Below are 72089 nucleotides of genomic sequence, written 5' to 3'. Positions count from 1 at the left end.
CATCTGAAGGCAGTGCTGTATCGGAAGGTTTTTAATGTTTGAGGTTATACTGGGTTTTTATATGTACTGTAAGCAGCTCACAGATGGGCAGGGTATTATTATTATTATTATTAATAATAATAATAATAATAATATTAAGGCAGCATTCTGTCTCCCTGAAAAGCAAATGCTACACAAGAAGCTCAAGAGCAAAGGAGAGGACTTAGCATCACAGCAGGAATCCATGGGGCAGATTCCCTCCCATATGCATGCTATTTTTCAACGTGAGGCAGATAATCCCATAAGACCCTCTCCACCCCCAGGAAGTAAAACTACAACCCACAAATTTAATAATTAACAATTGTTTGCCCTTTCATGACACCAAAAATCTGCCGCCTGAGGCGGCTCTCTCACTCTATCTAATGGTAGGGCTGGCCTAGTAGTTTGCCCCACAGTCTTCTGTTCTGCTTTACCCCTGCCACTTTGCCAAGCCTCTTCCATTAGAATAGTTTCAGAGGGATGAAGGCGGGAATCTTTTCTGCTCGTATTCTTTGATATTCTGGGTTAAATGACAAATCAGCTTAGCCCAAATTGAATGCCTATTTCCCCCCACCCCACTTCATTTTCTCGGTGACGGTGCTGGGTAGAAGCGCAGACTTTTGTCTCCTAGAGCAAAATTCGCACTTGTTGCTACGCACCAGCATAGTGGCTTTGTGAGGATCCTTGCCATGAGTAGTGCAGTTGTTCAGGTGAGTTTGCACACCGCACAAAGATTTTTAGAGTGAATAAGACCTATGTAAAAAAAATAAAAACACACACAAAAAATCACTGAAATTCCAGCCGCTTTGGAATGCATGAAGCTCAGTTGTCCCTTTTTGTACCAAGTTCTCTTTTAGCTGCTGCTGGAAGGCGGAGGGTGCAGAGTAAAATGTAACTGCTAATCAGAATGACTCTGGATTGTTCCTGAAATCTCAAGATAACTGACAAACAGAAGTATTCACTCTGCACCTGATCAATATGACTCCAATATCCGGTCAGGTGCCGCAGGTGTTGAGTGAAAGCCGTCAGCACGTTTCGAATCGGGCAGAAGAAGTTGCATTTCCTTCTCACATGGTGTATCATCTATACGTACCTGTGTGCTTCCTTTATGTCAGTGAGGGGCTTGTACACAGGCATAGCTAAGTGATAGGATTCTTTGAATCAAGAGCCTAAAGAATGCAGCTATTATATATGGGGCATCTTTTCTTTATCTCCCATTATTCCCTCCGCAACACAAAGAAGAATGCTGGGCTCTTATGGGACATACCTCAAAGTTAAAATACTGAACTCTGGCTCTAGGGATCTTAATGGGAAGCCAATTTGTTAGTCCACCAGCTGCTTATGATGGTCCAGCAATGTGTTCTTCCCAGTGGCGTAGCGTGGGGGGTGCAGGGGGGTCCGGTCGCACCGGGCGCAACATCTGGGGTTAGGGTTAGGGTTAGGGTTAGGGGGTGCAAATCCACGGGTTAGGGGGCGCAAATTACTTGCCTTGACAACCCACGCTACGTCACTGGTTCTTCCTGGCTGTTAATGAATACCTTCTCTCTCTCTTCTCTGTTTCCTATCCTGTATCTGCCAGTTTCTCCTGATCTAACTTCTATTCAGGAACTGCCTTTTTCTGTCTACGGCAAGACTAGTACAGAATGTCCCAAAGCTATCTTTGTGGATATATTCTTGAGGTGTGGAATCTAACAGGTCCAGGTTGGTGACCTTCAAACATATAATCATGGCATAACCATGACATTAACTGATACCATTATGGTCTAGGTGTATTGCTCGTAGTATTTTTTCTCGTCTTTTTGTTTTTTTAAATAATATTTATTACCTTTTCCAACAGTTTGAACACTACAAAAAATGAAAACCATACAATACAACACAATACAATACAATACAAAACAAACAAAAAACAAACAAAAAACCAAACACTAACATTAAACTAACAAAACAAAACAAGCACAATTCAAAACACATCAAATATTTTCAATATCTTATCTTTCGTTCCCTTATTTCCGTGACCTCCTCACACCTCCCTTTTTGTATTCCACTTCTATTACTTCTTTCAGCAATTCCTTTCCATCTTCCTCTATTTTTTATCCTATAATTATCTTAACACATTCTAACCTTATTTTCCCTTTAATACTCTATTAATCTATTTGTCCTTAATTCCTTATAACATTTCTGCTAAAGCCATATAGCTTCGTTCCAACCTTTTTCTAACATTCATTAATTTTACAGTATTTCCGTAAATAGTCTTTAAACTTTTTCCAGTCTTCTTCCACCGACTCTTCTCCCTGGTCTCAGATTCTGCCAGTCATTTCCGCCAATTCCATGTAGTCCATCAACTTCATCTGCCATTCTTCCCGGGTGGGTAGATCTTGTGTCTTCCAATATTTTGCGATGAGTATTCTTGCTGCTGTTGTTGCATACATAAAAAATGTTCTATCCTTCTTTGACACCAGTTGGCCGACCATGCCCAGGAGAAAGGCCTCTGGTTTCTTCAAGAAGGTATATTTAAATACCTTTTTCATTTCATTATAAATCATCTCCCAGAATGTCTTAATCCTTGGGCATGTCCACCAAAGGTGAAAGAATGTACCTTCAGTCTCGTTACATTTCCAACATTTATTATCGGGCAAATGGTAAATTTTTGCAAGCTTGACTGGTGTCATGTACCACCTGTAAATCATTTTCATTAAGTTTTCTCTTAGGGCATTACATGCCGTAAATTTCATACCAGTGGTCCATAACTGTTCCCAGTCAGCCATCATTATGTTATGTCCAACATCTTGTGCCCATTTAATCATAACTGATTTCACCATTTCATCCTGAGTGTTCCATCTCAGCAACAAGTTATACATTCTTGACAAATGCTTAGTTTTTGGATCAAACAATTCTGTTTCCAATTTTGATTTTTCTACCTGGAAGCCAACTTTTTTGTCCAAATTGTATGCCTCCATTATTTGGTAGTAATGAAGCCAATCTCGCACTTCATTTTTTAATTTTTCAAAGCTCTGCAATTTTATTCTGTCTCCATCTTGTTCCAAAATTTCCCAATATTTCGGCCATTTGGCCTCCATATTGAGTTTTTTCTGTGCCTTCGCTTCCATTGGTGACAACCATCTTGGGGTTTTCTTTTCTAACAAATCCTTATATCTTATCCACACATTAAACAATGCTTTTCTAACAATATGATTTTTAAACGCCTTGTGTGCTTTTACCTTATCATACCACAAATATGCATGCCAACCAAATACATTGTTAAAACCTTCTAAATCCAACACGTCAGTGTTTTCAAGAAGCAGCCATTCTCTCAGCCAGCAAAAAGCAGCTGATTCATAATATAGTTTTAGGTCTGGCAGGGCAAATGCACCTCTTTCTTTAGCATCAGTTAATATCTTAAATTTTATTTGAGGCTTCTTGCCCTGCCAAACAAATCTGGAAATATCTTTCTGCCACTTCTTGAAACAATCCATCTTGTCCAAAATTTGCAATGTTTGAAACAAAAACAACATCCTTGGCAGCACATTCATTTTTATCACAGCAATTCGGCCTAACAATGATAACCTCAAGTGTATTTTTTCTCGTCAAAGACCATTGACTGGGACCAAGGACTTGACCATACTTGGGTTTGTATGTTTTGTGACATTCTTCTGAGAAGCCATGTGCTGCCCCCACCTTTAAGCAGACAGAGGGCTTTTTCAGAAGTGGTGCCCACCCTGCTGAATTCCCTCCCATTAAATGTCAAGGAGATGAGTAACTATATAACTTTAGATGACATCTGAAGGCAGCCTTGTATAGGGAAGCTTTTTCATGTTTAACAGTTTATTATGTTTTTATATATGTTGGAAGCCACCCAGAGTGGCCGGGACAACCCAGTCAGATGTACTACTACTACTACAACTAATACTACAACCCAGTCAGTGGTACTACTACTACAGTACCACTACTACTAATAATAAAAGAAAGGGTGAGTTCAAGCTGAAGCTTTGCTGTTCCATGAGCCTCTGAAGGTTCCAATGTTCCAGAAAATGGGTCTTTAGGTGCAAGGTGGACCTCAAAATGATTTCCTGCAGACCACCTCACGCTGTAGTAGTTTCTGTTTCTATTACAGTTGCTCAACATAATCTAGTATCAAGAATGCAGGTGATCCTATACAAAACATTTACTTGACACAGCCTGGACTGGACTGGACAGGTTACCATTTATATTACATGCACAAGAGGTGGTTGGGATAGAGGGGAGGACCAGGAGTCCCCACGTCATTTGAGAACTTCATGTTATGTTGCTGAAACAGCATTCAGGCCACTTCAGGGACGGCTGAATCTGACCTTGCCACTTCTAAAGTAAATGGGTTAAGATCATGTGCTGCTAAAGCAGTAGCAGATCTAGTGGAAGGACACTTGGCATGATCATGACAAGTGATGTTAAGAATACAGTTAGGGCACAGGACTCTGTGCATCTTCTAGTTTTTCACTTGCCACATTGCACCTCAGGCTGATCACAGTGAAAGCAGTCCATAATGACTGCATGTGTACAGAACAGGAAGAGAGGCTCGTTATAATTAAGTGACAAATGTAACATTCAAGTCTTTATAATTATGGTACATGATTAAGGTAAAGTTTGTGTTTGCATAACACCTGTATTCCTAGCCACACTAGGGATTTGAATAAGAGAGTTGCCTAATTCAAGGCAAACAGGCTTTACAGCTTGAATAAATCGGAGTTTGTGGTAGGTCTTCTAAGGGACTTATATATCACTTCTTGATCTGGGATAGCCCACCTCTTCCAATTCTGCAGAAGTTGATTAATACAACCTCCCCCCCCCTCAGTCTCTCTGTTCTTTGCTATAACAACATACTGTTTATTAAGGGAAATGTTTTCATAGGGAAGATAGCATCTGGAAGATAAATGTCCGCTTGCAGTGGAGGGTAATTGTAAGCTTTGGAAAAACTAGTTTTCTGCTTTAAAAGGCAGTGTCACATCACCTAAACGGCTGAAGCAAATGCAGTATGTCTGTCTTATGTACTATACACCCCCCCCAATATGGGTACCATTTTCAAACATTTATCATCCTCTGACTGATTTAGTTCCTGTGTTTTTCGAAAGGTCATAGATTTACAGAAAAATAAGAGCAAGGCCAGAACCTGCACCTGTGTTCAAGGAATAATACCCCAAGCCCAAGACATCTCTCATTTTAGAAATTGCATAGCGAAAGGGAAAGCTGTGAGTATAATCGCAGCAGGAGATAATGGATCAGGGAAATGCCCTTCTCTGTTCTGAGATTCGATTCAACTTGGGTTGCATCATGTGCAGCCCTTGGACTTCAGTTCCCAACAACTAGCCTTTAAAAAATGGCTAAAACCCCTAAATTCTAGCACAGAAATAACCTGAGTTTATTTGATTACCTGGTTGAACACTGCGCACCTTGAAATAATTCTGTAGCTCCAGGCTCTGATCATTTCTGGACTGGAATCCACTCTAGGTATATGCCAGGCATACTAATCACATTATGCCTTGTATTATCACATTATGTTCTAGTGCCGGAAGTGCTTTATTGCACTCATTTTCTATTTATTTATCGTGTCCAGAGAACTCCCCCCAGGTGTTTAGAAGAAGTTCAATGGGCCCAAGCACCAGAATAATTCTAGCTAATTCCAGTTTTGGCCAGCATCCCAAATCCTTTCCCATTGCAAGATCGGAAGAACTCCCTATCTTTTATTTCCTATTCATGGGAACAATGGGGGTGGAGATGCTCCTTCAGGTATACCGTGCTCCCAAACACTAGTCTCAGTTAGAATCCCAGCTTTTGTATCCTGTGCTTATCAAGGATTGTGGGACATCTTCAAGCTCAGCCCCACTTATAATGCATTGCAGTAGTCTAACCAGGACATACCTTGTCTAAATAATTGACTCCATTTCCATTAATTTTAACAGCTTTTTTTGGATATCATTTACTATACACCCACCCAGCCACCCATTCAGGTTTACACTGTTTTATTAAATACAAATAATAACTAGCCTGGGGAGATGGACGTTCGTTCACTGCAGCAGACCTTTGAAAGCTGTTTGACAACCTGCCAGCTGAAGAATCTCTCCTAGCTTGTCTTAAGAGCCTTCTAAATCTCTTCCTCAATAGCCTGCAGACATAGCGAAAGTATGCCTGCAAAACAAGAAAGAGTCCTTTCCCCACCTGGTTTCTCTGCTGCTGCATTTGTCATTCATTTGGGCATCACTCCTTTGTATTTGGATGTAAGAATGGCTGCTCACTGCTTTTCCTGGGGGGCGACAGTTGAGGCTCCTTGCTCCCCACCTCCATCCCTGAAGGGTCTTGTGTTGGTAGAAGTCCCTGTCCAGAAGCCTAGCATGGAGCAGACAGGCCTTGGGTTTTCATCAGCAGCCTTTGGACAGCCACCTCCGTAGATTGGTGTCTTGGGGAGGTCATAATCCTTGGCATGACCCTGAAGCAGCTTCAACCCTCCGGCAGGAGGCTGGAATGGATATGCACCCAATGCTTGAGCCAAACTTCCACCTACACCTGCAATCAATAAAGTTGTGGCCATTTTGAATCGAGATTGTTTGAGTTTGTATGGTCAATCCTCATGTAGGAGGGTTTGGAACTGCATCTGGGACCGCAATGGCTCCACATTTGACATTTCCTCTACATGGAAACAAGTGTAATACTGTTACTGTAATGGGTGAAAATCCTGCAGGTGTCTATTTCACTGCTTTTGTGTGCACAAGCGAAGGCTGGTCCATTAGTGCAAATGACGCACTGCCCCAACGATCTGGACCTGCTCTCACTCAGCCCTCACTTACAACCAACCAGAAGGTGGTTGACTCTGGATCCACCAACTTGCTGATCTCTGTGCCTTATGCTCTTCCAGTCCCAAAGGGTGCCAGTCACCATTGTTCAGAAGGGCAGATGCTAATCTACCTAGTTATGCTTGAGATGAAAGGGAAGCAGGGCTGGGTCTACAAAGGGAAGTCTTTATGCTCACACATAGACACCCCTTTTCAGATGCCCATGTTCAACCTATGGACCTCAAGGGGTTGGCCCAGAGTGCGACATTAGGAGTGGGGCAGGAAGGCACAGCACTGCTCTCCTTTTAATAATAATAATAATAATAAAAATAAATTTTTATTTATATCCCGCCCTCCCCAGCCGAACCTGGGCTCAGGGCGGCTAACAACAATCAAAATAATCCAACATTCTAAAAACATTCATTATAAAATTAATTAAAATCAAATTGATGGCAACCATTAAGCAAAATTCTGTGCAGATTGCCAGAGGAGGGGGTCAGGCTGCGCCCTGACCAAAGGCCTGGTGGAACAGCTCTGTCTTGCAGGCCCTGCGGAAACATGTCAAATCCTGCAGGGCCCTAGTCTCTTGTGACAGAGCGTTCCACCAGATTGGAGCCACGGCCGAGAAAGCCCTGGCTCTAGTTGAGGCCAGCCTAACCTCTCTGTGGCCTGGGATCTTCAGGATGTTTTTATTTGCAGACCGTAAATTTCTCTGTGGGACATACCAGGAGAGGCGGTCCCGTAGGTACGAGGCTCCTAGGCCGTATAGGGCTTTAAAGGTTAAAACCAGCACCTTAAACCTGATCCTGTACTCCACTGGGAGCCAGTGCAGCTGGTATAGTACTGGAAGAATATGATCTCGCAGCGAAGACCCCATAAGGAGTGCATTCTGCACCCGCTGGAGTTTCTGGGTCAGTCCCAAGGGCAGCCCCACATAGAGCGAGTTACAATAATCCAGTCTGGAGGTGACCATCGCGTGGATCACAGTGGCTAGGTCAGGGCGAGAGAGATAAGGAGCCAACTGCTTAGCTTGGCGGAGATGAAAAAATGCCGCCTTTGTTATAGCTGTAATCTGCGCCTCCATAGAGAGGGAGGTATCGAAGATTACACCCAAACTCTTAACGGATGATGCTGTCACTAATTGCACCCTCGCAAGAGATGGGAGTTGCCCCCTCAATCTCATATCGCCCCTTCCCAGCCAGAGGACCTCTGTCTTTGAAGGATTTAACTTCAACCGGCTCCCATGTAACCATCCAGCCACAGCTTCCAGACATCTGGTCGGTCAGTGTGTCTGGGGCCGAGTCAGGATGGCCATCCATCAACAGATAGAGTTGGGTGTCATCGGCATACTGATGGCAACCCAGCCCAAAACTCCAGACAAGCTGGGCGAGGGGGCGCATAAAGATGTTAAAAAGCATCGGGGAGAGAATCGCACCCTGAGGCACTCCACACACCAAGGAGTGGCGCGATGACAATTCCCCCCCAAGCGCCACCCTCTGTCCCCGACCAGAGAGAAACGAGCTCAGCCATTGAAGGACTGTGCCCTGGATCCCCACGTCAGCAAGGAGTTCGGGATCGACCATGTCGAAGGCTGCTGACAGGTCTAGAAGAATCAGCAGCCCCGACCCGCCTCGATCCAGCTGCCTGCGGAGATCATCTGTTAGGGCGACCAGAGCTGTCTCGGTCCCATGACCAGCGCGAAAGCCGGACTGGAATGGATCGAGAGCCGATGTTTCATCCAGAAACCTACCAAGCTGTTCAGCAACCGCTCTCTCTGTCACCTTACCCAGGAATGGAAGATTCGAGACCGGGCGGTAATTGGATAGATCTAAGGGATCTAATGATGTTTTCTACAAGAGTGGGCGCACCACTGCCTCCTTCAGTTCCCCTGGGAATATCCCGGTGCCAAGGGACAAATTGATGATATCACCCAGGGGGGCCCGCACCTCGTCTGGACACGCTCTAATCAGCCAAGACGGGCACGGGTCAAGAGGACAGGTGGTGGGCTTTCCAGCTTGGAGGAGTCTGTCCACCGGTCAAAGTGGTCCAATACTGGACCCGAGGACAGTCGAGGGGCCTCCAGTTCCTTTATTGTATCCAAATTGGCAGGGAGGTCATGGCGGAGCAACAGGACCTTCTCCGCAAAAAAGCTCGCAAATGCCTCACAGCTGTGTGTCAAATTGTTATTTAAATTTGGCTGCCCTTCAAGGGACGTTAAAGACCTAATTATACTAAATAACTGAGCTGGGCGAGAGCTAGCGGAGGCAATGGAGGCCGAGAAGTAGGACTTCTTAGCGGCCTTCACTGCCATCTCATAGGTTTTCATAAAAACCCTATAAGATGTTCTTGAGGCTCCGTCACAGGCACCCCGCCATACTCGCGCTAGTTGTCTGAGGTCCTGCTTCATTTTCCGAAGCTCCTTGGTAAACCAGGGAGCCCGGTTTCTGCGGGGTCGCAGAGGGCGCCTAGGTGCGATCTCATCGATGGCTGCTAGGAGCTGGATATTCCAGCCCTCAACAAGCTCAGTCAATGAGTCAACAAGCCAGGGGGAGCAAGGTCCCGCAAGGCTTGGCGGAATCTATCAGGGTCCATCAGCCTCTGTGGGCGAGCCCAAATTGGCTCGCCACCTAAGCAGGGTGGGGGTGGAAAATCAATCCTGGCTTTCAGAGCGTAGTGATCAGACCATGGCACCTTCATCGAAGGAGACATGATCACATCTATACCGACGCCAAAGATCAAATCCAGCGTGTGGCCTGCTTGAAGTGTGGGGCCCGAAACAAACTGGGAGAGCCCTATGTCACCATGGAAGACACCAGGTCCAGAGCCTGTGAGGAGGGAGTGGCATCAGCATGGATGCTGAAGTCCCCCAATACCAATAGGTTAGGGAACTCCAAGGCCCAGCTGGCCACCGCTTCCAGCAGGCCTGACAGGGTGGCTGCTGGTGCGCTAGGTGGCCGGTACACCAGCCAGACAGCCAAGCTCTCCTCGAAGCCCCACACTAGGCCAACACATTCAATGCCAGGGATCGATGGCAATGGTAGAGCCCTGAAAGAACAATCTTCCCGGATTAATAATGCCACCCCTCCCCCCCGGCCCACAGTCCACGACTGGTGGAGGACGGAGAAACTCGGGGTCGCCATCTCTTGTAAGGTAACAGTTTCCCCTTCACGCACCCAGGTTTCTGTCACACAAGCCAGGTCGACCCCCTGCGAGGTGAAGAAATCTCGCAGGGTGGCGGTTTTGTTGCCTATAGACCTGGCATTGCACAACACCAGTGACGGAGGTGAGTAATCCTTGCTCACCCTACCCTTGTCCCTCGGGATGGGGCGCAGATTGGAAGGGGTACGAGCATATCCGTATCTCGATCCCCTTCGCCTATGACATCTGCCCCCACCACCATACCTCCCTTGCCCCTCCACGGTAGCAATCCCAAGCCTCAAACCAACCTCCATTTACAAAATAGAAAAACAAATCAAACCAAAAACAATTGTACCAAACAAAACCAATCCCCACCCCACTCAATATCCAACCCCAAACCAAAATAAAACGGAACAAAATAAAAATACATCAATAAAAACCACCGTTCACGGTGGTACAACAAAGTAAAAAGTAAAAACCCCTTTAAAACACTTTAAAATATATAAAAACATTTTTAACATTTGCTGCAGCAACACCAATGTCCTTAAAACTGTAGCGGTGGCGAGTGTGGGCCCCGCCCCCTAGGCCTGGTGGAGTGAGCCTACAGGAGGGGGCGGCCTTCCTCAGCACCCACGGTGCAGCAGCAGCAGCAGTGTCCCAGTTCCTCAATGAGGCCTCTTAAGCTGTGGCGGTGGTGAGTCAGTGTGGGCCCCGCCCCCTGGGCCAGGTGGCATTAGCCTGAGGAGGGGGCTTTGCTAGCAGGTTTGTGCTGTGGATTGAGTGTTAGGTGGGGAAGATAGTCTATATATCCTTTAATTTTTTTTTGCTTTGTTTCTCATCTTTTTTAAAAAAAGCTATCAGTAAGGTAAAAGGACCCCTGGACGGTTAAGTCCAGTCAAAGGCGACCATGAGGTGCGGCGCTCACCTCGCTTTACAGGCCGAGGAAGCCAGCATTTGTCCGCAGACAGCTTTCTGGGTCATGTGGCTAGCATGACTAAACTGCTTCTGGTGTAACAGGACACCGTGAAAAGTGCCAGAGTGCATCGTTTACATTCCCTTCCACAGCAGTACCTATTTATCTACTTGTACTGGTATGCTTTCAAACTACAAGGTTGGCAGAAGGTGGGACAGAGTCACAGGAGCTCACCACTGTTGAGTGAATTCGAACAACAAACCTTCCAATCAGCAAGCCCAAGAGGCTCAGCGGTTTAGACCACAGCGCCTCCTGTGCCCCCTCAATAGAGCCTGATAACTGTTCTTTGCAACCTGCTAACTGTTCTTTGCAGGAGTGGAGAGAGACCTATCATGCAAACAACTTAACCTAATGTCAATGAAGGGAAACAGTTGAAGTTTTTTAAAAGTAAAGGAGCCTAGAAAAATAACGCAATCTGTTTGGGGCTATGAAAGTTCACAATGCAGGAACAGTTTTTGCTACCGAAACTGAATAACACTCTTGTTTGTTGTCTATTGAGCATTACTCAGGTCAAACGAGAACCAACATTCAAATCCAGGATCAAAAGCCTTCTACACGCCAGTGGTTCAATTGTGAGTTCTGCCAATAAAATCATGGGTCAATTCACTATCATATTTTGATAACAGTGTGACGTAAAGGAACAGTGAATGAATGGAGAAACATATTCAGCTGATGAGGAGAAAGGAAAAAAAAAAGTCCTGTGTCTTCCTTGGACATGTGAAAACTGTTTCTGAACAGCTGCAATATAACCACACGAGAACAAGAATACAGAAAACTACAGAAATCATATTAAGTTCAAGGAACAGAGTAAAATGTGGCCTAGGGCAGTTACTTAGATGGCATGGGGTGGGGGGAGATTAATTCCTCAAACACTATTTTTTAAAATATGTATATGAACATACATGTATACATAGTTACATAGAAGATAACTGATGTACATGGTACTTTATCAGCATAAAGCAAAAACAAAACCCCAAGGATTGTCTTCAACTAGCATTTACTCAGAGCAGATCCATTAATTAGGTCCATGAATCTCAATGCATCTACTTTGATTTAGATTTATTTGCATACAATCTTATGTCCTTACCTCTAAAGAACAAATGCAGTTGCGCACACTTAGATGCCATTGCAGTTGAGGACAAAGTTTTAATGAACTTAAATGAATTGTCATAACAGCCAGTTTCCTTGTGTGCTTGGAAGAAATTTGATTTGTTTGCTGAAAGGCACCCTTGTGGAAATGTGCATGTGTCGTACAAGTGACTTAGGGGTGGCCGTTGTAAGCTACATTGCAGCAGGAATGTAGCTAGCTCCATCAAAGGAAGTATACAACAGCCTACAAATGTAGCTCATTCAATACTAATAAAATCTCTCCCGCCACCTTTGTGTTATATGGCAGAGACAATATTGATCCTGAGACTCAATGATGCAAAAATATGAAGGATTTCACTTTTATTTCACAGGTTTCTGTTAGAACCCAATCATTCAATCTTCAAAGAACACAGGCCTAATAGAGAACATTGTGCAATTTAAAAACTTGGCTGCTTTTCTACAGAAAAGAGGGCAAGATAAGAGTCCACTTTTCTTTCTGTTCCTTTAACATTGACCAAAAGCTGAAGGATAGAAGCTTTCTATAAACAAAGAATGAAATTTACATTGCAAATCCTGACTCCAGGAACTCAGCTGGCTTTGCCCTCACAGATTGGCCCTACCCTGTTTACCAGATTGTTTTCTTCTGTCTTGCTTCCCACAATAATAGTGCTGGAAACAACATGAATATGACTGCTTATTTATCTTTGATCTTGCTAACCCAAGCACTCCTATTGAGCTATTGTAGTTTCTTCCCAGTCTAAATTCCACTATTGCTACATGGCTTTGGATTAGCAGTGGGGAGAGCCAGCTTCAAATCCCCACTCAGTTGTGAAACTTAATAGGTGATTTAGGCCAGTCAGTCACTAACTCTCAACCTAAACTACCTTCCAGGGTTGTTGTGAGGATAAAATGAGGAGAGGGGGAACTATGCATGCCACTGTGAGCTGCTGCAAGGAATGGCAGTGTAGAAATCTAATTGATAATAAAGTCATTCATACATACATATGTCATTAATAATAATAGTAGTAGTAGTAGTAGTAATAATAATAATAATAATAATAATAATTTATTACTGTCAGAGACCAGCTTGGTATGTTATCATTGCCCAACAGCATGGAAACTTCCTTCAAAATAAGCTTTCTCCAATTATTTTCTCTCATTGTCAAATCTACCACACCTGCTTCCAAGTATCCCTCCTTCTTTCCCTTTCTTTCTTTCTTTCTTTCTTTCTTTCTTTCTTTCTTTCTTTCTCTCTCTCTCTCTCTCTCTCTCTCTCTCTCTCTCTCTCTTCTTCTTCTTCTTCTTCTTCTTTCTTTCCCTTTAAACAGGTCTAAAGGCTCATCCACATTGACCTTTTGCCCCACACTTTCTAGGCACAGGTCTGCACTTTAAAGCTCCATGTCTGAGTGCTCCCCTCACCTGCTTTGCCAGGAAAACTCGCTTGCTGAATTTGAAAAAAAATGCAATTCTGGTTTTCCAAGGATTGCCATTTGCTCCAATCCAGCCGCAAAGAGTGAGTTTTCACAAGGAAAGTGCTGAAGCATAAAATAAAAAGTGCTCAGACATGGAGCTTTAAATTGCTGATCAGTGCCTAGAAACGTCACACAAAAGGAAGTCTGGGTGAGCCCCAATAAGTACACCTTGTTTCATTAATAGAAAACTCATCCATCTGTATCTCAGGTTTCTACGATTTCACCAGGCATTTCCAATACACTTTCTAGACAAATATGGCCAGCAACAGGGACTAGAAACTTCTCTCATTTGTCTCAAAGAAGTTGAGATTTTCAGGTGCTGAAGCTTGTACTCAGTGCTGTGTTTTTCTTCTTCTTTGCTTGCACAGAACTGAAGAATATACACAGTCCTGAGTTTAATTACACTCTTCCACGGTCTTTTCAGTGACAATTCAGATGATGAAACTTTCCAGGAAGACCCTTTCCAGTGCCATTTGTGCACAGAAAAAGTTCTTTATTACAAATGAGGGTTTTAATTGTAAGCTTGGCTAGATAGGATGTAATTTAAAGCCATTTAGAATGGCTCAGCCTTCAAAGCAAGCACAAGATTATTTAATTAGTCATGCAAGCCACTGAATGTTACACATAAGACAAAACAACTAAAGTATTTATTACTTTTAGAGCTACGTTAAACCCCGCTTGAGCTAAATTTTCAATAAAGTGCATTGAGTGTTTAAGCACATTTTCTTTTTTAATGTGCAAATGCTCGGTAAATTTTATTTGGAAGCCCTGAAATTTCAAAATAAGGAGTCTTGCCTGACAGGCAACAAGGTCCAAAATTCATCAGCTCTCTAGCTATGTGGCAGCCTGCACTAGTATTATGCCTTGGCATAGTTTCAACATCCTTCACAAGAGGATGTGATCCCCACCGGATGCTGTTCTTTGATGTTGGTACTGTATTGTATTCAATCCCATTCTGCTCTGAGTTATGTTTCCCATCTTGCTAGTTTTAAAGGCCTGTGTATACCGTCAGCTAACTGTACTTACTTCAAGTTGCAAGTGGATAGTTGACCAGTGGGACTGGCAGGGCAGAAGGGAAGGAGGCCAACAGTAGACTGACCCAAGAGACACTGCCCAGCAGCGCCACCTAAATCTGGCTTTGTCTCCATCCTCTTCCCTGATGAGTTCTACAGGGACAACGCTGAGACTAAAGAGGAGGAATCTGGCAGACAGTGCCATCCCCTTGACTGGAAGTAAATAAACAGGTGGGAGAGGGGCTGAGGGCAGAGTTGGTGAGCCAGACAGCAGAGGCTCTTACTTGAGAGTAAGAGAAGGGACTTAGCTAAAGCAGCTGACAATGCGGGTGTGTTGTTGTTTAGTTGTTTAGTCGTGTCCGACTCTTTGTGACCTCATGGACCAGAGCATGCCAGGCACTCCTGTCTTCCACTGCCTCCCGCAGTTTGGTCAAACTCATGCTGGTAGCTTCGAGAACACTGTCCAACCATCTCGTCCTCTGGCGTCCCCTTCTCCTTGTGCTTTCCCAACATCAGGGTCTTTTCCAGAGAGTCTTCTCTTCTCATGAGGTGGCCAAAGTATTGGAGCCTCAGCTTCAGGATCTGTCCTTCCAGTGAGCACTCAGGGCTGATTTCCTTCAGAATGGATAGGTTTGATCTTCTTGCAGTCCATAGGACTCTCAAGAGTCTCCTCCAGCACCATAATTCAAAAGCATCAATTCTTCGGCGATCAGCCTTCTTTATGGTCCAGCTCTCACTTCCATACATCCCTACTGGAAAAACCATAGCTTTTATTATACGGACCTTTGTTGGCAAGGTGATGTCTCTGCTTTTTAAGATGCTGTCTAGGTTTGTCATTGCTTTTCTCCCAAGAAGCAGGCGTCTTTTAATTTCGTGGCTGCTGTCACCATCTGCAGTGGGCAAAAGCTAACTCAATCCCAAAGCTCTTACAAGCAGGTTGGAGGAGTTAATTGAGCCAGGAGCAAGGCCAGAACCCGAAAGTTTGAGATCAGGCCACAAAGTACATACCATACAACAGCAGGGAAGTTGTCCTAACAAGTTCTCACACCTACCCGGCAAGCTTTATAGGCAAGAAGGAACACCCATTTTTCTTGTGACAATTAGCCTCAGAAGAATATATAACCTGTAGGTGCCCTGTCCATTGGGGTGAGTGCATCTGTACCCACCAGCAGAGGCACTTCGTGGCCCTAGAAGGTAACACCAGATCCACTGCCTCCTCTGAATCCTTTTCAGCCACCAGGCTCTGAGCATTCCCCAGCCTCGGACAGTGCTCCTTCCCCCACAGGAGTTTGACTTGTGCTTCAATACTGTATCTGTGATATCCTGAGTCAGACCTGATTATTCAGCTAAGTTTCTTCAGAGTAGACCTGAGTTGACTAGCATGCTTGGGGTCCATCTGCTTCTCACCTCTCATTCCCATTAGATGCTCAAGCTCTGCTCTGAAGGCTGCAGCCCCGCACCCACTTACCTGGGAGCAAGCGCCAACAAACTCAGTGGGACTTCCTTTTGTATGGTTTGGTGGAAAAAATCATTCTGAATAGAGGACAAAAGGCATATAACACAGCTATTGTATTCGTTTGGCACAGTGCTGTGCCATCTGTCTATTGTTAAGGTTGCCAACAGAAAGGGAGCTATTAAATCTACTTTTTATGCCTCATATATAACCTGCCCATAATTTATCCATTGTTTAAAAGTCATACAGTTTTAAATTTGCCTTGTTGGCTACTTTTATATTACCTGGGATTTCCCCTTGATGCTTTCTGCTTTTCATTCATGTATTGCCTCCTCCTCTCCCCCACCCCCCACAAAGGTATTTCCCAAGCAGGTTTTTATTAAACAATGCGAGACATTTTCATTAGCCTCCTTTTATGAACATAATGCCCGATGGGCATTAAATTGGATTCTTTGTGAAACTGTGTGAAGATGGTACCAGTTTCTTAAATGCTTTGAAGCAACAAGGTGGTTGGTGGCTTTCATTTTTTTCTGCAAAGGCACCAGAGTAAGCAAAGGAACTTATAAAACAGTAGCCAGTCTGCAGTGCAAAATAATAATAGTAATAAATGTATCACCACAAAAAAGGAGATCAATTTGCATACAATTTATATGCATCTAATTTGTATGCAAATTCAGAAAAAAAATGCTATAATTTAAATAGAAATACATCTAGTTGCAGTGGGGAAGACATTAGGTGATCTGTGTTTGGTCTGCTGATCAGGTGCTGCTAACTACTGATGAGGAACTTCCAGACTCCTCATGCTCTTCCTTTTTATGGTTCCTTATCTTTAAACTAGGGATGTGGGTGGCGCTGTGGGTTAAACCACAGAGCCTAGGACTTGCTGATCAGAAGGTTGGCGGTTCGAATCCCCGTGACGGGATGAGCTCCCGTTGCTTGGTCCCAGCTCCTGCCAACCTAGCAGTTCGAAAGCACACCAGTGCAAGTAGATAAATAGGTACTGCTCCGGCGGGAAGGTAAACGGCGTTTCTGTGCGCTGCTCTGGTTTGCCAGAAGAGGCTTAGTAATGCTGGCCACATGACCTGGAAGCTGTACGCCAGCTCCCTCGGCCAATAAAGAGAGATGAGCACCGCAACCCCAGAGTTGTCCGTGACTGGACCTAATGCTCAGGGGTCCCTTTACCTTCACCTATCTTTAAACTAGACTTCCACTCTACAGCCCTCAAAGAGCACACCTTTGAACAGAGGTTCGTCCTCTGACAGGCCTTCAAAATAGATTTTTTGATTGACTTGCCTGAGATCCAGGACAAAGCATTGCCTTTTGTACCCCCACCCCAGACGTCAATTCCGCCTTTGAAATCCTGGTAAAGTTTGGGAAAATCCAGACAAATGGCAGCCCTAGAATAGAGGGCTGTCGTCTGTAAAGTAGGAAACACAGCCACACACTTCCAGGAAAAAGTTTGTTTTGAGCATTTTAAATGTCTACATGTAAAAATACTCTGAGAAACTGGTGAGAGAATTTGGAATCAGATGCTGTAGATTTAACTATTGTGCAATAGCTGGAGAATTTGAAAATCTAAAGAAGAATATTAGCCACATTTGGGTTTTTTAATGTGAAAATCACTGGACTTCTCCAGATACATAATAGTATAATAATTTAATATCCCCTACAAACATACTTGCTTACTAGGGCTGTTTGATGAACATGCCACTTGTATTTGTTATTGTGGGATATATCCACAATATAACCAACATGCCATCATATAACCATCATATGTACCAATATAACCAACAAACATCTTTGTGTTTCTATAGAAATAATTTAGAAACATTTTTGGAACCTAATAATTTAGAAACATTTTTGGAACCTAAGTTATACTGCCTGTCTTTTCTTGCTGCTGTATGGAAGAGCACACGAATCTGACCTTTGAAGAGTTTTGTAAGTAAACCATTTTCAACTTACCAAATATGTGGTCTCTTTCTAAGCTGAGAGAAGTGGGAAACTTGGAAGTGATTTAGAAGGGGATATTTTAAAGCCTCTATTTCCATGCTTTACTTTGCTACATGCTTTGTGATCTCTGCTGGGGTTCTCTTACCAAAAATTCTTGCCCCAAACCTGGATCTAGGCATCCGGGAAATTCTCCTTTTATTCTACCATATCTAGTATTTCTTTTTCTTTTTTACCAAATTACAAAAACCAACCGCTATGGTATTTAAATAATGACTGACTTTGAGGGGATTGACATTAAGGGAAGGAAAAAAGGCTTTCTCTGTAGTTATCCTATGCCAAGGAGATTTGCCTGGCCTATTTTATTTCCTTTCAGAAGCTTGAGAAGACATGCAGCACAATCCTATCATATTCATTCAGAATTAAGTCCCACAATGTTCAATGGGACTTGCTCCCTAGTAAGTCTTCAAAGGATTGTAGCCTGAACTCATTTTCACTGTTTTTTTCTAGTTACTGATATTGGTTTCGCAGCTCTGAATTCTGTTGCTGCTTCTGGTTCCTTTAGTGAATTTAGATCCCTGCACAACAAGCTTCCTTTTTAAAAAGCATATTTGAAACTAATTCAAAGGTTGCATATCATCCAAAAGTTAGAATCCCACCATTCAATAAAATTGTTTGAGGATGTCCTCCTTTTTATCTATTGTAACATCAGTTCAGTGACTAAGGTGCATTTAAAGTTGTAACTGTTTATTACCCATTACAGAAACGTTGTCACTCTGTACATGAAGGTAATGCAACAGACCTTCAAACCACACCACAAATTCCTCTGGAAAGGAGATTACCATTCATCGTAGGGCTCATCAACACTTAACATTTGCTCCTAGGCAGGTCTGGGCTTCCCAGGTCTGCATCTGAGTGCCTTCCTCCCCCCCCCCCAATAATTTTTATTGAGTTTTATACAATTAAACAGTTATCACTCATACTGCAACAAACGTTGCACAATTGAAGAAAAACAAACAAACAAACCTAACATTTTTTAAAAAAAATACAGCTTTAAAAAACAACAGCCAACAGCAAACAGCTAAACAACACAAACTTAATTGTTTAGAAATCCAATCTTATAAATACGTTACTTGACTTCCTCTAGTCCCTCCCTTCTGATTTCCTTGTATATGAATGTAACAGTTTTCCAATATCATCCTTAAAACATAATATTCCAGTTAGCATCAAATTTCTTCAATTTTCTTAATGTTCCACACCCCATTTATTTAAATAAATCCTAATTTAATCCTAGGCCTGTTTGGTACTTTCAAGTAACTTCTAATTTTTAATATTACAATATTTATTCAAATAGTCCTTAAATTTTCTCCAATCTTCTTGGTATTCCTCTTCTTTCTGGTCGCGGATTCTTCCAGTAAGGTCAGCTAGCTCCAGAAAGTCCATCATCTTTGCATCTGAGTGCCTTCCCTCTGCCCCAGTGGTATGCACTTTACCACTGAAGTGGAGCAATCAGCAAGTCATGCAAAACCCAAATTTTACTGGGGAAAGCCAGGGGTAGGCTCTGGGCCAAATTGGCCAATATGGGTATTAACAGAAGGTTATTACTTCTGATGATTAAGCTTCATGAGAACAATACCCTCCAGATAAGAGTCGCACAGGACGGCAGACTCTCTAGAGAAATCCCAGTCCAAAGAGGAGTCAGACAAGGATGTCTATTAGCCCCATTTTTATTTAACATCTATGTTAACTCCCTGGTCACATGTTGCTGTGAAATCGAAACTCATCCCCCCGTGTTCTCTAACGGCAGAAAAGTACCAGTTTTAATGTATGCGGATGACGCTGTTCTTCTCTCTCAAACCAAAGTGGGCTTGAAACGTGCCTTAGGAAAGTTTAGTGACCAATGTAACACTGAGCTGTTAACAATTAACTTTGCCAAAACCAAAATTGTACATTTTAACTGCTCCTTCAGGAAAGATAATTGGAGCGTAAAGGGAAACGCCATTGAACAGACTAAGATCTTCCAATACCTAGGCATTACTTTCTCTTATAATGCCAAATTGTCAACACACCTGACCACATCAGCTATATCAGCAGGAAGAAGTGCAAATGCCATCCTTAGATTATTCAGAAGGAAAGGAGCTGGCTTCCTCCTGATGGCCCTTAAAGTTTTCCAGGCAAAATCTTTAGCCCAACTCCTGTATGGCTCTCAAATTAGCCTTTCTGCCAACCTTAAGACTCTTGAAACAGTACAATCAAAATTCTTAAGATCATTATTTGCTACCCCAAAGTGTACACCTAATGCAGTCTTAAGGCAAGAGGCAGGACTGCCCAGAGTGGAATTAAAAGTCTGGGAGCAAGCAATATCCCTCTGGCTGAAAATCCATTACAATCCCAAGGGACTGTTACCTTACTTCCTGGCCACAGTTCCCTATCCTCCTTGGCTTATGCAAATAACTAACAAGATCAAACAAATTGGCCTAAACCCTGAAAATCTTCTTATTGGAACTCTGAACAAGGCAAAAGTAATTATCACTCAGAGACTCTACGATGTCGAATTACAACAAGAAGACGCCCTACTCCCGGAGACGTATAGATGTTTAAAAGCTTGGTCCAATTTTGCAGCTGCCCCTTACTTAACTAACATCACTAACAAAGCTTATAGATGGGCTTTCTCCAGAGCCCGCTTTGAGACAATGCCCTCAGCAGTGCTGTACGGCAAATTTACGCGGGTACCAATGCATGCGCGTCTCTGCCCCTGTATGTCTAATAAGGTAGAATCTGTCACTCACATCCTTCTATTTTGTGAATTCTATAGTGAAGAACGAGTTCAACTTATTTTGCTGCTTTTATCAAAATTTATACCCCTTCAACATTATTTGGAATCCTCCCCCGAAATTCTACGAAAATACCTTCTGGAAGATTCCTCAAGCTCAATATCATATGAGGTGGCCAAATTTTGCACTTTAGCAATCAGGAAGCGTAAATCTCTTTTGTTGAATGGCACACTGCGAAGTTCCCTTGTGTAATTTTTTTTTTCTTGATGCTGTTGTTGATTTCCTTTTGTTTGATCTTGTGGTGTTCTGTGTCGCTGGCTTTTGCCGCAATAAAACTTAACTTGACTTGACTGACTGGGGAAAGTGGCTTGCCACCCCCCCCGGACTTATGCATGGACTGTGAACAGGGCCGTTTTAAGCATATCCAGCGCTGTGGTGCAAAGATCCCTCCAGCGCTCCCCCCCATTTCCCAGAGTTGCCAACCTTTTTTAGGGAGGACAGCGCTGTCAGCGACTCGCCCAGCTTTGCGGGGCTGGAGGAGGTGGGCAGCAGCTGGAGAGCAGCTCCTCTGGTGGGGAAGAGGTGGAGGCTGGATGCAGTGGCTCCCGGCTCAGCTGGTTGCTTCATGCCATGATGGCCATGGCAGGCGGAGGCTCTGGGCACGGCACTGCTTTGGCGCGGCATGGCGGAGGTGGGTGAGGGCAGTGAGTTGATGCCGGGAGGCGCCGCATCCAGCCTCCGCCTCTTCTCTGGTGCCCTCCAGAACTTGGCACCCTGGCGCCCTGCGCCACTAGCCTCTATGGGTAAGACGCCCCTGACTGTGAAAAGGAAGTGTGTGAGAACCCAAAGTCTGAGAAACACATTGAACATGCAGTATGGTTCTTTGGATCTTTGCCATGGTATGTATTTTTATTTATCATAAAGACTCGCTTTATGTCTCTGTCTCTTTAAAACCTTTCCATTCCCCTCTGATCAAAATATATGATGAAAACGAACACTTTCTAAGTTGTACGTCTGCCATCCCCATATAGACCAGCTCTGTTAAGGAGGTCTATAGTGATGGATGCTTTCTGTGCCCACATTCACCACCGATGCCTATCAAAACTTGCTTTCAAAATGAGATGTTGAAAATACCTATGTTTGTTTGGATTTATATATGCCGCAGAACCCAGTAGCCTACAATATGTCCTTTGTGCCATATCACCCATAGATGCATGATTTCTAAGTTTTAGCACCAAGAGCCCTTTGAGGAAGAAATGAAAGCATCGCATAAGAAGCAGGGTGGTGGTTGTTGTTGTTCTTAAATTATTTTAAAATAATTTCTTTGGTATGCTGGGTATAACAAAACTTTTACACACAGTATCTGACTGTGAGTTCACCTGTCCCAATAATGCACAAATAAACATCAGGGAATTTACTTACCAATATTGATGTATATGTTAGGTTTAGTTTATATCACCAGTTCATCCATGTAGCCCACAGTCACAGGTAAGCACCTGAGATCTACAGATACAGTATTTGATGCTTGTGTGGAGAATTGTACATTATTTGGTGACTGGTAAGACAATTTGCTATGCCAAAGTTACAGAAAGGAGTCCTTCTTGCCCTTATCTTTCAGTGCTGGGAGGTGATAGTGGACATGTGGGATGTTCCTGGCAGCAACATGCAAACATATGGGGGGGGTGTCTCTGAAAATTATTTTAATATTTGGGCAGCCTCACCTGGAAGAAGGCAGTCTTTTTGCAGAGATGAGACCTACAGAGGGGGCAGTAGCTTTGCTTTGAGATGTTCCCAGGTTCATTTTCAGGCATATCCCATCAAAAGACCAAGTTATCTTGTCAATCAGAGCCGACAATACTGCATTAGAGGCACAGCTAGTCTAAGCTGGGTGACAGTAAACGTCCTATGCTGGACAGGCCAACATCTGAGACAGTTACTCTTATGTGTGCAGCAATGTGTGGATATTGTGGGACGCAGGTGGCACTGTGGGTTAAACCACAGAGCCTAGGGCTTGCCGATCAGAAGGTTGGTGGTTCGAATCCCTGCAGTGGGGTGAGCTCCCATTGCTCAGTCCCTGCTCCTGCTAACCTAGCAGTTCGAAAGCACGAAGTGCCAGGTACCGCTCTGGCGGGAAGGTAAACAGTGTTTCCATGTGCTGCTCTAGTTTGCCAAAAGTGGCTTAGTCATGCTGGCCACATGACCTGGAAGCTGTACACCGGCTCCCTCGGCCAATAAAGCGAGATGAGCACTGCAACCCCAGAGTCATCCGTGACTGGACCTAATGGTCAGGGGTCCCTTTACGTTTACCTTTATGCAGCAATGTGTGGATATTGTTCAGCACCATCAGTTACCATTATTGTAACAATCTTTTTTTTTTTTTAAGTTCATGTTTAGTTATAGAGCAGGGGTGGGGGACTTTTGACCCTCCAGATGTTTTTGGACTACAGCACTGATCATCTCTGATTGTGGGGCACACTGGCTGGAGCTGATGGAGGTTTAGTCTAACAACATCTGGAGAGCCACACGTTATAGAGGCTCACTCCTCAATATGGAGTTTTTTCATCCTTTTTATCCTTTAACGGAGAGGTTACCTTTTTAAAATTTTTATTATTGGGGCCTATAGCTGGCACAGAAAGCAAATAAAACCCTAGTGACTCTACAAAGCATGCCTGAGACATGATGATGATGATGATGATGGAGCCCTCCCTTTGCATTAAAATACTTCTGTTCTGACGAGGACCACAGTGTAATGGTGGTTGCAGTCATACTATTTCAGTGGAAATGCTTACCTGTCATTTGGCTTCACGGGAGACCTTGAAACCTGTTATTTATGTCATGGTAAAACATGAATAATATATAGGTGTCAACACGTAGTTCTTTTGGATAAGGGGAGCTATATATATATTCAAATAAAGAATGCCTTTTAAGCATTCAAAAGAGTCACTGTCTTTAATGGAAGCACGCACATGCACTAAGTTCTGAATACCTTAAAAATGTATCTAACTGAATGGAGAAAGCATGTGCCCAGCTTTTTATAGAAACTGGAACTGGAAAAAGGTCTCCCTCCCCTCTGCTTTTGCATTCTCTAGACTCACTTTAAATTATAAATAGCACAGTACCCCCTCAAAGAACCTCCGGAAAACAGTAGAAAACAAACCATTAAAGAGTATCCAGAGGGGGCTTGTACCAATCAATGTGATTTAAGGGAAGTTTAGAATAAAGTAAATGCTCTCATATATCCCGGTGATCAAGAAATAATACACAGCCCTCAGAACTAATAGGAGGCAGTAATTCAATCAAAATGCTTGCGTTCACTTCATAAACCTCTCAAAAAATGGTGCAAGCAGATTAGGAATGGCATCGAAGCTTTAGCAGTATTATTATCAATATAAAATTATTTGTTTCCCAAGGCAGTGAATGCACTTGTTGTGCTATGCCAGTACCAAGTGTGACAAAATTTGGTCTCTTGCCCTCCATCATACTTAGGTAATAAGGCACATCTTTTCTAATACCTAAGAGTTCTTGATTACGGTAAGTCCTGCCTGACAGGAAGGTATTAAGTCCAGTCTAGTAGGAAGGCAAATAAATCCTAGTGATACTTTTTACCATATATATAGCCACTTCCCAGATCCTAAAAAATGACAGGCATTCCTCCCCACACCACAGTTCCCCTAAAAGTGTTAACAGACTACTGACAACTGGTAGGCTGCAAGGGTGGGTAGGAAAATCCTTTTAAAATGGGTTGTAGCCACGCTGTTCTTTGTCCCGCACTGACCATCAGAAAACCTGCAACTGACAATTTCTGCTTCTTTACTCATGAGGAGACCAGAAGCTTGTTTGTAAACAGCAAACAGCTAAAGAGCTCCTTTTCGTTTCAATATTCTGCTTTGTCCATTTGTCTTCTTCCTTTCCTTTTTAAAAATACCTAATAAATGTTACATATTTTGACATTTGGTTTTTGTGTGCATTGTTTCCAGCTCACAGAGTTGGTGTCAAAACATGCACGAGCCTGTGCTACAGAAGTATAAGAAGGGACTTGACAAAAAATAGTAAGTTTCTCTGATCTCAGGGAGAAACAGCATGATGGGTGCTGGCTCTGCTCCCCTTACAAGCTCAATGGGAGCTTCATACTTGAGAATAACTGTGAAGTGATTACAGCTATACTTGAGAATAACTGTGAAGTGATCACAGAAAGTAAGTTTTTGGAGGGAAAGTAAGTTTTTGGAGGTGAAGGGCATCTCTCTAGTTCAACATAAAATGGCATTTCATGTTTCTCCTGCATCTGCTCACAAAGACCCACAGATGAAAACTGTAAACAAATACAAATAGCAACTGCCCAGAAATAAAAGGAATTGCTTATCCCTAAAAGAGAATACAAAATAAACATGGGATACTTTGTTAGATTGTCTCAACCTCAGCTTGGGATTTGGCTGGTTATTTCATTGATGTAAAATGATGGCTGAACCTAATTTAAAGCATGGTTCTGGAGAAAAACACAATGCTTTATTGAAAAGTTATGCATCACATGAGTCATTGTTAAGAGTCAACAGGAGGCTCCAAATCACCTCCTCCATAGCCAGGCTTTCCTCTCCTCAGGAATTTATGGTCAAACTCTTAAGACTCAACCAGTGACCATACTGTCAGTTGCTTGATTTGGAGAAACAAGAGCTGCATACATAGCTCTCTGAGGTAAACTCTCTTTACCTCAGGGATACCAGCTTGACAGCCAACTCCACAGACTGACAAGCAGTGTATTAAAAAAACAAACTTTTCCACTAAGAAGGCCCTGCTTGCACATCACCTATCTGTGGCTTTAATCTTTTGGGAGCCAGCTAATATATTGTACAGCAAGGATGGGGAGCCTGAGGTCCTCCAGATGTTGTTGGACTCCATAAGAATTCAAGAAGGGCTTGCTGGATTAGGCCAATGGCTCATCTAGTCCAGCATCCTGTTCTCACAGTGGATATTCGTGGGAAGCAGGACTTCTACCCTCCTGTAGTTTCTAGAAACTGGTATTCAGAAGCTCTGCCATATGGTGGCACAAAAAGTCACCTCCTGGTGAAAAAGCTGTGTTTGTGAGCCCATTATTATTATTATTATTATTATTATTATTATTATTTAGTTGCTTGCTACCTGAAGTTCTCTAAGTGACTTACAACAAATTTAAAGAAAATTAATATAAAAACGACACCATACCATAAAAACAAATCAATCCCTATAATAATCACAGGAAACTTTGGCAGCATACTAGTGGTGAAACAATATAATATCAGCCTGTCAAAGGGCCTAGAGGAAAGGTAAGGGCATTTCAGTGAAGGTCCCAGACAGACCTAACTGGGGAGAGCATTCCTCACATGGGGAGCCACAACTGAAAAGGCCCTCTCCCTTGTCACCACTCTCAGGCTTCCTCAAAGGGGGTCCTGGAGAAGGGTTTGCAAAATAAGATCTACAGGTCCAGGCAGATTTGTAGTGGGAAAGGCATTTCAGAAGCTATTAGGGTCCTGAGTTTCTTTTTTTCAAGTACAAGGTGCTGGAGAAATAGCAGTGTTTTGACAAATATAGAAGCTTGAATAGATCTAGATGAGACCAAAGGAAAGCAAGTAAATGTCACAGCCCCTGTCCCCAGTCAAGATCAGGTCAAGGTAGACACCCACATTTCCAAAGCAATAAAACAAAACAAAAAAGTGGCCAGCATTTCAACCCACAGGATGGCTGGTGACAATGGATCATTTTATCGTCAAGAGAGGGCTAATTGAGAAATACATTTAATTGCTGGAAATATGATCATTATAGAGAACGTCATCATGTGCATGATATTTTGGAAGAAGTCAGAAAATAAAAGTGCAGTTGAAAGCACAATGTATGGTGGGCTGCACATATGCATTTGTCCTTGTGCACATTCAGAAACAATTACGTGTTTTGCATGATAGTCTCATCTTATGTATATTTTGTTACCTTCTAGAAACTAAATATATTTTCTAGCTCCAGATGTGATGCTTCAGGCATTTCAGGGAACAACCCCTGAATGTTTTGAAAAGAATAGCATTTGGGCTGAATTCTGTATATTCAATTTCCCAAACACTTCCTTACACTGATAGGCAACCTAAATAGTGTGCATTTAAAGTTGTAACTGTTTATTATCCATTACAGAAACGTTGTCATCTGAACACACGCATACACACACCTCTCCAAAGAACCAAAATTTTAAGTAGGGGATGACTGCGAAGACAGCAGCAGTGTGTTTACTCACATGTTCCCACTCTAATACAGAATTCAGTCACAAAGAAGGCAGAAATCATCAATAACTCCATCCACATCTAAGATTATCAGGGAGAGAATGAAAAGCAGCCATTTTAACACTTTTGTTCCCCATGAGCGCAATCTGCAAAACTGAAGTGCTTTGAATTCCCAAAGAAGAAGAGTTTGGATTTGATATCCCGCTTTATCACGCCCCTTCAGGAGTCTCAAAGCAGCTAACATTCTCCTTTCCCTTCCTCCCCCACAACAAACACTTTGTGAGGTGAGTGGGGCTGAGAGACTTCAGAGAAGTGTGACTAGCCCAACGTCACCCAGCAGCTGCATGTGGAGGAGCAGGGAAGCGAACCCGGTTCCCCAGATTACGAGACTACCGCTCTTAACCACTACACCACACTGGCTCATGTAAAATTCCCTGGCATCTCTAGGTGAGGCTGGGAATATCTCCTGTCTGAAATCTGGAGAGTTGCTGGCAGTAAGTGAAGATAAGGCTGAGCTAGGTGGACCAGTGGTCTGACTCAGGATGAGGAAGCTTCTTACATTCCTAATGACATGTTTAATAGTGCAGCCCCATGCACAGAAATAATGTGAAATGCATTGCTGCCTAAATTTTTCCCTTTAAAATCCATGCTGGGGTCCTTAGCTTTGGCTGGACTGTGTCAAATAATCGTGTGTCCCACCCTCCTGATACCTAGATTACAAACCCAAGAGAATTCATCATCTGAAACATAAATTCAAAACTTGAAAGCTGTAAACATTCAGTACTCTTCTAATACATACTGTCCTTGGACCATGGTTTGATGTCCTAGTCGAGAGTCTCTATAGATCAATTCCTTCAGCACTTGACAACACAGTCAGTTGCTTTGCGCTCCCCCCCATAACAATCTCTCTGGGTGATAGCGTTGCATATTCTCCTCCAAGGAGCCTTTATTTCATGGTTCGTTTGACTTGGCTTTCCCTGATTTTCTGCTAATGACTTTAAATATTGTGCACAGTCCTCTGGGCCTTCATTTGACTAAACTTCACAAAACTTTCACGCTGAACTCCTGAGGATCCTTTCAATAAACTCTCTGGATGGTGACTTTCGTCTTGAAACTTTTCTCTTCAGTTGGCTTTGAGGCATATTGGAAAAATTCTTCTGTGAACTCACTGATTATGATTAGCCATTTTCTCATGTTTGGAGATCACTTAGGATTATTTTGTTTTTCTTCTTTTGCAACTTCTACAAACCCATCATGATTAATCTTCTGCTAACCCAGAAGCTCACCCCCATATTCAAGAAAAGAAAACATATTCAATCTATAGCTCAGTGGGAGAGAATCTGCTTTGCATGTAAAAGATTCTACTTTCAACCAGTTTTATTGGGAATCTTTAGTAAAAGGATGGGAAAAGATCTGGGCCTGAGACCTTGAAGAGTCACTGGTACTATTTAGTACACAAAACTCAGTTATATTGATCACTGGCCAGAGGTGGTAAAACATATTATGTTTGTGTTTCACGAGAATCTCATACCCTCCAATATTTCTCCAATGGAAATAGGGCCATCCTAAAGAAAAGCGGGAGATTACGGGATCAAATCAGAAACTGGGACAGCTTCTGTAAATCCAGGACTGTCCCTGGAAAATAGGGATACTTGGAGGGTTTGTAATATAAGCTTTGCTTATCTAGATTTATGTATGCTTCCCTCTCCTTTCCTGTTTGCCTTCTGCCTCTTCCACATTTGCAAAAGGAAAGGAAAGGAAAGGAAATGAAAGGAAAGGGGAGGCATGAAATGTAAAGCACATTCCAATAAAAAGAGCTCATTCTCTTACCCACAGATAACAAACTGACCCAGTCCCAGGGCTCTGGACATTTTATTGTTACCAAAGCTAAATCACACACACGCAAGCAGTATTCTCAATATAGACACAGTTGTGAAGCTAGCAGGCCATTAACTTTTGCTCAAGAAGGATGAAGCTCCACCAGGTAGCTGCTTGAGCTGTGATGGAAACAGAGGTCTCCCCCAGAAAGTTGAGCTAAGAGCCGATATTCCTTGCCATTTTTGGGAGGCAGACAGGTTTGGGCATGCGTTGGAGCTGGCTGCTACTGCTTTATGAACAGAACAGCTTGCAATGAAAAGCTGTCATTTTTTCTCAGGGTGTGTAGAACCAGTTAAACTAGTACATCATACCATAGAACCAGATCTATCACAGAAGCAGCTGTGATGTATTGGCACTTAAAGACCTTTGATTTCAGCCTAAGGGAGTGGTGAAGGACTTAACAGTTGTGTAAAACACAACACGACAAAAACATAGATTTAATATATATATTTATATGTTTTGGCAATTTGTAGTTACAAGTGGAGACCCACATAAAATGCTGTTGATTGTATGTTTCTGTGTATACCTTCTGTGTAAACTCCCTTTTTTACTTTTAAGGATGCACACTCACAAGCAATACTCATATGAACATGCTTCTCAGACATGCCACTCACATGCCAGCGTCATAAACACACATTTCCACACATGCTTGACCAACACTGCGCTAGAGCTGCCTGCTCCCTTCTCTGCTGAACTCATTCCCACCAACCCTACACTGCGCCATCTGTTTCTTGGCAATTCGAAGAGGCAGTTTTAAAAGTAGTTCGGTGCAGTTAGAATGTTTATAGCCGTCCTATACACATCGACATGAGCCAGTGACTATTCATTCAACTAAAGCTGAAGCTGTCATATAAGCAATAGGGATGGGGATTTCAAAGACTGCAATCTGCATTTACCCCAGGTTTTTATAATATTTTGTCAAGTTTATCTGATATTTGGGTGCAAATCGACAAGACCACTGCATTTCTGCACATCTATCTAAACAGTATTTTATAGCACAACCCTGTTCGTGTTTTCTCAGAAGTTAACCACACTGAATTTAATGGAATTTATTCTCAGCTAAGTGTGTACAGGATTGTGGTTTTTGTTTGATTTCTCATTTGGTTCTCTAAAATTTTTTCTCCAAGCTAGCTTTCGCTTCGTAACTGAGTTGCTTGAAATTTGTCCACTGTGATCTTTGGATTATTTCTGCCTTTTATTCCTTTTTGTCTGTGTCCCCCCCCCCCCATGGTGGCAATAGAATAAAATTCTTGATACCATTCTGATTTTAAATGACCATTTAATTGCTTCCATTCTTCTGGCACTCATCATTCTTGCTTCCGCTAATAAAGATTTTTAAAAATAAAATACCTTTGTCTGAGAGGTCCGGTCCTCTTCATCTTCCGAAAGTCCTTAATGCTTCTTCAGATAAAGCAGGGCACCTTCACTGTGTACTCCTTGGCACCTGCTGAAAACATTCTTGTTGAGATAAGCCTACCCAGATATTTAGAAAGTAGAGGTAATTTTAATCTGTTTTAGTATTTCAATGTTTGTATGTTTTGTTGTGAATTTTTCATGATTTTCTTGTTTTGTCTTTTGGTGATCTGCTTTGAGGGGTGTTTTTGTTTTTTTACGATCAAGCGGTGTATAAATTTTATGAATATATATATTTATATATATTAAAAAGACACAAGGGCTGAAAATTGTATGGAAGCCTTAGTCTCTGCACATGAATAGCTTTAGCACTTCTGTAAGAGAGGTGGTTGTGGCCACACCTTTCTATAAACATCAAAATGCCTATTTTGAGGTTACGCCTCACCACAGAAAACATGTTCTGAGGCAGAGTCGCTAGCTTGGGCCCAAACTTGTGGGGGACGGACCAGACAGCGTCGTGTCACTCGCACGACGTCATGTGTGCACCTGTGATGTCACATGAGCAATGGAGTCTGCCACTGATCCTGCACCACGTTTGGCTTGGCCTCCTCAGCCCCCCTCAATATCGGGGGGCTGCTAAACAATATGGAGGGGGCTGAAGACACGTCAGCCCTAAGGAGTTGGCACCTATGTTCTGAGTCCCCACTGAGGTAAATGGAAACCCTGAATGAAGGATTCTAAAATAGGCACATTCACATATGAAAGGAAAGGGCTATGAATGCAATTTCTCTCCCTATGGTACAGAATATGGATGGGGCCTTCCAGATGTTGTTGGATTCCAGTTCCCATTATCCCCCATAGCCAGCATACCCAATAGTTAGAGATGAAAGGAGCTATAGACCGGCAACATTTGGAAGACCATAAGTTCCTCACCCTTGCTTTAGAAGTGTGTCAGGGAGTCTCAGTCGAATCTACCTCACAGATTTGATGTGACTATGGAGGGGTGTGATCATGTATCCCGATTTGAACTCCTTGGAGGAAAGGGAGGATGTTACTGTGATAATAAATAAAATAAAATAAATACTCGGGCCCCTTTCATTTAATAAGAAAATGTCTTCACACTTAAAGAAAAGAAAAGGGAAAAAACCTGAAGAAGTATTAGACTGCTGACCTATGAGATGTTTTAATACCCATTAATATTTCATCATTGTTATGCTGAAGAAATACTGAGGGAAAAGATTTTTTTTTTTTTTAGTAATAAAAAAAGCTCACCATATTCTTATCATTCTGCCTGTGGGCATAATGCTCTAGCAAAAATCTTTCATGGGAGAGATAATTACAAGACAACGGTAGAGAAATTTGTGTTATAGCGTACATGAATGCTCTGGTGTGTTGGCCTGTCTGCTCTTGGCAGCACTGGGGTTGACTTGGTTTTCACAATTACATTTCCTTCTGGGGAACAGGAAGAGGAGGTGGTGTTCTGTTAAAGTTGCTCATATTTTACACCCCTGAACAAGGGGAATTGAGAACACTTGAGAAGCTTTCAAACTCAGATGCTCCCCCACCTCTCTCTATTCACACAAATATTATACACACATAGCTGTGTGTGGCTCAAAGTACTTTAGATACTTACACAATAGACAGAAAATTGAAAATTTGTACATGTGCAATTCTGCTGCAAATTTTACCTCATAAATATTGTCCATCTAAGCTGGACGTGTCACAGGAAATGGAGGCACCGGATTTTGCCCTGCACATATTTTAACAATATTAAGACTGGAGGAGGACAAGAATGTTTTCTGTGCCAGCAAAGATAATTGATTTATTGGTAAATTATCTCTTCTATTCAAAGCATGGACAGTGCATACAAAAAATGAACCATCAACAAGTTAGATATAATTACCTGTTCATGTCATTAAGCAAGCGTCTATACCTGCAAAATTCCTCAGGGGTGCATATTTCCCTCTGACTTCTCAATGAAAACCCTGGTTCTTGCTTTGCTCATCTCCCCCACCTTAACTATCACATTCTCCTCCTCTCTGGCCTCCTGTTGTCGTTGTAGCCCTTGGCCAATATAAATTTATTTCAGGAAATCGGGGACGGAGAACATTTGGACCTCCAGGTTTGACTACCAGGTTTGACTGTTTGGTGGGGTTATTGTTTTTGTTTGTTACTATGGCATTCATTTCTGTGCTTTTTATATTGTAAACCGCACTGTGATCCTCAGAAATTTAATAAAAGCTTGCATGTGATTTCATGATGTTTTGGCTGAGGAAAGAAAGGCATTGCCTTAGCACGGATTTTTGAAGTCCAAATTATTCTCTCCATTTTCGGGGGCTCACAACTCCTGATAACTTACCCTGATTTGTATCGTACCACAAATGTGCATGGTGCATTACAGGGTTCAACTACATGAGATGCAGGGAATGCTGTAGGACGATAGGGCTCCTGAGTGAGAAGCGCTTTCACTCTCTGCCCCACCCTGGTTCAGTTTTGCAGTGCTGCCAAGTTGCATGCCTTGCGCAGGATTGCAAAAGTGGACCAGGCCCTATTGCTCCCAGGTTTTCCCAGCAATGCCCAATGTCCATGAAAATGTCAGAACTACCTCTCAATAATTGCACCCTAGTTTACTGTACACTCAACAAACATTGAGCGCTTAGTATGGTACCCACTTCAGGTTGGCACCCAGGGCAAGAGTTTGGTTTATCCATCCTTAAGGCTGGCTCTGTGGAGGAGATTTATAAGGCTTTTGAAGACTCCCTTTTTTAAATTAGTTATTTCATTGCAGGGACTGTTTTGCTTCACCTTCTTGCTGAGATCTTCCTTAAGGTGTGGAGTGGGAAGGGTGGCAATGGAAAGAGAAAAAAAGCAAAGAGGAGACAAGATTGGAGTGGAAAGGAGGGCATGGATGTTAGGGTTCCTGCAGCTGAATTACTGGTGGGGAATCTATGCATAAGAGTGAGGGAAAGGAATGGAGTCTGTGCATGTGTGTGTGTAGCACTGCAGCTAATTTGAACATCAACAAATCAGTCAAATGATTTTTCGCTAATGTTTAACATCGTTTCTTACTTGGGAAATGCCTAAGCTCCAGCAGGCATTTATTTTAGATCTGTTGATCAATCCAGAAAATCTGGAAAACACAGATGTTTTATATGTGGAGTATGTGTCTGTGTCACTGTGTGGTAGACGACTCTTCAGCACAGTGGCGTAGCATGGGTTGTCAGCACCCGGGGCAAGGCAAGTAATTTGCGCCCCCTAACCCGTGGATTTGCACCCTCTAACCCTAACCCCCAGATGTTGTGCCCGGTGCGGCTGGCCCCCCCTGCACCCCCACGCTACGCCACTGCTTCAGCATCACCACCATTAAGGGAAAAAGTCCCCACCCTTTCATTCTATTCAAAAGGCAGGCCTGTGAGGACTAGAAAAAAAGAGGATACTGTCTCTTTATGAATACTAATAAGGAAATCAAGGGGGGGACGAATGGCACTTCAAGTTTCATCTTTCCATTTCCTAGAGGCGCAGACTCTGCGAGTTGTCACCTTGGTGTATTCAGTGCCTCTTGAAGCACTAGACTCCTCCAGAGAGAATGTCAGCCCCAGCCCAGGGCAGTTTTGACAAACAGAGTATATATTGATACATGATAAAGTATGCTAGAAATCACCCCAGCGCTAAAGGCTACTATAGTTTTAATATCATCATTTGAATTAACAAGCATTCTGTGGAGAAATAATGAGCTTTCATTATTCAGAACATCATCCTTACCAGGGGAACTCAGAAACCATTAGCTCTTGAGAACTTAATGAAAAGATGATAAAGAATGTTTTTTAGATAAAAGTTTGAACGGGCGCACTTGGTAACTGAAGTAAAATATTAATGTTTCTTTGGATGATGAATTGGCGTTGCGGAGCTCCGGTGTTTCCGAGGGAAAGGTGGTGCACGCAGGTGTTTTTGGACTGTCTCACACCTGCATGGGTACCCCAGCAGAAGCGGCTGAAGGCTTGTCAGTAACTTGTCAGTGAAAGCTGCATGTGAAGCTTAGAAATCTCTGGGATAGATGCCTTGGAAAGACATGCTACATATTCAGTAATGCACCTAATTATTCATACTAGTAGCAGTTCTGGGGGTGGGGTGGGGAATGGCGATAGTGGGCCTTCAGGGTTTGAAAAATTATACAAGCCACATTCAGAACAAACAGTTTACTTCAGTTTAACATTATTTTCTACCTGTATTGGTCTGTACCCACCATAAAGCTCAGTTCGTAATAGTGCGGCCCCTAAGCAACTATTCCTTGGTTCCCCTCTCCATATCACCTCAGTCCCTCACGAATTGTATTGTTCTAATGACTGAATTGACAGGGAGAGAAAGGACATAAGCACTGCCATAAAAAAATAATATAATCACAAATTCAAGGGGACCTATAGGGGCCTAACCTATAGAGGGGAAGTTGTTGTTGTTGTTGTTGTTATTGTTTTAAAAGCATATACCACTGCATAGCCCCGGTAATGTATACATTAGGTCTGGGAGAGGAGTTAAATCAAACAAACAGCGGAGTTAAATAGAACACTGGCCTTCAACTGGGGGATCGGGACCCACTTAGTGGGACATGGCCTGATCCAAGGTGGGTCTCAACAGGAGCACTACCACCATGCATATGTATGGTAAAAGATTAAGAAAGGGGTTCCCACGTTTGGGTTAAAAGTGGGTCCTGGGTCTTAAAAGGTTGAAGATACATGATTTAGAATATCTTGAAAGTTGCAACAAAACATGAAGGGAGAGCACTGCAAATTCCTAAAGAGGAGCATCCCTGTGCCCTGTTTGTTGGTACAAATAGATGTACAATTTTTGCTGTTCTTTTCCCAGCATAGCTCTCTCGGTCACAGAGACAGTGGCTGCTTGCACTTTAGGAAGTGGGGTCCAGAATAAGCTTTGAGATCACCCCTTACATTTTCACATAGCACAATCTTCCTCCTTGAGGAAAAAACACTCTCTCACATTGCTCGTAATATAGGGTTGCCATCTATCTGTGTGGAATTCGTTGAAATGTCTGGGAAAATCCAGACGTATGGCAGACAATGTTGGCAGTGTAGATTTTGGCAAATTTCATTAAAAATTGCTCAAAACCTTTGGCCATAAACAAAAAAAAAGCTCCACAACTTTTGTGTCAGGGGCGAATGGAGCTACCGTAATCACAAACTAGCAGCAAAATGTTCTCTCTGTAATGACCACAATCCAATACAGAGTCTATAGATTTGCCTTTAAATGTGAATTGAATCAAATCCCCCCCCCCCAGTCAATAATAAAGGTAAGATCCATGCTGGTATGCAAACGAAATAAAAACGCCATTCAAAAATGATAGATCCTGAAGTTTCGCTCAGAAAGCATTGAAATATTTTGGCTGGGTTGGTGTACTTTTGGAAATTCTCTATGGGTGGCTAGTGACGTTTCTGCAATAAAACACACACACACCTAAAACGTCATGCAATAAAGGTAGGAAATATATATATAAAAGTCTGAATGTTATTGGGTGTGAAGCTCTTAAAGGACTACTGTTCGCAAGGGGTATAAAAGATCACTGGATTTGAATGTATGCACCCCACTAAGATGTGTTAGTCTTGCTGCTGGCTTCCTTTAACCATTACAATTTGCTTTTTTCAGTTGTTTAATTCCTGATACAAGCACAGAGGGATTGCAAGCAGTTTCCACCTGTGGACAGTTTGTCCCAGGGAGAGAACCCAGAGGGTTGCATGCACTTCAAACCCCCCTTCCCGCCTGATGCTTTCCACTTTGCTGTGGAAGATTTATTACATTTATTTTCAGTGGCAAACTTGAAAGTGGGCAGGTGAAAGGCGGGGGGAGGGGAGAGAAGGAGGAATAAACTACCACAATAAACAGTCTAAAGACAACAGTGTTTGCATATAGCAGATGCATTTAGGTAAATGCGGTTACCTCGAGAGGTGTTATCTTCTAGGGAGCCTTATCATAATTTTGTTTTAAACTCAAACAGCTGTTGTTTAACTACCACAGACCACAATTTATCTACAGCTTGAGGCCATAAAGGTAGCTTTATTACACACATTGCTTTTCCCTCCTCCTCCTCCAATTTGGTTTAATTTCAGTATGTCAGACATCAAAATGCTACATACAATTTGCATATTACAGAGATGTCGTGCCTCAGATTCCCATACTTGGCTAAATGGGAGAGTTGATTCACAACAGGCCTGCTCTCTCGTTTGATGAATATGGAAGCTCTTCTGCCAAATGCACTGTATGCTCAGTGTACTCTGTATGGCGCTACCATTGGGGTTTGTCTGGTGGCTGCAGCTGGTGCAGAATGCAGTGGCCAAGTTGCTTGATAGGTGTCAGAGACTGGACAGAGGACAAATGGTGGAGACCGCCTCCCCATCCTGACCCTTCCAGGGAGACAGTACAGTGGTACCTCGGGTTAAGTGCTTAATTCGTTCCGGAGGTCCATTCTTATCCTGAAATTGTTCTTAACCTGAAGCACCACTTTAGCTAATGGAGCCTCCTGCTGCCGCTGCGCCGCCAGAGCCCAATTTCTGTTCTTATCCTGAAGCAAAGTTCTTAACCTGGGCTAGCAGAGTGTATAACCTGAAGTGTATGTAACCTGAGGTACCACTGTATAGATTTACAATAAGGGTTTGAGGGAGGTAGCAACTCAGAGGCAGATGTGGGGAAAAGCTAGGAAATCATGGGACAGCCAGAACAACACCCAGCTGACACGTTGTCATTAGAAAGCATTCCAGACCCTCCATGTCCCAGAACTTGGCGAGCCTTAAAAGTAGGAGAGCAAAGAGCTCAAAGACAGAGGGCATGTAGAAGCGCCCATAGAGGAAACAATGAGAATGACAAATGAGGAAGTGGGAGAGATGGGCTGGGTGGAGATTCACTTAGGACAATGCCATTATTCAAGAGGCTGGGTTCTATAGCCTCTCTCTGTAAAGATTGAAATAAAAAAGGATGGTAAGAAACTTTCCTTGTTATTATACTTTCCTGGGCAACCAGCTGGGAGCCGCTGACAGCATCCTGACAATGAGGGCAAACTACCACCAGCATAGAACAATAAGGGCAAACTACCACCAGCATAGAACACCTTGCTTATGGGATTTTTAGGGGCTGCCAATCTGCTACTATCACTGCAGATGGTGACAGCAGTCACGAAATTAAAAGACGCCTGCTCCTTGGGAGAAAGGCAATGGCAAACCTAGAGAGCATCTTAAAAAGCAGAGACATCACCTTGCCAACAAAGGTCCGTATAGTTAAAGCCATGGTTTTCCCAGTAGTGATGTATGGAAGTGAGAGCTGGACCATAAAGAAGGCTGATCGCTGAAGAATTGATGCTTTTGAATTATGGTGCTGGAGGAGACTCTTGAGAGTCCCATGGAATGAAAGAAGATCAAACCTATCCATTCTTAAGGAAATCAGCCCTGGGTGCTCACTGGAAGGACAGATCGTGAAGCTGAGGCTCCAATACTTTGGCCACCTTATGAGAAGAGAAGACTCCCTGGAAAAGACCCTGATGTTGGGAAAGATGGAGGGCACAAGGAGAAGGGGACGCCAGAGGACGAGATGGTTGGACAGTGTTCTCGAAGCTACAAACATGAGTCTGACCAAACTGTGGGAGGCAGTGGAAGACAGGAATGCCTGGCGTGCTCTGGTCCATGTCGGACACGACTAAACGACTAAACAACAACAATCTGCTACTTGGCCAAGTTCAAGACGTTGGCATAAATAGCCCTATACAGGTTACCTGAGAGACCACCTTATCCCTTGCACACCCTGTAGATTGCTGCGGTCTGCCTGAGAGTGTCTCTTGCAAGTTTCAAAGACTCCAGAAGCTCATAGAAGGGCTTTTGGTATGGCTGCCCTGGTTTTGTGGAATAGTGCTCCTGTGGAGATATGACAGGTGCCCCCCTATCTGCACTTTCTGGAAACAATTGATGTCATCTTTGTTCCAACAGGCTTTCACAGCTGGATAAATGGGTCTTTGCCACAAGTGTATATTTTGTATGTTTTTAGTTTTGTTTTAAATAAACCCGTTTTTTTTTCTTTTGCACATTGCCTTGAGATGATTGTATAGAAGGTGATTAATAAATTAGTATTTATTAATATAACTTCAGTTCTTCAGAGAACAAGAAGTGTTGGTTTTTCCTAGAGATATACAGATGAATCAGAGCTCCTGCAGCCAGTTCTTTGGAACAGATCCCTGGAGCATATATATATATATATATATATATATATATATATATACACACACATACACATACATACACACAGTGGTATCTCAGGTTAAGTACTTAATTCGTTCCGGAGGTCCATTCTTAACCTGAAACTGTTCTTAACCTGAAGCACCACTTTAGCTAATGGGGCCTCCTGCTGCTGCCATGCCACCGGAGCACGATTTCTGTTCTCATCCTGAAGCAAAGTTCTTAACCCGAGGTACTATTTCTGGGTTAGTGGAGTCTGTAACCTGAAGCATCTGTAACCTGAAGCGTATGTAACCCGAGGTACCACTGTGTGTATACACACACACACATATATGGAGTGGGAACTGGATACACCCCCACTCACTGCACGCAGACTAGCATCATAGATACTATATAAGTGGTCCTTAGTTTCACTGGAATAAGTGGGCATAACAGGATGAAGGATTTCAGTTTAGAAAGAAATTGATGTGCATTCCCCCCCCCCAAAAAAAAAGTGAGAGAAAAGAATGGCACTGATTCTTAATGTGGAACTATTTGTTTAAGGTATAACTCATCACATTTGCTCACCTGCTTCATTCAGCTTGAAGTGGGAATTCTAAGACTGTTTATATTTCGGTGTCGCAGGAACAAGACCCCTTTGTTGCACTGTTATCTTAAGGGTGGACTACATGAACCTGTTGGCACTAATCAAAAGGAATCATACCATAACTCAATTACTAATTGACCTTTCCAACTCCAACATCCATCACGTAACACGAGACAGCCGGCTTGAGCTGCTCTGCGAGAGCATGTAACAAATTGCCCAGCCAGAGGAAGCTCACTTTAAAAAGAAGAAAATAATGAAACACACCCATCTCCCCAACGCGGCATGCTCAGAGCCATCAACCTAATTTCATCTCTCTGACACTTAGCACTTATAGAAAGGCAGGTGTGGCCAGACAAGACAGGAGGAAATTAGTGCAAGGTTTTCTTTACATGAACAGGCTAGCCCCGCGGTGACGACTTTCAGACTTGCCTGTTTGAATATGGTACCTGCCCTATGGCTGGTTAATTTGAGCACAAAGGACTACATCAGATATGGTCCCTGCAGTCCTCCTTTAACTGGCCCTTTGGACTCTGCCCAGGCCATAAAACCACCCTAGACAGTGGCGTAGCGTGGGTAGTCAGCACCCGGGGCAAGGCAAGTCATTTGCACCCCCTAACCCGTGGATTTGCGCCCCCTAACCCGTGGATTTGCGCCCCCTAACCCTAACCCCCAGATGTTGCGCCCGGTGCGGCCGGCCCCCCCTGCACCCCCCACGCTACGCCACTGACCCTAGACCACATTTCTCACTGACCCTGCTCCTGTCTCTTGACTGCTTTGGGACATTCTTGTCATGGACTGGCTGGACGCAGAGGAATGATGGGAGGAACCATCTGGGGGAACCAGCAAGGGAAGAAGGCTCAGAGCCTGGAGAGTGGTGATGGGACAATGATGAGTCAGAGAGAGAAGAGGAATAAGACTGGGAGGAGAAGGTGTTGGAAGCTGAAGAGGGCTTAGTGAGCTGGGAGAATCTGTGGCAGAGAGATGTCTAGAATTGGAGGCAGAAGCTGAAGCAGGGAAGGAGGGAGTCCAGGAGAAGGAGAGAAGTCCAGCTGGTGAAGAGGCATGGGTGTCTCCCCCTCCTCCTGCGACACACTCCCCTCCCCCAGTCTCCCAGAATCAGAGGGGGGCTGAAACAGGCAGAGCAGTGGCGGGCTTCATTCAGGCACAGTCTCTGATTGCTTGGAAAAAGCCCTGTAATTAAACTTGACAAATGAAAGTGGATTGACTAACCACTTACCCCTTAGGCTCAGTGTTACACTTCTGTAAAATAGGAATATTAACCAATTGCCTTTGAACTAGCCTTTCTGCATCTCTTTTGGGTGATTTTGGAGTTTTGTGCTATGTAGGAACTCAGAGGCAGATTTGCACTTTTATATACAATCTGTTCCAGGCTGATGGGGTGCAGGACTTAAATTGGATCCCACCCAAGCCACCATCTGGTTCCTCCCCTACTGGTGGAGCTCAGAGTGAAAACAAAGTAGATCCCGTAAGCCTGAAGTCAGAGGCCTGAGGCTGGGTCTTTTTCAAAGGCGTTTGCAGGCTGGGCTGTGGAGTTGGTTTGGCTCAGGAAGGCTGAGGAGTTTATTGAGCTATTCCGAGCTGCTGAATCTGGAATGTTGGTGGTGATGGAGAGAAATCATTAGTATTTTACCTTATTTAATATGGAAATCATGTCAAAGGTAAATGTCAGGAGGCTACAAAATTACCCTCCTTATCTCCCATACATTTATCAGTTGATAAATGGAAAGACAGTGCTGCCAAAATAACTGTGAATGAATAATTTATAAAATGACTGATGCTTCGTGTATATTGTTTCAGGCAGGAAACAGTAGGACATCAATAATCAAAAGGAGCCGGATTAATTTAGCAGAATTCTGCAGCTAATATTTTTATCTAAATGCTACAGTCGTGGACCTCCATCGTCAGGAAATCCCTCCCTTGGCCACTTGCTGCCGGATTCAAAGCCCACGCAAGTCAATGGGAGGCTTTGCATTTGCTACAGTTGGTTTTATTGCAGACCCTTTGACAAGGCTGGAGTTTTTCTTTGTGCATTTCTGATGTCCATATTTGTATACTGAGTACAGGTACGTGCAGCGGCGCCGGGGGCAAGCCTGTTCCTTAACCTCGCGTTATCCTTTGTACTGGCTTCAGTGTGTTCCCACCACTGGTTTTTGAAATCACACACACACACAAAATGTCAGCCACAATCCAAAAGTGTCCTGCAGTTTCTTGTGAAATACTACAGTTTGATGCGTCTCCCGCAAGTCAGCTTCAGTCTGACTTGAGAACTGTAGCCTTGTGTGCATTTGAAAGCTGATCTTTCTTTCTGGAGTGATGGTGATCCTACACGTCTGATGTCAGTGTGCAGAAGAAGCCCCTTCCCCTCATCACCCACCACTACATGCCAGGAAAAACGTTTGTCCCTTAAAATAAAATGGGGGGGGGCCCTCCGTGACAGAATTCAGGACACATTATGCTTTTAAAAAGGCACAGTGAGGGGAAGCAGTGTGCGGCTATGTGCGCAAGCATGAGAGAGACAGACCAATGGCAAGATCGGGAGAGAAATGAAGGTTAACAGGTGCAGTTTACATCTGCCTGGACTGAGGTCTTGGGGGAATGAAAGTTAATTTCATTTGACTGTCAAAGGAGGGGTTAAAATGCTAAGAAGGAATTTTAAACTACTTCAACTCTGTGATGTGCTCACTGAGGCCACATCAGGACCTGTGGACCAATTTTAAATAGCCATGGTTCCTCACCCCCCCGATTCCTGGGAAATGTAGTTTACCCTCCACAGAGCTACAATTCCCAGCACCCTTAACAAACTGCCCTTCCCACAATTCCCTGTGTGCACACTTTAATTGTATGGGATATGTGCAGCTCCCATCGTCCCTCATCTCTGGCCAGACCTCTCCTAACCTATCACAGCATAAGAAAAGAGCTCAGTGAGTTGATGCTCTAAAATCTCCCCAAGATTCTGAAAAGGGATATAAATAACAGGAACAGCTGAGCATTATCTAATACCACCTCTCTTTCTTTCAGTATAAATAACTCCCCTTCTTCCTCTTCAGACCCAGGATAAATCTCAGGTTCAGAGTGACGCCTCCGGTCAAATCTTCCTTTTGCCCTCCAGTCTTCCACATGCACTCTTTTTGCTTATGACCCATCACCATGCCTATTTTTCTTTTCCGGAGACGTGAATTCATAAGTAGAGCACACAATGGATTTTCTGATGAGTTCCACTGTTCTTTGTTGCTGAACTAAACATTTCCAAATTAACACTCCAAAATCCCAGTTACATAATGCCATCCCTCTTTCTTTCAAGAACCTACATTTAGGTATATAATTTTTTTTGGGGGGGGGGGAAAGGATGGAGAAATAATAATAAAAAATCTTATAAGGAATATTCATGCTTCTTTGATGTCAATGAGTCAGTCTTTACTTATTTATTTTTTTAAAATTCTCTTCAAAATCTTGTAGTCAAATAATTTAGACATTCCTTACATTGACTTCCATTGTATAAAAACAAAACAAAAATGGAAATCAAGAGTGAGCTCTGTAAATACATTTAATCTGTCAAGCAGCTCAAAATTCAGTACTGGGAAAATAAAGTAGGGAGACTCTTGTTCTTCAGATAAAATGCTAAGCAGGAGAGACAGTCCCCCTCGGTTTTCTTCCCACATCTTTCTCTGGTGTTTCTCTCCACCCCATTTCTCTCTCTCTCCCCCCTTATTGATATTGCTGTGCTTTTTGATCTCTGCTGTTTCTTTGTTTTGGCTTCCCAGGTACCAAGGGAGAATGGCTAGCAGTGAGTTCTCTTTCAGCTTTTCCTGCTCTGAAAGCCCCTCTGGCTTAGCCAGCTGGATCGCACTGAATTAGTCAAGTACTTCATTATCTCCCTTCTCTGCACATTTTGCTCCAGGTAACAAAATGCCCAAACAAGAGAGCCAGTGCCTTCTGCCACACTGTCTGCGAAGTTACATTGTTGTGGCCAATTCTGCATTATCAGCCTTGTGCTCTGGGAGGGCATCACTTTCCATCCCTCTCCTGCAGTCCTCCCCAATATCCATTTAGTCACAGCAGTTAGCTAACCATGTAGCTGTTGATAACATAGCACGGGGTGCTGGCATATCCAGACACACGCACACCGCCCTGCTCTCCAAGCCCTTAGGATGTCTGGGATTTCTCTTTGCAGCAAAGGGCCTACAGTAGGAACAGGGAGTAGCTGGGAGAGCCAGACCAATTACATTGTTGGGATAGACGCGGCTGCTATGTGAAAATTGCTCTTGTTAGCAGGCCAGCAGGATGGAAATTTTGCAGTAGGGCTTTGCGCTTTTTGCTGTAGTGAAGCACCACTAAGCAGTTAACTAGGTCAGGTACAGAGAGCCGCTGCTTGAAATCGCCTTCCTGACTAGTGAAGCTTTTGTCCCGCTGGTATTTTTAATTTTTGTTTGAATTTTTCCCCCTCCTCTTGCTGAATGAACACCATCATGTTAAGCCTCTCTCCTTCGTTTACATTCTTCAAGATTGCAGTTTTTCAGTGGCCACTGCTGCCTCTTGTATTTCTCGAACCACATGTTTCCTCTTGCTCCTTCTTCACTCTGCTGAATGCCTTTCTTACAGTGACCTTTTAAGTTACGCTACAAACCACCTTCAGGCATTTCTCTCCTGTGATGGGTAAGGTGGATGGCAGTGAAATCCCATGGAAGAGGAGAACAGAACAGATCCACTTCTGTTGAGTTCTTTGGTTATCTGGGCTGTGGGGGAAAGAGGCTATCGGTCACATTATCTAGGCTAAAAATATGTGTGAACAGCAATATATTAAAGAAGTAGACACCTAGCAAGAGAGGGTCAGAGCTCAGAAGCAGACTGCATGCTCCGCATGCAGAAGGCCAGGTTCAATTTCTGCAGATTGCCCACTTAGCACATTGCCAAAAGCAGAGGACAGAGAGATTTGCATAAAATCTGCATAAGCTGATTTATATGGATAGATTCAGAATTAGATTGTTATAATTTAAATAGGAATACAATCTATCTCCCCCATACTGGGGAGGACTGGGACAAAGTGACCTGTACTAGGCCTCCCTCCATGTGCTAATGGGCTAATGGGCTAATGTGTGGATGGCCATCTGTCCGGGATGTTTTAGCTGAGATTCCTGCATCGCAGGAGGTAGGACTTGGGGTCCCTTCCATCTCTACAATTCTATCATTCTAACTGACCATGGATGGGCAAATAACAGGAAGACCTGGCCTGCCCAACTAACTTCCAATTCATAGTAGACCTATTGAAATTAATGGAACTAAATTCGTCATGGTCAGTAATTTCAATGGGTCTGCTCTCAGTAAAGATGAGTTGGACATAACCCAATGGGTCTACTCTTAGTAAGACAAAGGCTAAATAAACTCCCCAAGTATACAGTATATTTTCTTCAATATACTCTGCCTCCTTTTTTGGAGGTTTCGTCCCCTCACCATCGTTGTTAGACCCAATTGTTCTTTTTTAAAAAAGAACAAACCCTGATCTAATCCACGTGGCTGTATATTTTAATGCAGTAATTAAAAGAGAGAGTACATCTATAGGAGTGATTGGGTAGAAAACCCAGTTAGTGGTCAATGATTACTGGCAGCTAAGACAAAAAGGCTGTTTTGGTAAGTGATAGCTGGTTCTCTGGTCCATGGGGTCACGAAGAGTCGGACACGACTAAACGACTAAACAACAACAAAAGCTGCACAAAGCCCCCTCCCCCGCCCTTTCCTTATAGCTTGCAAGTTTTAAGCTCCAGCAGAGCTGAGCACCGTGCTAAATGCTTGAGAGATCTTTCACCAGATATTCAGGGGCTATTTGATCCCGGATATCAGGTGCCTTCAACCTTACTTCTACTTCCTAGCTTTCTGCAATTGTTTTCGTTAAGTCCCACATCTATCTGTTGCTCCCTGACAAAACTCAAACTCAATTTCATCAGGCCAAAAGCTGATGAAAAAAGAAGCTCCCTTGCATGGCAAAGAATAAAGCATGCCTGGTTTCAGGGCTGTTCGTTCTCAGGGCTGCTCGCATCCTCTGAAGAACAGAAATCCAAATACGCACTTCTTATTTGCCTTGATTAATTTATTCCTTCAACTCATCCACTCTAATTTTGCCAATAAAAAAATGCGCCTCTGCTTCTCCACCCCACCCACTACTGACCTGTGAACAGGGCTCACCAGGAAAGCTCCAGAACCTTGTGAGCCTAGTCTAAGGTTACCAGAAGTCCCCGTTTCCCAGGGACAGTCCCCGGATTTACAAATCAGTCCCCTAACAAAATCCATCCTCTTCAACTGAAGTTGAAAAGTGTCCCCGGATTCATTGAAAAAAATTTGGTAACCTTAACGTAGTCCACAAAAGGATATTCACTGCCAGCATATTCAGTGCTTTAACACTTGCTATGCAAACCAGGGCTACATGACTAGGATGGTAGGCTACAGAAGGAGGAAAGGCTTCTAGTTTCCACCACCATTCAGACATTTCAAGCCGTATACATGAAACAAATACAAAATTGCCAGTATAGCATCCAAAATCTTCCTGAAGATTTTGGCACCATCAAGCTTCCCTCTAATAATAATAAATAATAATAAATTTTATTTATATCCCGCCCTCCCCAGCCGAAGCCGGGCTCAGGGTGGCTAACAACAATAAAATAATACAACATTCTAAAATCATTTCATTATAAAATTAACTCAAATCAAATTGATGGCAACCATTGGGCTAGAGTTCTGTGAAGATTGCCAAAGGACTCTAGCATTTCTACAAGGCATAGGGGGCAAACCTGTGGCCTTCCAGTTGATTATTATTATTAAAATTTGTATACTGCCCTTCATTCAAAGATCCCAGGGTGATTCACTGTCCATGTTGGCAGTGTTGTTTTTGCCGATTTCCTATTTGAAAAAAGCTCAACAACTTTTCTGCCTGTTTTTGAAATATGGCAACCCTAATAGGGCTGATGGGAGAGTCCAACAGCATCTAGAGTGCCATGGGTTACCCACCCTTGCTATGAGGAAACTAAACAGGGGCTGAAATCTCATCCTGCACAACAGATCTCTTCTTCCACCAGCGTCTGCCTTCTCATGAAAATAGAGATGGAGAGAGGGACCTCAGTTCCAGCTTCTCAAGAGCATAGGGAGCAGACGGTGGAAATGGTGTGGGCCATTTCAAAATAATGAACAGACAGTTGTCTAAAAGGCTTCAAAGCATTGCGCATCGTCAGACAACATTTCCACATGTTGTCTCATGCTCCCCTTGATTCAGTGTTAGGCTCACAGTTTTAAATAATTCGCAGGTCAGCTGTTTGGCTTTATTCTGTTTTGGGTCTGGAGTAAATCAAAGCATGGCAGCTTGTAAAATGAATGAGCAGCTTCCCATTCTCCCTGCCCCCTGGTGCCATTCATCCTGGAGGTGGTCAGAGGCTGGGCTTCCCACTACGTGTGTGTGTGTGTGTGTGTGTGTGGTGTGTGTTTGTGTACAGACACCTGAGAAAATGGGAACACATCACTGTCTGCCTTTAAGGTAATAACAGAGGCAGTGTGTATTGCTGTGATCACCTCCCCCTATATCCCTCCTTCTGCTGTCTGTAATGCAATGCAATGCAATGCAATGCTCAACTCAGCATACCTTGTCATTAGGGAAATATTTTGGAAGAAGCTCAGTTTTCAAAAAAATTAATGGAGGAAAAAAGGCCATGGGAAAGGCAGCCACCGTAATCATAAGCAACAACAAGATCCTTCAGGGGGCTGGATGAGGTGGTGGCAGGCAGGAAGGCATTTAGCAAACTCAGTGTAGCTATTGGGCTTTGTGTGGGAAGTTCACTTGTTCTTGCTGCTGCTGCTGCTGTTGCTCCTCAACGGCAGCCTAGGAAGTTTTATCTACTGATCAACGATGTGTGCCAGAAGGCTGGTGGGACAGCCCTGATTTGGCTTTTCCTGAAGCCTGCAAAGTTATGGCAGAAGGGCACAAAGAGAGGAAGGCGATATCAGCAACAGGGAGGTTGCTTGCACAGTTCCAGAGAGGGCCTGCACAGTGCAGGCCTTTCTGTCCTCCTTAACCTCTGTGTTGCAGCCATGGCTGCCTGCTTGCATTAATTACGTCTCACTCCCCAAACACATCCATTTGGAGCTATCTTTAGGGTTCAGAGTGCAGAAACCAACTGATCAGGGATGAAAGCAATTAACAAGCACGTTATGTGAAATTAAAGAACTCCCTCTTTAACCAGCTGCCCACATTGGGTTTGTTTAACGCCACCATAAAGTTAGTGTAGAGCACATTTGCACAAGAAGAAATCATTCACAGTTCCAATCCATTTCCTTCTTGCATACGTTAATTTTTATTATCTTCCCCAAATTTCTTTCTGGCAGAATAGGTAAAATTCAAGCAAGCTCCAGAAATCACTTTTGAATTTTGTGGCTGTGGTAAATGAATTCAGAGATGAATTGGGAAAGCTGGGCAAGCCACAGGTCTTCCTGTTATATACCTGCAGGGATTGACAAGGCATCTGACCCTCACCTGAATCTCATAGCTCTCCTGACAGGTAATTTGGTCTGCAGGCACAGTGTGGAAATAAAGGAGAACTTTGCCCACCAGATACCAGGCACTCTATTATTCAAATTAGGCCCCAGTGTTTTTCTTACAATCCCCTTCTCAATGAATTCATCAATTTTAATCTAGCATGTAAATTCTCAAACCTTTCTTATTTGTTAATTCGAGCAACTACTGCTCTCACAAGTCCTGGAGTCTGTACTTTGAATAGTGACACCAGGGACCTAGAAGGTGCAGAGCTTGTCAGTCCAACCCCTGCACAGTCTCATCAGGGCTGACGATAAGGCAATTGGAGCAATTGTGCCAAATTGAGCCCCGCGGGCCGCTCCTGAGGGGCCCGCCGCACCAGGGCATTCTAGATGGATTTTATCTTTATCTATAAGATTTTGCAGACTTTGGCTGTGAACTGCGACCCAACAAAAAAACACAACTAAAGCTGGGCCCCACTTCTTCAGATTTGGCCCCACTGGCTAGCCCTGAGCCTCATAGTTGCTGGGCCTGAGTTGCCCTGCCCTTGCATGAAGTCTTGGGTTTGCAATTTTGGGAGAGGGGAGGTTGCCTGCTGGGGAGTGGGCAGGCTGGTGAGGCCCCCTAGATTTAGAGGCCCTAGGCTTCAGCCTACTTAGCCTATACATAAATCTGGCACTGATGGTTCCCTCTACAGCTATTTCTGCCAAATTGTGGATAGTGGCATCTGTAGCGGGGGCAGTGGGCAGGTCTCATTTCTAGGACATAGAACTCTTCCCCTTCATGCAATTGTAATTTTTATTGCCGAAACGGGGTAAAGTCAGTGGCCACTTGTCAGTTTGGCTCTGATTCAACCTGTGTTAACCTGAGAAGGCAAAACATGAGATAGGATCATCTGCAGTTCTTTACCCTCCAGAGATTTACAAAAGGGGTGGGGAAGCTGTGGTCCTAAAGATACTGTTAGACTTCAACTCCCATCAGTCCCAGCCAGCATGGCCAATGGTCTGGGATGATGGGAGTTGTAGTATGGCACTATCTGGAGGGCTACAGGCAACCTTACTCTTGTTTCAAAGACTGCTTTTCAAACACACATGGAAAGCAAATCTCATAGATGACAGTGGGACTTACTTCTGAGTAAACAGCCAAACGATCTCTCTGCACACATTTTTAATAGTGTTTTTATAACAATATGAAAATTATAATTAATCATACACACATTCAAAAGCCAAATTTAAATATATTAAACTTGACACACCTGATACTTCCAGTTATACATATGGGAACCACACACTGAAGTATTACTTTATTTGTGAAGGCTGATGAAATGCATTCTGGATGAGCTGGCAGTGGTAAGATTCTCCATAGGTGCAAGTCAGCATTGGCTCACTGCTGAAAAAGAGCTGCATTTATCCATGCCAGTAAAAGAAGAAGAAGAAAAAACACACACATTCAAATACCCAGTCCCATAATTCTTTTGCTCCAAATGTCAATTATGAAATTAATCTGGCTGGTGTTCACAAAAGCAGTACTACTAATTGCGGGCTCTGCAGGCAGCAGAAATCTCATAGCCTCAACCATAATGTATTACATAACATTTGCTTACTTAGAATATAATCACCCTATCAATTTCCCTGGAAATTTGTTCTGTGTCATTTCCCCCCACTTGTGTCATCAATACAGACTTGACAGTGCAGCTGTAAACAAAACAACAATATTAATACATATCCATAACTAAGTAGGAAGAAAGCAACAGTGTGGGGTCTTTACAGGGCGATTCTGCATGCGTCTTCTCAGAAGTAAGCCCTACTGAATTCAATGGGACTTACTGCCAGGCGAGTGGTGTATCGGAATGCAACCTTAATGTGCTGCATTTTGAGATTTCAGGTAGCATGCAGCTTTCAAACCATCACTTTGTCACTTTTGACTGCTGTTCCAGACATACTTACTTACCCACCCACCCACCCACCCAGAAACAGAGGCCACGAGAGCTATTCAGACCTTTCTTCTATCTAGCTCAGACTGTGCCAGCCTTTTCCAACCAGGTGCTCTGCAGACAAATGCAGTGCTATGAAACTCCCTGACAACTACTGTGAAAGTTGCTGTGAAGTACCTCGGCATCATCTTTGAGAGGCCTTGGCTTGGCTCCATGCATAATTAACGTCTTTCCTGTTAGACACAGAAGAACAGAAGGAAAAGAAACACAGAACGCATTGTCTGTCTTATTATCATTACAAGGAAAACACCCGGCAAGGCAGAGCGACTATGTGTGTGCAGGTGTGTGAGGAGGGGGCATGTTTTTAAGGAGGCATGTACGTTGACACATTGCACCCTCCATGTGGCCTACCTGTTGATGAAGTGGTAGAGCATCTCCTTCTCATGCTAAATTGAAGGTCACAGGTTCAGTTCCTAGCATCTCCGGGTTGGGCTGGGAATATACCTTGTCTGAAATTCTGGGGAGCTGCTACCAGAATGGTAAAGGACAATACTGAGCTTGCTGGACCAATGGTCTGACTCGATATAAATCAGCTTCCTGTTATCATGTGTAGTGAGCAGGGCTTCACAACATCGCCTACTACAGCTGTAATCCCAAGAGCCAGTGTGGTGTGGTGTAGTGGTTAAGAGCGGTAGACTCGTAATCTGGTGAACCGGGTTCGCTTCCCTGCTCCTTTGCATGCAGCTGCTGTGTGACCTTGGGATAGTCACACTTTTCTGAAGTCTCTCAGCCCCACTCACCTCACAGAGTGTTTGTTGTGGGGGAGGGAGGGAAAGGAGAATGTTAGCCGCTTTGAGACTCCTTTGGGTAGTGATAAAGCGGGATATCAAATACAAACTCCTCCTCTTCTTCTTCTTCTTCTTTTCTTTTAGAGGTGAAAGGACAGGCATTCACAAATATGGGATTACATAAAGTGGTCAATGAAGTGGGAGTGGAGGCTAGGCCTGAGCCCAGAAGCAGTTTAGGAATTCCTGCGTTTACAATATCGCTATTGGCTGGTGGATGCTGAGCTTAGAACTTGTGCACCTACAGCCTTTCCCCTTTGTAGAAAGTGCACCACAGTCCCTGCTGCCCCTCATTCCAAGGAAACGGAACCGTGGGACCCCTGGAATTTTGCACTGCTCAGAGATTGGGGTACAGTGCAACAGAAGATAGCAAGAAAAAAGTGCACTGGAGCTCTTCGGATGAGAGTCACTTGCTTACCTCCAGTCCTAGAAAGGCCTGGTTCTCTCTACTTCTAGGAGGCCTTTTGACCCAGCATAAGTCACCACTAATGAAAGAAAAAGGCATACATTCCACCTCCCCAATTTCCCCTTCCTCCTATAGCCCCACCCATGCCACCTTCCACCCTGTCTGGATGGCTGGCCAATTCTCTAGCACCAATATTTGGGGGAAAGTTCTGGGTCCTGCAGGGGGAACCAGCTGCTAGTGGAGGCACCTGCTGCTTCAAAATCCTTTCCCTGAGTGCAAAGGCACCAACTGGATTTCATCCCAAGAGTACAAAAAACTATTTGGAGAGGGAGGAATTGCAATGCACTTTCAACATATAATAATGGGTCACTTTTGTGTGTTTGGTGAAATCCCTTTTCATGTGCTGTTCCTTCTATCCCACAGTTGCTCATGGTGTGAGGAGCCAGCTTTTCCCTCCAGCTTTTCCTATTCATATTTCCCCCCTCACTTGGCTTCCAAAACCCATTGTATCCCGTAGAAAAAAGAACTAAAGCATATACACATGCCAAAAAGTCTCTTTTGGCAGATGAGAGAGGTCGGGGGCTTTTTGTGGAATCCTCTTTACTTCTTCCAGAATAATTTTCTTCTGCAGATTTTTTTTTTTTTTTTTGCCTTTGTGCTTAAAAGAAAAGGGAAAAAAGCCGTTGTGTGTTTAGACTGAATGACATCCTTGTTGTACCCCCAGCAATGAAGACGTTGGCTCACCTTCATGTAATTTATTTCCTTAGATTTGCTGAAGAGAGTTCATTAACTTGGTGTGTTTCTTAAATTTTTATTTTAAGAATACGCTGAGGTCAGACTTCGTCGTATGTCAAGGCTTTGCTTATTTTTATGTATATAAGAAGAGGCTTCTGAAAAACCCATAGCTTCAATGAAATGTATTGCTAAATAGAGGGATCCAGTGCTGTATTAAAAAACAGGAAAAGAATCCCTGAGCAATCTGAACATTTCCTGCTCCTTAATTTGAGACACTCAGAAGGTCGCGAACAGGAAACACAAAAGAAAATGTAAAGTTTATGCTCACAAGGAAAAGCAAACCCTTTTGATTTCCTTAGGGAGAAGTGTGTGGATATGCAGAAGTCAACTGAAGTCTTGCCATTCATGTAAGTTCCCTGTTTCATTCATGTAGGCTCCGTGTCCCTGTGGTGGCTTTGGGGTGAACAACTGGCTGGCCCTCCAGTTTTGAGGGCCCCCTTCAAATCTTGCCTGCCTCCTTTACAGTCAGTTGGTCTCAGTCTGCCTTGTCTTTAACTCAGGAGAATTATAGGAAAGCAAGGTCTCTCCCCCCCCCTACAAAAACACAGGCAGAGAGACTTTCCTTCCTTAAGTCAAGCCCACCCACATCAGAAGTACATTAGTTCCTTGCTTGGGAGCTGTGCTTATGCCTTTCCCCCTACATATGCCCAGTTCACTCAGGACATCGGGTGACAGCCATTTTGTTTTAGTAAGAGGGGGAAGAATAGATCCACAATTTCATGGGCATCGTTTAACAATGAAATCTCAACAGAATGGGCAAGATAGGTTCCTTTAACCCAGGGTCAAAACTAGGCTTTATTCCACCTGGGTCAAAGACCCAGTTTGGCACACCCCCCCCCCCACAAATTTTTACACACACACACACACACACACACACACACACACTGGGAGCCTCATTGGTACCCCTCTAGTTGGGTCCTCCTAACAGAGGGTCCATGTTGTGCTCGGCCCTGAAACTCTTCCCTAACTGGCTTGTGGGCGGGGCTTGCCCTGCTTCAAGCCAGTGGTGCCACAGTTATGCCAATGGCCTTTAGCCAATCAGCAGCGTGGCAAGGTTGGGGCTTGGCAGCGCAACGTAGGGACCTCCTTTTGCTTTGCGCTGCCAAACACCTCCCCCCCCCCATTAATTAGGTCATGTTTGGCCTTGCTTTGGACTTCGGTTGGTTGCCTGTTTTTGGAATGGGGGCCAGATAGGAATTTTTTCCAATGTGGCAGATTGGCTGTGGCCACTTGGTTTTTGCCTGCCTCTTAGCAATCATCACAACTTTGTAAGGTTTGGCGATTAGGCATTGGTTTAGGTGAATGTGGGGAGGGGAGGTGCAGCCATCACCTGCCCCTCCAATGAATAGGGTATTCCGTTAAAGGAATCTGGGGGTCTGGATCTCGCCCGAAGCCCGGAGAGGGGCTGGGGCCATGCCAGGACCCCCAGGAACCCCAGGAGTGAGCACCAGTCAATATACACTGACGGAGATCCCTCTGCTGGTTGTTCACCCTTCCAGACTTCCTGCAGGGTGGGGCAGGAGCCAGATATAGTTTGATACCAATGCCTAAGCCAATACCAGTCACATTTGTGTATTTTAATAAAGTTGTGGCCAAAATTTGCCCATTAACATTTAAACTAAATTCTGTCTCCACTGTGTCTTTATTTCCATGGGGGATGGGTTTTGGGATAAGTCCACCTCCCCCATAGCTATGGCTTTGCTTTAACCTTCTCCACTGCTTCAACAAGTGAATAAACAGGGAGAGGTAGTAAGATGGGTGGGGTATAAATAATAAAAGTATAATAATAATAATAATATAGGATGTCCCTATTTTCACTGGAGAAATGTTAGAATACGCCCCCCCCCCCCCCCGCAAAAAGCAGATTTTTTTTGCAACAAGAAAAGTGATGGAAAAGTACAGTGGAAAGTGAAGGGTAATGACCACTTGACACTGACATTGTATAAGGTCTGTGCAAATTTTGGAAAAACAAATCAGGGTGATTTCTCCATGCACACTTCATCTGGAAGTGACCTCCAACTGTATTTCTGAGGCACTGTATCCCCATAAGAGATTATGAATGACATGCCACTCAGTTTTGCTCTAGAATATTTGCAGACAAATGGGATAATGCACTTATTTTCATACCGCATTATAATTTTTGAGTCAGTCTGTTTTCTTAATTTTTCCCCCCTGTGAGAGCAGCTTTCTCTAGGATAAACAGGCTCTTGTTTGCTAACAGCCCAGGACTTTAAAACATAATCCTCTATTTGTTATGGTGCTATATTTAAATGAGGGAATATTACAATGCCACACACGGAGGATTACAGCTATGAAGCAGCTGCCCTATTTTTTTTATACTGTTCCATGCAACTCTTTTTAAAAACTCATTTTTCAAAAAAATAATCATACTAATTTTGAAACCAATCAGTTGGGTTTGATGATACATCTAGCCCTATTTCTTCCAGTACCCTTTGGGTTGTACCTTACATTTGGAACATAACAAGCTGCCTGCGATGGACCTTTGGTGTGACCCAATATATCTCAGTGTTGCCTACAGTGCTGACTGCAGGAAAGGAGCACCTGTCAATTTCTGTTTCTCTCAGTTTCTCATTTTTCTGATCTGAAGCTCAGTTCTCTACATTTCCACATCAGTTTGCAATCCTTTCCTAAAGTCCTTGTGAAAATCCACCAGCATTTTATTGCACATTTCTCCCAACATTTACATAAAGGTAAAGGTAAAGGTAAAGGTACCCCTGCCCGTACGGGCCAGTTGTGTACGACTCTAGGGTTGTGCGCCCATCTCACTTAAGAGGCTGGGGGGGCAGCGCTGTCCGGAGACACTTCCGGGTCACGTGGCTAGCGTGACGAAGCTGTTCTGACGATCCAGCACCAGCGCAGCACACGGAAACGCCATTTACCTTCCCGCTATAAAGTGGTACCTATTTATCTACTTGCACTTAGGGGTGCTTTCGAACTGCTAGGTGGGCAGGAGCTGGGACCGAACGATGGGAGCTCACCCTGCCGCGGGGATTCGAACCGCCGACCATGCGATCGGCAAGTCCTAGGCACTGAGGTTTTATCCACAGCGCCACCGGCGTCCCTATACATTTACATATTTCTATGTGATTTTGCTTCTCCACACCCTCCTCAGGTGCTTCTGTGTGTTCTTGAACCCAGGCCTGAAGCCAGACTGAAATGTCATCCTGAGCCATGGCAGGCAGCTACACTTCTGGGAGCTGCAGTGGACTCTTACGCAATGTAATAATAATAATAATAATAATAATAATAATAATAATAATAATAAATAATGATAATTTATTTATTTATTTATACCCCACCCATCTGACTGGGTTTCCCCAGCCACTCTGGGCGGCTTCCAACCGAATGTTAAAAACAATATAGCGTCAGACATTAAAACCCTCCCTTCAGTTGTTTTTTAAAAGTAAAATAGTTGTTTATTGCCTTGACATCTGCTGGGGGGGGGGGGAGTTCCACAGGACAGGCGCCACTACTGAGAAGGCCCTCTGCCTGGTTCCCTGTAACCTCACTTCTCTCAGCAAGGGAACTGCCAGAAGGCCCTTGGCGCTGGACCTCAGTGTCTGGGCTGGATGATGGGGATGGAGACGCTCCTTCAGGTATACAGGACTGAGGCAATTTAGGGCTTTAAATGTCAGCACCAACACTTTGAATTGTGCCCGGAAATGTATTGGGAGCCAATGAAGATCTTTTACCCCTTTGGTAAATTCAGACCAAATTAATTTACCAAATTATGGTGCTGGAGGAGACTCTTGAGAGTCCCATGGACTGCAAGAAGATCAAACCTATCCATTCTTAGGGAAATCAGCCCTGAGTGCTCACTGGAAGGACAGATCATGAAGCTGAGGCTCCAATACTTTGGTCACCTCATGAGAAGACTCCCTGGAAAAGACCCTGATGTTGGGAAAGATGGAGGGCACAAGGAGAAGGGGATAACAGAGGACGAGATGGTTGGACAGTGTTCTTGAAGCATGAGTTTGACCAAACTGTGAGAGGCAGTTGAAGACAGGAGTGCCTGGCGTGCTCTGGTCCATGGGGTCATAAAGAGTCAGACACGACTAAACGACTAAACAACAACAAATTCAGACCAAGTAATGCAGGTGGACAGGGAGGTTTCTTCTCAACCACCAGCCTCTCCTGCGATGCCGGATCCACCGAAAGCTGGCCATGGAAGCTGGGCACTGCCTCTAGCATTGTCAAGAGCTGATTTATTTTCAAACCTTTTTTCTTTCAGTCCTCTGAAAACGACGACTTTTGAGGTCACTTAGTGGCTTCAAGTTGTTCATCTTGTTGTTGAAAGAAATGGAAAAATTGTGGAGCACTTCCTCCATTGAGTAATGTTGCTTAGTTAATGGGTGGGTAAGAGGAAAGACTATAAGGGGACTCCCCTGTTAATGTGAACTCTTGCCGTTTTATGGTGGTTGCACCCTGTATAGTTAAGGCTGAAGCAGCTGTACCCATTACATACTCCTATTTCAGGGGTTTATGACTCAGCTGTAAAAATCTGCTCCAGGCTAAAAGGTAACTGACAGGGTGTTACCCTTGGTGTAGTTAAATCAGCAACAAGAACCAAAATGGCAAAAAGAAGACCTCCTGCTCATTTCCGAAAGCTCCCACAGACAATTTAAACCAGCCTCATGTTCCATTAGTTGATTACATCTCCTATCTGTATCCTGACCGAGGAGAAGTGATAAATCGTGTATTTCAGAACAGGTTATAGGAAAAGAGTGATTTTTTTAAAGCACAAAACAGTCATTTTGGTTTTACCGACATGCAAGAACACTGAATGTACATTTTACCAGTATCCACTGAAATAACTTGAGCTGGCATTTGCTCCTTGTCTCCGATTTGCAATACACATAGACCTCCATACATATTATTGTTCCTTAGGCCTATATTGCTTACTTGCCCATATAAATCCACAAGCCCCATTGGCACAGAATTGTGCATGCAAGCACAAGGGTCTGTGTGCAAGGATGTCATTGCTACTATTCCTAAAACCTTGTTGTGTGCCAAATAATGTGCTGCTTGTTGCATAAAGCCACAATTTTGAGAGTGGTTTTTTAGGTGTGGATTTGTTCAGACAGACCAGCTTCCCCCAACCTGGTGGCCTCCCTCCAGTTATTGTTGATGTACAACTCCCATTGTCCCTGACCATTAGCAGTGCTGGAGCTACACATTTTGCTACAAGGGGCAAATGTCTGCACTGCTGCTGCCCTCTCCCTGATTTATTTATTTATTTGTGTGTGTTTGTGTGTATACGTGCAAACACACACACACAATGTTGCCAAAAATATTTTTCTTGATTTGCATAACTGATTCATGTACCTAAAGGATAACATTCTTCATTAAGTATTTTCCACAAGTATACAGGTTTTGTGTTAACTGGGGCCACAGTCCTATACTTGCTTCCCTTTTGTAAGTACAACTGAACTTCCTGGGTTTACTTCTAAGTAGGCATGGCTACTTAGGGACACGGGTGGCACTGTGGGTTAAACCACAGAGCCTAGGACTTGCCGATCAGAAGGTTGACGGATTGAATCCCTGCAAGGGGGTGAGCTCCCGTTGCTCAAGTCCCTGCTCCTGCTAATCTAGCAGTTCGAAAGTATGTCAAAATGCAATTAGATAAATAGGTACCACTCCAGCAGGAAGGTAAATGGCATTTCCGTGCACTGCTCTGTTTCGCCAGAAACAGCTTAGTCATGCTGGCCACATGACCCGGAAGCTGTACCCCGGCTCTCTTGGCCAGTAAAGCGAGATGAGCGCCGCAACCCCAGAGTCGTTCGCAACTGGACTTAATGGTCAGGGGTCCCTTTACCTTTACCTTTAGACATGGCTAGGACTCTACTGCACATAAAAGAGAGGGAGGGAAAGACGATATGGTGAAAGGTCAAAATACTCTTGACTTTCTGTCTTTTATTCTAGGTTCCCTTACTCAACACATGGAAATTTTTGGAGAACGGAAGGCAGAAGCAGAAGGTGAAAAAACTAAAATCGCAATTAAAGCTCAAGTCTGGAAATAAATGACAAGCGCTACAGTGCCACAGAAGATTATTCAGGTTCTCAAGCAATTGGGACTGGGGAGGGAGGCAATAGAAACAGATTTAAAACAGCCACCACCAAGGACAAAAGAGCAAACTCACTGATAAGATCTAAAGAGCAAGGGGTGTGTTATAAAAATAGAAGCAGAAAAACCTGTGCGTTTAAGTGTTTTGAATAATGCAAGAAGATCTCAGAAAGAAATCCCGGCAGAAGTGATCTGTTCAGGCAGGCTGCTTCACTAAAGTGTGATAGCAGCGAAGGAAGGGGATTGAGCTGTAGCTGCTGCTAGGGTCACATGCAATCTGTCATTTTCACACCCTCATGAAGTGCCCTGCCTGGCAGAGACGGGGCAGGGCTGGAAGCGCAACCCCTTCCTCAGCCTCGCAGCTGGCAGGGAACCTCATTGGCCAATCTCTGATGCTACCTGTTGCTCTTGCGTTGCCCACTGCAACTTTGACTCAATGCAAACCCCTCTTTGAACCAGCATTTCCCACTCTCTCTAAACATGACCCTTTCAATGTGGAGATGGAGGAGGCTGGGCAGGACACTTCAGGTGGTCATGTGGATTCCCCCAACTGCCCTCTCCACTTCCATCGCCCGCCATGCAACCCCAATGACTTGAGTTGCTGCTACAGCCACCACTGCCTTCCCATCCCTGCTGAGCTCGCTAAGATCTCACCATCTGCAGACTTGGCACCAAGTGGCTGAGCCAAGAACAGCTGACAAGTGGTAGGAGTGGGCCTTGCTCAAGTCGTTTGATGGAACCACTTCTCCCTCCTAGCACACTTGTGGCAGCAGCAGTGGTGACGGAGGAAGAGAAATAATGATTCCTCCCTCTGCTGCCACTGCTGCCGAGGTAAGTGATAGAGGAAGGTCTTTGTTTCAAAATGTCACTTAGCCCAGTACCAGCAGGTAGCAGCAGAGTGGAGGGCAAAGGGTAGAATATTCTGGGTGTAGCCCCTTTTTTGAAGCTCTGCTGGATTTTCAAGCCTCCCCATGCCTTGCAAAGCCCACCCCATGGTGATCGTTCCAACCTGCAAACCAGAGACTGAAAGGATCAGCGTCAGGTGACGCTGGTTGCTCTGTACCCTCTGTCTTCCTCTCTTGCACGTGCTCTTCAAGCAGTGACCTGGAAGGGTTCACCACTCAGCTGGTCCAGGCAATTGCAGGGCAGGGAAGCAGGTCTCCTGCCCTTCTTCTCTCCACAGCTGCAGGAGGCATTTCCACTCAGTCTCCCCTCTCTTCCTCCTGGGTAGGATGCTGTTTACAACACCCCCACCCCCACCCAGGGCACATACCCTCGCTCTTGCCTTTCCCTCAGTCCAGGCCTGACCATTAGCTCTGCTTCCTGGGGCTGATGTGGATTGCAGGTTGTAACATCTGGATGCTACATGTTGAAGAAACCCATAGCAAAATATAGTAGTTGGATGGATTCAAAGAGTCCACCTATTATGCACATAGCTTTCTTTGTCTGCCATGCCATTTTTGCATAAAATTATGTGGGATGTAACATCACTGTAGCTGTCAAGTACAACATTTTCTGTTTGCCCAGAGTGGACACACAGGGGGATGTTACTCCAGCCAGGAGGACTTCCTGTTACACCTGTCTGGAGCATCCTCCCCTTGCGTGTTACCAGGTAGATGGGCATGACCCTGGGAGACCCCATAAAAGGGCTGCTCATGCAGCCATCTTTCTCTTGATGCTCTTGATGCCTTTCTCTCTCTTGACTCTTTCTGATGCATCTGTTGCTGTCTGCTACATGGGCTCATTCCCCACATGGGATGAACCCACATTCTCTTCTGCTACTACAAGTTAAAGCCTGCCTTCAGGATCATACTGTGAACTGAATGTAAGTAACCTTCTTATTACTTTTAAGAGAAGACTGTTGTGTCTTTATTCTTTTTAAGAGGGAACTAAAGGGGAATTTACCAGGAACAATCTAATCCGGACAATATTTAATCAATATATTTAATCAATATATCCTCTCCTACTATCCACAACATCCCCACAATTCACATGTAAACGAAAGCATGTCTCACTTTATGAAAGCAAAGACAAAACAAGGGAGTAGATTGATCATTTGAAAGGTTGAAAGGTTGTGATAAGTCCATTCCATTGTTTCCTATACCTGACCAACACATTGCATGCCGATTATATTTGTAGAAGCCCTGTTCATTTCAACAGTGACCAGTTTTTTAAACTGCCAAGTTCAATTTGAAGAGGAGCAGTTTGTTATGTTCCCGAAAGCTTCTCATACAAGGTTGGACCATAGGATTGGCCTGTTCACTCAGTTCTGTGCAGTCGTGACTAAATTTTTGTTGTATTGTGTTCTTTGTCCAAAATCACCAAGGGAAGAAATTTGAGCACGGTCTCCTCATGTTATTGTGCATATATGAGGCAACATGAAAGCCCATTGGGATTTATGAGACCGGGAAGTAGGTTGCTATCATAATTTTTAAGAACTGTTGAATGCAGATTCTTAGAAGTCATTATGATGATAGCAGGTTTAGATTACATGTAAACCACAACTCTTGCCAAGCCATTGCTTAAATCATAAGAGCTGACCATATTATGCTCCCAGCAATTTTAGCAAATACAAAAATGTTTAGATCAAGATTACATTTTCAAATTGTTGTCAATTTAAAGAATGTGGGTGTATAAATCAGATTGAAAATAGCCAACATTTTTTTTTTTTTTTGCTACTGAACCCAGAGGATGAATCTAATGAAGCAAACAATTGGCTACGTGTTGTGACTGGGGAAAGATTACACAGCAAATGGATATTCCTTATAAGAACAAAATATTATTATAATGTACACATTAAACTGATATGTAATATCCATTGTGTCTGCTTTCTGAAAATCAAATTCCTCGCAGAACCCTGAAACTCATATAGATAAAATATACTGGTTTGAACTTAAATGCAATATTTCGTGATTAGATTATCATTTTTACAGCTCAGGTAGGATGATGTAGGAGTGAACTCAACCCAGTTAATGACCATAAATAATGACAGCATTATTCCTTTGTCTTGTCCTTTGCACACACTAATGTGCTCTGACAGCTAGCTTTGCTCTTTTATTAACTCTCTGTCAGCTGTAATCAGTTACGGTGAAGTAAGGCAGAGAAATTTACATGTGCCAAGTCTCACCATTTCTTTCAGAAATATTCCAGACTTCATCCTACACTTTGTTGGGAAGGAGATTGTGGGTGGAGGGCGAGAGGAGGGAAGAGATGGGTTGATATTGGGCGGATGGAATGCTTAGTAGCTTGCAAAAGCTGGCTTGTTGCATACTGAATTTCAGAAAGAAAATACATGTAATACAAATCTAATTAATGTATTTGTCTTAGAGAAGAATGCATATGCAGCTGTGCTCACCTACATCTATGGCAATGGTTTTCAACCAGTGTGCCGTGGCACCCTGGGGTGCCTTGAATGATGGTCAGGGGTGCTGTGGGCAACACTGGCCTCTGTCCCTCTTTCCTTTCCTCACTTCCTTTGATGCCCTCTTGCATCACTGCCTCCCAAAGGCTTGCATAGCTGTTTGTTGCAGCAGCTCTGGCTACCAGCTCCCCAGGCGAATGGTGCCTCTGGGGCTGGCCAGGGAGTGCTTCCCAGGCCCCTGTGGGGCAGTCTGAGGAGGCACCTCTCTTTGGGGCAGGGGGGCGGCAGCTCAGAGACCGGGGCAGCAGCTGTGGCTGCCTGGAGGACTCCCAAGGCGAAAAGAGAGGGGAGAAGAGAGGAGGCTGAGGGAACACTCCACAAGCGAGGGTGTTTGAAAATGGGTGAGGGGCTGCCGGCTCTGCACGCAATGGGAGACATAACTGGGCTCCTGAGCCCCACAGGGGTGCCACAGAAAGAATGGGTCATGGGAGCCGTGGACCAAAAAGGTTGAAAACTTCTGATCTATGGAAATCTCTCCTTCCTCCCTGGAGTACTGTTTTCTTGTAGGATTTTTGTTTTCAAAGTGTACGTTGTTGACACGTTCAATACAGCTAGGTCCAATGAGATATAATGCCCCATGATTGGCGCTCCTGATATTTTGTTGCTCTCGTCCAAAAAGCAGCTGTGTGGTGCGTTTGTGTGAGAATAATGACTTGAACTGAGGACATGCATGGGAGTCAGAACGTTCTGCACAGGCCTTGGTGTGCTAATATTCTGTGATGCTATGCAGCTTCTGCAAAAACAAACACAGTGACCGACCCGATGTGAAGCTCCACTATTAAAAGTCTGCAGATTAGTATTTGTAATGAAGAACCCCCCCCCCCCCAGAGAAGAGACATCAGTGCTAATTAATGAATTATGAACCTCGCAGTTTTAAAACTAATTTTTGTGACACCTATTTCTGCTGGTAAGAAGAACATTTCCATCAACAGATCCTGTCAGGAAGCACTAATTAAAGCTGCTCCTTCTCTTAACTGTGTTTTAAGACAACAGCTCTTTTAAAAAATGGTTGTAACAGCCAGGATTTTATTTAGATTCTCAGCGCAGTCCAATTTGCATAAATTCTAATAAAGCATTATTAAAATCTATTAACACTTGTCTATGGCAATTAATTTTAGGTTTGCTAGTTTGACTGACTGTGTTTCATGGCAGCCATGATAAAGATGCATGGAAGACTAGCTCAGAATGCAGTGTAATTTCAGGAAGAGGAAGAATTCAGACCAACAGCATTTTAAGAAGGTCTTAAACTGTATAAAGGAAGAATAAATGCAGCCTGAGCTTCCAGTAGAAAATTCTTGACTCTTTATGGAGGGGAGATTCAATCCAGGCTCCCGTCAGATGTTTATTTTACAATGTATATATGATATATAAACCTAGTGAACATTATGATATTTCATTACCAAAACCCCAGCACACTATCCCCTGGAGAAAATAGCATTTTTAAACTAATATTGATTATTTAGTACAAACTGCAAAGATCATAACTTATAATGGAGGGAAAAAACCACCAGGGAAAGATTTAAAATTTTATTTTTATTTATAGGTTCTGGCAGGTTTCTTGGGAGTTGGTCAGTATTCCAGTAAAAATTAATTCACGAAAGTCTGTTTATTTACTACAGGGTAGCCAAGCTTTCTTTATTTATACAAATTACTGCAGAGGAAAAAAACCAAGGAGAGAAAGTTATACTGCCCTTCTGACTTTGATAATCTTTTATCCCTTTCCTCGCTGTGGTTCAAACAGCACGCTCAGCAGAGCAGGCAAAGCTTGAAGGCACAAGACGAGGGTCCCACTCAGTGGAAGGAACAGAACCCCCATCAAATGCAGCAGGGCTCGATTGCCACATTTTGAACTAAGTGAAGTAGGACAACTGCCATGTAAAGGCTGGAGTGTGAGAGTTATGGGGAGACCAATCATTACATCCAGAATCTAAAATTACTCAGCTGGGCAGAGCCATAGCTCAACATTTAATAGCCCAAAGTACTTGATGGACTATACAGAAATGGTGAAACTGACTGCTAATATTAGAGGACAAAATGAGGACTATTTTCATAGAAGAATGGAGGCCACTGGTGGACTATCTGTCGAATTATCATTCTTAGATGAAATCACATGCAGGATTTGAGATATGAGCAATGGAAGAATGTAGAGAATGGCCTTAGAAAATAAATGTAGATGTATTTTAATGCAGCTATTAAGGGGGAATAAAAAAAAATTAGGGCAGGAGGGATGGGAAGTCAAGAAGAAAATGTGTAATGAAAACAACAACAATGAATATGATTGGAGTTACCTAATAATTTGGAAGATTTAATAAAAATCATTACAGAAAAAATAATAATAGCCCAAAGTGTCCACCCAGCTGAACTGGATGTTGCCAGTTGGGTGATGTGAGGAGAAGGTGTCTCAGTCATGATGTGCAGAGCACTGCCCTTGCCTACTGAGCTCTTCATGAACACTGTCAGCACCTGACCTTCAGAAATAAAATGGAAGTGAGCAGCAAGCTGTGGAACTAAGGGCCAATGGCACCATGTGGCCTGCTCATTCATAGGGTCTGGTGATGGCTCAGGGCACCCACTAATATGATTGTCTAGGCCATTTTGTGTATGTTTAGCCTAAGCCCACATTAGGGTCACCACATGCAAAGGAGAGGGCTCCAAGACCTTCATTATGTAAATATGTAGAAATGGGAATTTTAGGCAGTGCAGTTTCTGTACTCACCCTGTATAACAGGCCACATTTGTGAAGATTCCCTTTCCTACACAAATATAAGCTCAAAGAGTCCGTTGACTTCTGATTATCATAATGCTCTTGAGCAACCTACTACTATTTTGCCTGCAGTTGCTCGGGTCAAGATCCCGAGAGAGCTCATGCCAGTTTGCAGTTATTTTGCTAGTCTTAGAAAGGCTTCATAATGAGAGGAACCCTGCCTTAGAGAGCTTGCTTGCCTGTTCTGCTTGACAACCAATATCAGCCTCTGAAAATGCCAGTAAACTTCAGAGGCAGCCTCACACATAGGTTTCCCTGTTGCTTAACACCCAACCTGGAAATGGTTCACCTTCTAACTTACTGCTAGCTTTTGTTTCAGCAAGCTTTCCCAGCTGGCTATGACTCTGGCGTTCATCTGCCTTGTTTTAAAACTGACTTTATGCTGCTTTTATTGTGTGGTTGTAAATTGTCTTGGAATTTGCATGCAAGACAATTCATAAATCAATAAAACAAACAAATAAAATAGTGAGCCTGAATGAGGGCCAAATCACATTTGCCGTGCTACTTCCCATACTAAAGTGTTCATTAAAACCCTCCATCTTAGGCTCAAATCCCATGCAGGTAAGAACTTCGAGGCCTGTTGAAGTTGTCAGGACTTGCTTTCAAGTAAACATATGTGTGACTGGATTTCAAGACTAAAAGACTTTACAACCCTCATCTGGTGAGGAGCACAACAAAGCCTCTCTCTTAGGCTGTCCAAATCTCACAAAGGAAAGTGTCCATGGGCTTTTATTCCACCCAGATGGCGCTTGTTGTTGAGCAGCGCAAGAAGCTGAAATCTCCTTTACTGCACACCTCTGAAACTAGGTACAAGAGCTTAGCTGTCCCTTGCAATTGGTCGCTCTGTTCTTGTTAAGATACCACCTAAACCCTGCAAGTGGGGACGCAGGTGGCGCTGTGGGTTAAACCACAGAGCCTAGGACTTGCCGATCAGAAGGTCAGCGGTTCGAATCCCTGCGACAGGGTGAGCTCCCGTTGCTTGGTCCCTGCTCCTGCCAACCTAGCAGTTCGAAAGCATGTCAAACTGCAGGTAGATAAATAGGTACTGCTCCGGCGGGAAGGTAAACGGCGTTTCCGTGCGCTGCTCTGGTTTGCCAGAAGCGGCTTAGTCATGCTGGCCACATGACCCTGAAACTGTACGCCGGCTCCCTCGGCCAATAAAGCGAGATGAACACCGCAACCCCAGAGTCGGCCACAACTGGACCTAATGGTCAGGGGTCCCTTTACCTTTACCTAAACCCTGCAAGTATTACCCCAGCCCTGCAAAGACCCATCCTTCTACCCCGTTCCATTCATTTGACAAAGTCAGTTTTATGAGTAGGCTGAGCTTGTAAACGCAATTTAAAAATGCAAGGAATGTCCCCCTTGTTCTTACTTGCCTGGTGTTGTTATAAGAAACAGATGGAAAGCAATATGCCACCTTTTGCCACTTCCCAAATGAAGCCAGAGTGCAGCAGCAAAAGGTGAGTTCAGCACTTACCTGTTTTAAACCAGCCGTTCTGTGCGACACAGCCAGGAAAAGATGTGGCGTGTGTGTATGTGTAAACATAAAAGGTTAAAATGGCAGCCCCGTTGATGGGTTGTTAAGGGGACACTTTGCCTCCCAATGTGTCCTCTACCAGGGAGATCTCTCGTTAAATGATAATAGAGTTAAATGGAGCAGCATTAGGAGCTGGTCCTGAAAGAGATACTGAGAGCCTCCAGGGAGAGGTTGAGAATACACTGTTAAGCTATTTGCTGCTGAAGAGCATTTTGGAGAACTGGAAATTGTCCCTGTAGACAATGTGCGAAGCTACACATGTGGTGTAGTTATCCAAGTGATAAATTGCATTTATCATGTACTTTTGATCGACTCACCTGCATCTTGCCCATTAATCTATATGCGACGGGAGTATATTTTTAATGCAGCCTCAGAGGGATTGTGGTGTCAGATAAACAAGAAAATGCCTCCAAGATGTCAAATTCTTTTCTTGTGCATTTCTCTCTCTCTCTCTCTCTCTCTCTCTCTCTCTCTCTCTCTCTGTGTGTGTATATACATATATATATATATATATATATATATATATAGTCTATCCACATTAATATGGGTCAGAGGTCTGTTAGGAAAATGTGAAGCATAATAAGAGGAAGAAATGGATGCACTCTGCATTCTTCATTCATTGCTCTAGGAAGTTGGAAATAAGGGCTTGGATTCATGAAACGTGTCTGACAAGTGGCACCTTATTTAAGATTAGGACAATAAAAAGAGACTCCTTTTACCGTTCAAAGGGCAGTCAAATCTTGCTCCTGGCTTTGCCATTTCCCCCCCTGCATGAAAAGGAAGTGTAGAATGGAATTCTGCAATGGGACTGGGGGAGTTTTTCATGTGAAAAAAAAATGTTTATTATATTTTTGTCCCTCTTCCCCCCCCCCCCCAGCTCAAGGTGGCTTACATGATCTCACCTCCCCTATTCCATTTTATCCCCAAATAACTCTGTGAGGTAAGTTCGGCTGCAAGTCAGCAAGCTTCATGGGTAAGTGGGGATGTGAACCCAGGTCTCCCTAGTCCCTGTTTGACTACACGCTCTTGGTTAAATTGGGGAAAGCCATTTCATTGACTGAAAAGGCATAGACTAAATCTCAGCAAAGTGAATGAGGGCTGCATGGGTGTGCGTTGTCATTTAGGGAAGATAGGGCCTGACACTGGGCCAGAAAGCTGATCCATCTAGTATTGTCTGCTCTACTGGCAGTGGCTCTCCAGGGTTTTAGGCAGGAGTCTCCGCCAGCTGTACCCAGAGGCCCCAGGGATTGAACCTGCATGCAAAGTATAAGCTACAGCCACTTCTCATTCGGAAGGGTGGGAGGCAGCTGCCTCCACCACCCCCTTGGTTCAGATCATAACTATTACTATTATTATTAAAATTTGTATACCACCCTTCACTGTAGATCTCAGGGCAGTTCACAACATAAAAATACAACAGAATACCCCATATCATTGCTCAATGTGGATTACAATTTTTTTGCTGATATTATGGCTAGAAGATTAAAAAAGGTACTAGCAGAAGGAATCCATAAAGATCAAGCAGGCTTTCTCCCAGGGAAACACTTGTCTGACAATACGAGGAATATAATTAACATTTTAGAAAAATTACAAGTGAAGATTAACACCAAAGCAGTTTTGATATTTGTGGACGCGGAGAAAGCCTTTGACAATATTTCTTGGAGTTTCATGAAGAAAAATTTACAGGGAATGGGGGTAGGCCAAGGTTTTGAAAACGGTATAGGTGCAATTTATTCAGAACGAAAAGCTAAACTAATTGTGAATAATGTAGTCACAGAAGAGTTTAAGATTGAGAACACGACAAGGGTGCCCAATCTCTCCATTGCTCTTTATATCGGTCCTGGAGGTTTTGCTAAATATGATTAGAAAGGACCAATTGGTTAAAGGTATACAAGTCGGAGCTAAACAGTACAAATTGAAAGCACTTGCCGATGATTTGGTATTGACATTACAGGAGCCAGAATCTAGTACTAAAAGAGTATTGGAATTGATTCAAGAATTTGGTCAGGTAGCAGGTTTTAAGTTGAATAAGTTGAAAACTAAGGTTTTAGAGAAAAATCTAACAGTGATTGAGAGAGAGAGGTTTCAGAAGGAGACAGGATTAACATTGGTTAAGAAAGTGAAATACCTAGGGGTTAATATGACTGCTAAGAATGTGAACTTATTTAAGGATAATTATGAAAAATGTTGGATGGAAGTGAAAAAGGATTTAGAAATATGGTCAAATTTGAAGTTATCATTGCTAGGCCGAATTGCTGCGATAAAGATGAATGTATTGCCAAGGATGTTGTTTCTGTTTCAAACATTGCAAATTTTGGACAAAATGGATTGTTTCAAGAAGTGGCAGAAAGATATCTCTAGATTTGTCTGGCAGGGCAAGAAGCCCCGAATAAAATATAAGATACTAACGGATGTTAAAGAAAGAGGTGGATTTGCCCTGCCAGACCTTAAGCTTTATTATGAATCAGCCACATTTTGTTGGCTGAAGGATTGGCTACTTCTTGAAAATACTGACGTATTGGATTTGGAAGGGTTCAATAATGTATTTGGTTGGCATGCATACTTGTGGTATGATAAGGTCAAAGCACATAAAGTGTTTAAAAACCATATTGTCAGGAAAGCACTCTTTAATGTCTGGATAAGATATAAGGATTTGCTTGAGAATAAAACTCCAAGGTGGTTGTCAACAATGGAAGCAAAGGCTCAGAAAAAGCTCAATATGGAGGCCAATTGGCCGAAATATTGGGAAATATTGGAACAAGAAGGAGACAGATTAAAGCTGCAGAGTTTTGAAAAACTAAAAAACAAAGTACGGGATTGGCTTCATTATTACCAAATAATGGAGGCTTATAATTTGGATAAGAAAATTGGCTTTCAGGTGGAGAAATCAAAATTGGAAACAGAACTGTTAGATCCTAAAACTAAGAACTTGTCAAGAATGTATAACTTGCTGTTGAAATGGAATACTCAGGATGAAATGGTGAAATCTGCTATGATAAAATGGGCACAAGATGTTGGACATAACATTATGATGGCTGACTGGGAACAGTTATGGACCACAGGTATGAAGTTTACAGCATGTAATGCCTTAAGAGAGAATATAATGAAAATGATATACAGGTGGTACATAGCACCAGTCAAGCTTGCAAAAATGTATCATTTGCCCGAAAATAAATGTTGGAAATGTAATGAGACTGAAGGTACATTCTTTCACCTTTGGTGGACATGCCCAAGGATTAAGACTATCTGGGAGATGATCTATAATGAAATGAAAAAGGTATTTAAATATACCTTCCTGAAGAAACCAGAGGCCTTTCTCCTGGGCATGGTCAGCCAATTGGTGCCAAAGAAGGACAGAACTTTCTTTATGTATGCAAGAACAGCAGCAAGAGTATTGGAAGACACAGCAGCAAAAGTATTGGAAGACACAAGATTTACCCACCCGGGAAGAATGGCAGATGAAAGTGGTGGACTATATGGAACTGGCGGAAATGACCGGCAGAATCCGAGACCAAGGTGAAGAGTTGGTGGAAGAAGATTGGAAAAAAATTAAAGTTTATCTACAGAAACATTGCAAAATTAAGGAATGTTAGAAGGATGTTGGAATGAAGTAATGTGGTTTTAGTAGAAATGATATAAAGGATTAGGTTAAAATTGATTTTTTAATTGGTGAAAGACGAGAATTACAGTATATTAAGATAAATTATTAGGATAAAAACAAAGTTGGAAAGGATTTGCTGAAATATCTAATTGAACTAGAATACAAAAAAGGGAGGTGTGAGGAGGTCAAGGAAATAAGCAAAGGAAAGAAAGTTTTGTAAAGGTTTGATCTGTGTTTTTTTGTGTATTTTTCTTTTTTTGTCCTTTTATTCTTTATCTTTGTAATCTTTAAAATTTGAATAAATACTATTAAAAAAAATACAACAGAATAAGCACAAAGCACATAATAAAATTGCCAACAAAGGTCCGTATAGTAAAAGCTATGGTTTTCCAGTAGTGATGTATGGAAGTGAGAGCTGGACCATAAAGAAGGCTGATCGCCGAAGAATTGATGCTTTTGAATTATGGTGCTGGAGGAGACTCTTGAGAGTCCCATGGACTGCAAAAGATCAAACCTATCCATTCTGAAGGAAATCAGCCCTGAGTGCTCACTGGAAGGACAGATCCTGAAGCTGAGGCTCTAATACTTTGGCCACCTCAGGAGAAGAGAAGACTCCCTGGAAAAGACCCTGTTGTTGGGAAAGATGGCGGGCACAAGGAGAAGGGGACGCCAGAGGACGAGATGGTTGGATAGTGTTCTCGAAGCTATCAGCATGAGTCTGACCAAACTGCGGGAGGCAGTGGAAGACAGAAGTGCCTGGCGTGCTCTGGTCCATGGGGTCACGGAGAGTCGGACACAACTAAACAACAACATAATAAAAATAAGAGCAAAACCAAATGAATAATCCCCTCCCTCCCACAAATCATTTAAAAAGGTACTGGATTTTAATGAGCCGAAGGCTTGGTTGAGGAACATTTTCACCTGCTGCCGAAAGGTGTATAATGAAGGCGCAGGCATGTTGAATAAGCATGTCTATATAGCCTTTCACTTCTCTCTGGTTATTGTTTTACTTTCCCTCCCACAACAACTCTTCCCTCATGCAGATTTTTGGCCCTCTTTGAGCCCTCTTCCAATAGGCACTACACGAGTTTATTATTATTATTTATTTTAGGCATGGGAGAGGGGAGAGAAAGAGGTCTCAAAATGTGTTTTCTATATGTAAGGACTAGCACCTTGCCGTTCTGATGCAAGGCAGCTAATGGAAAGCACAACACATTAAAGCAATCGATTAAAATACCTCAGCTGTACGTAAAGGCAAAGTTTTGACCTTGCATGGCCTTGCCTTTCCCACAGATCAGCAGGGACATCTCATGGGTTTCTCCCTTTCCTCCTCCTTTCGCACAGTTCACAACAGTCAATGGAGAGGTGCGCAACAGCATCTTGGCCATTTTAATACACGGCTGGCTAATCTGGAGCCTGTATTCAACACCCCAGTGTTTGTGTATGTATGCCTCCAAGACACCCCAACTCCAATTCCTCTCACCCCTTTTAAAGGAGTAACTATTTTCTATTTGCTTGTCTTCCACACACACTTTGGGATTTTTTTTGTGTGTGTGTGGTGTCTAAAACAGTTCCAGTTCCCATATCCAGGACTTCTTCTTTTAAGAGGCCCCTTTGCTCCCTCTTGTCACCACGACAAGAGGGTCTTAGAGCTCAGGAAGTGATGTTTCCCTTCCTGTTTCCCAATACCTCCTGGCAATGGCAGTGCCACAGAGGGGGAAAACACCCCTTTCAAAGTTAGAAGAAAGCTTTCCCCCCTCCTTCTCCACTTTGTTTCAGCACTGGTGTAGGAGGAAAGCATCCTACTCTATTGTTGCTTGGTTGGCCGGAGGGGCTTCTCTCTGAATGTGAGTGCCTAACAGTGGCGTGCAGTGAAATTTTCCATAAGGGAACATTTAGGGCCAGAGGCACCAGCTTGTGTGGGTGATGGGCAGGGGGCGACATTGTGATGTCCTGACACCGCCCACGTGAGCCTTGTGCCTCCCTCCCTAAGCCGAGCAGAAGCTTCCTGGGCTTTGGGAAGGAGGTGCTAGACTTTAATACTTTAATACTCTAATTTGTCAGGAACATTTAGGGGACTAGCCTAGTCCCCCTAGTCCACTGACCACACACCACTGCTGCCTAAATATGCATGCCCTGTCCATGTGTCTGTGTGCCTGAATGTGTATATTTGTGGTGAATGTGTGTTGTGTACAGTGGTACCTCGGGTTAAGTACTTAATTCATTCCGGAGGTCTGTACTTAACCTGAAACTGTTCTTAACCTGAAGCACCACTTTAGCTAATGGGGCCTCCTGCTGCCGCTGCGCCGCCGGAGCACAATTTCTGTTCTCATCCTGAAGCAAAGTTCTTAACCTGAAGCACTATTTCTGGGTTAGCGGAGTCTGTAACCTGAAGCGTATGTAACCTGAAGCATCTGTAACCTGAGGTACCACTGTATATGGGTTATGTGTAGAGCTGCAAGTGTGTGCAAAGAACCGAAGCGCACTAAATGTGTCGGGGGGGCAGGTGGTGGTGGTGGTACCTAAGAGGTAGAACACCAGTCTCAATCCCAGGTAGAGCCCTGTCTGAAACTTTGGAGAGGTACTTGCCAACCACTGTAGACAATATTGACCCAGATGCTCTGACTTGGGGCAGCTTCTTAAGTGTGTGGCACTGCAAACTCTCAATAAACAGCAAAGCAGCAAATGCTAGAGACAGACTATAGTTTTAAAGACAGTTGAAGGTGCTATGATCACCCTACCACTGATCCGTCTTGCTTTCTTCCCTAACAGATTTTTTAAAGCACTGCAAAATCTTGTGAACATAGATGATGACAGCACGATGAATGCGTGTACCACTTCTCTCTTATATGACTATCTTCAGCATGTTGGGAGGAGAGAACTCCCTCCAGCCAAGAAAGAAAGAAAGAAAGAAAGAAAGAAAGAAAGAAAGAACAGAAACTGCAGCAGAGGACCTGTTGTTTGGATGTACCATTCTGGAAGCTGCTAAACTTTACAGATTTGACTGTAAGGAGTGTTCGCTGCCTTGCACTTGGTGGGAAGAAGACTGCTCAGGGGGGAAAAGCGGAAACAATGTTACTGAGCAGTCCAACAAAATCATGTAGTGAATATTCCTGCCAGGCATCTTTATTTACACTTGTCTTTTCCATCTATAATTATTTTTTAAGTTTTCTTCCCTTTTGGCTCCAGTTACTTATCACCTTGTTCTATATTT

At 43.5% G+C, this 72089-nt stretch overlaps 1 long non-coding RNA gene across 1 annotated transcript; it reads left to right on the top strand.

The window, feature by feature from the left end:
• The first annotated feature begins 30741 nt into the window (after positions 1–30741).
• LOC307221011 lies at positions 30742–57626 on the top strand. The gene is made up of 3 exons (XR_013841278.1): positions 30742–30854; positions 32933–33081; positions 57408–57626. It is a non-coding gene; the product is annotated as an uncharacterized lncRNA (long non-coding RNA).
• The last annotated feature ends 14463 nt before the right edge of the window (positions 57627–72089 follow it).

Source organism: Podarcis cretensis (genome assembly GCF_951804945.1).
Source record: "Podarcis cretensis genome assembly, chromosome: 7".
NCBI lineage: Eukaryota > Metazoa > Chordata > Lepidosauria > Squamata > Lacertidae > Podarcis > Podarcis cretensis.
The sequence above is the reverse complement of the archived record's forward strand: the minus strand, read 5'-3'. Positions and strand labels throughout refer to the sequence as shown.